The sequence below is a fragment of the Lithobates pipiens genome, unplaced genomic scaffold (genome assembly GCF_037356315.1).
Source record: "Lithobates pipiens isolate NorthernLeopardFrog02 unplaced genomic scaffold, aLitPip1_a1.2 Scaffold_13, whole genome shotgun sequence".
Lineage (NCBI taxonomy): Eukaryota > Metazoa > Chordata > Amphibia > Anura > Ranidae > Lithobates > Lithobates pipiens.
The window spans coordinates 282,342,357-282,412,701 of record NW_027507718.1 but is presented as its reverse complement, the minus strand read 5'-3'; the positions used below and the strand labels follow the sequence as shown (position 1 = coordinate 282,412,701).

General features: G+C 43.8%; 1 protein-coding gene across 1 annotated transcript; it reads right to left on the bottom strand.

Moving 5' to 3' along the window:
* Positions 1 to 12,838: 12,838 nt before the first annotated feature.
* Positions 12,839 to 62,753, bottom strand: CYP2U1 (cytochrome P450 family 2 subfamily U member 1). The gene is made up of 5 exons (XM_077476687.1): positions 62,179 to 62,753; positions 36,082 to 36,717; positions 23,098 to 23,259; positions 19,201 to 19,368; positions 12,839 to 17,967 (listed from the first exon to the last, which is right to left on the bottom strand). Exons 1-5 carry the CDS (start codon positions 62,681 to 62,683, stop codon positions 17,789 to 17,791), a joined length of 1,650 nt encoding a protein of 549 aa, XP_077332813.1. The 5' UTR covers positions 62,684 to 62,753; the 3' UTR covers positions 12,839 to 17,788.
* Positions 62,754 to 70,345: the final 7,592 nt, after the last annotated feature.

Below are 70,345 nucleotides of genomic sequence, written 5' to 3'. Positions count from 1 at the left end.
CCTCTGTTACCGTTTCATGGTTATTCAGTGACCACGTTAGGCCACAACAATCACAAAGGGGCCCCATGGGGTTGCAAACTACCAAACCCCTTTTAGTTTAAATTGAACCTTCACAAAGCTCGATCGGCTTCCAGATTGTGCTCCAGAGGCAAGTGACTGGCATGGACGAAGCAATGCAATGCCTCCTCACCACCTGTTTTAACCCCATTATTGCCAACATGCTAGCTGCCGGGCCCAACCATGCTTGACGCCCCCCAGCCACAAGGCTAAACAAGGCCTTAGGCCCCTTTCACAAGGGACAGATCCATAATGATCAGCCCGTGATGATCCGCTCCATTGATCCCTGCTGAACCGGCGGATGACAGGGCGGTCCCTGCACAGTGTGCAGGGACCACCCTGTCAGCTCTCCGCTCTCCTCTATGGGGGATCGGATGAACACGGACCGTCTGTCTGTGTTCATGCAATCCGCTCTGCAGATGGATAGAAAAATAGGATTTTCCTCCGTCTGCAGAATCAGACCATAGCAGAGACGGACGATATCGGGTGTCTGCAAATGTTCATCCGCTGACACCCGCTATCCCATAGGGATGCATGTATGTCCATATTTCATCTGCAAACATGGATGAAATACGGACATACGGTCCGCATGTGTGAAAGGGGCCTTACTTTAAATGCTGCAGAGCTTTACAGCTGAAAAAAAAAAACTGCAAGACAATAGCATAGTGTGCTAGTTAAGGGTGCAACGAATCAAAAAACTCATGGTTCGGATCGTTCCTCGGATCAGAGTCACAGATCGGATTATTTTTGAATCAGCAAATAATAATAGAATTTGCAAAAACCTGTGAAAATTCCACTATATAGTCCCCACTGTAATATCCACAATATCCCCCACTGTAATATCCATGTCATCTCCCCCACTGTAATAGACATCTCCCCCACTGTCATAGACATCTCCCCCACTCGTAATATCCACAGACATCTCCCACACTGTATATCCCCGGATCGCGTGGTTTTGATAAGTGAACCCTATTAGGTTTCCGACTTAAGGCCCTATGCACATTGGACATTTAGACCTGATGTACGAGGCTCCAGTGTGGGCTGAATGCACAGGGGCACCACACAGCTCCACTGGCAGCCTGTTAAACCTCTATGAAAGTTGCTGCAACTAGACCTTGCACCCAGTGCTGCTGTTTATGACAGTATTATGTGCCCATGGACGAATGCACAGAATGCAAGAATGTTGCATTGTGGACATCTGTCCCTGAGCACATAATACTGCCCTAAACATTTGTACAGCTCAATGCACGTACACAGCCCCGTCAGCCTCTCAGGGTTTAGCTGGACAATGCATATGTACCTTCAAGCATATGACCTAAAATAATCAAATATGTGAAAAACAGATTATGGTTTAGGTTGTATTTATGCAAAAATTTTGTAAACCCAAAAAAGGTTAAAGCAATGTTTTTTTGTTTTTTTTGGGGGGGAGGCGGATACACTAAACACATTAGTTATAAGCCACCGGGTGTACCAAGATGGCCGCCACTTCGGAGCTAGGCCAAAGCCGCGGCCTTTCCTAAGGCAGAGGCAGCGGAGCGCTTTGCGGATCTCGTGGTGTGCCGATTCGAACAGGTTGACCCGTAACGATCCATTGCACCATTAATGGCTGGGTATCGCCAAGTATGGCTGGATATTACCGAGTATTGCAGAGTACGGCTGGGTATTGCAGAGTATTAGCAGAGTATTGGCAGGGTATGGCAGAGTATTGCATGGTACAGCAGAGTATTGCAGAGTCTGGCTGGGTATTGCAGAGTATTGGCAGGGTATGGCTGGGTATTGCAGAGTATTGCAAGGTACAGCAGGGTATGGCAGAGTATGGCTGGGTATTGGCAGGATATTGCAGCGTATAGCTGGGTATTGCAGAGTATTAGCAGTGTATGGCTGGGTATTGGCAGGGTATTGCAGAGTATGGCAGGTGTACAGGACGCCAAGGTTGGGTCCTGGACGGGTGCTATGTAGCACCAGTATTCGGGTTGTGGTCTCTTTAAGGGAGACCCGTTAGACTTCAGGGGGTCACCCAAAATGGGTGAGAAATTCCGGGTATAGTCATCAGGAGAAGACTGACTCGCGGTCCTCTCTATATTACGAGAGAGATAGTTGGGACCCAGAATTTGGGGGTCTCTGAAGTGACATTTGGGTGGGAAAGAGCCTCCATCCCTGACTACAGGGATTCTGCACACAGGGGGTTAAAGACCTCCAAGAAAACAGCTCATAAGACAGGAAGTAGAGAAGAGGTGGCGGTGAGGAGGAGTAGGAGATTAACACCTGTCTGATGAGCTGTGTTGCTGTTTTGGAGGCTGCAAAAGATTTCTATAAGGACTCTGAAAACTTTGGGGCGAAGACCCGGCTACAGAACTGTAGGTGTTTTCTTTAATTCTTGTTTTTTTTGTGCTGAAGATAAGCGGACTTTAATTTACGTTTTGATCTGTGTGCTGAAGAAAGCCTTATTTTTTATTTAATTATAAATAAAAGTCTTTTGGTTTCACCTTTGAACGGTTTATGCACTTGGTCCCGCAGAGCTATTATCCCCAAAGTTTACAACTGGTGGAGAATGCGGGCAAAAGTGCATTTGCAGCCGCATAAAACATTTAAAAAAAACAAAAACTGAAATTTAAAAGAGACTGTGTGCAAATGGCATGTCTTGGGTGAAGTCAGCTCAGACACTGCAAGCAGCAGGTAAAGACATGGAGGAGGTCATCAGGGCTTTGGCACAAGCCACCGTGACTCAGCAGCAAGCTTCAGCAGACGCAAACCATTGCCATGAGGAAACAATGGCCTGGCACAGGCCATAGCTGCACAGCAGGAAAGCACACGGTCCCTAGCCGCCCAGTTTATTGCTCAGCAGGAGTCCACTCAAGCACAGGTGGCTGTCTTGCAGGAGGTAGTACAGCGGCTGGCTCAGGGACGACAACAAGCATCTGCAAAACTGCATCTTCTGTTGCAGATCCTCGAAGGGTGGTTCCTGTCCCAAGAATTGGAGACCTACAGTGTTGGCGATGTCGGTCCTGGGGACATACCCAGGCGCAATGCCCAATTCAGGAGGAGCCTATGGATTGCGGGAGTGGTCGGAGAAGCTCCTTCTATGTGCAAAGAGTCTGTGCCACTCAACTGGATCCGATTGGAAGACGGTTCGAGTGTGAAGTATGGGTGAACCACCTTCCTGCCAGGGCGCTACTGGACTCTGAAAGCATAGTAACACTTGTACATGCCAGGGTGATTGGGAGGCTTGGCCCTGTAAGAAAAACCCTACGCGTAGTGTGCATCCATGGGGACACCAAGGAGTACCCCTTGGTTTTGGTGACTGTGTCCTATGGCCATACCTCAGTGACACAAGAGGTTGGGGTAGTGAGAAGCTTAATACTTGGGGGGAGTCTTTCCGTTACAGGTTATGCTGGGGGAGGATGACGTGGAGCTCTCCCCGTTGCAGCTCCCGGTTGAGGAGGGTGAAGGGGAAACATCCTCAAGGCCAGTGCACCCAGACCTGGATGTACCCAGGGGTGCGTTTGGCACCGCCCAGTTGCAGGATCCTACCTTGGTCAATGCTCGAGAGCAGGGTTCTGTTGTGGATGGGGTCTCACAAATGCCAGGGGCAGACCAGAGGTTTCCTCATTTTGCATTGAACGAGGACTTGCTTTATTGAGTGGCTGAAAGCCGTGGGGGAACTATAGAGCAGTTGCTGGTTCCCCAACCGTATAGGTGGATGCTACTTGATCTAGCCCATAACGACGCACTGGGAGGACACTTGGTGGCAGAGAAAACAGGGGCCAGGATAACCGACCTGTTTTACTGGCCAGGGGTGAAGGCTGAGGTTAAAAGATATTGTGCATCTTGTCCCATTTGCCAGTTAACTGCCCCACTATAGAAGCCCTCTGGTACCCTTGCCAATTATTGAGGTTCCATTCGAGCGGATCGCTATGGATCTCGTGGGACCCCTGGTAAAGCCGGCAAGGGGGCACCAATATATATTAGTCATCCTAGACTATGCAACCAGATATCCAGAAGCAGTTCCTTTGAGGAAAACTTCCTCTAAGGCCATTGCCCAGGAATTATTTCAAATGGTTTCACGAACTGGATTTCCCAAAAAGATACTAACGGACCAGGGCACCCCTTTTATGTCAAAGGTGATGGCGGACTTGTGCAAACTATTTCAGATTAAACAGTTGCGGACGTCCGTCTATCACCCACAGATCGATGGCCTAGTTGAAAGGTTTAATAAAACCTTAAAGTTCATGCTAAAAAGAGTGGTCCAGAAAGACGGGAAGGATTGAGATATGTTACTCCCTGCCCTCTTGTTTGCCATCCGGGAGGTTCCACGAGTATCCAGGGGCTTCTCACCATTTGAGCTAGTGTATGGGCGAAGGCCCTGAGGGTTGCTCGATCTGGTAAAGGAAACGTGGGAAAGTGAGTCCTCACTGCACAAAACCGTGGTAGAGAATATCTCTCAAATGCGAGAGAGGGGGGCTAAGGTGATGCCGCTGGTGAGGGAGCACATGCAGAAGGCTCAGGATGCCCAAAGAAGGGTGTATAACCGATCGGCAAAAATCAGACAGTTTCAAGTAGGAGACCGGCTGGCTGTCCTAATACCCACAGTGGAGAGCAAGTTCTTGGCCAAGTGGCAAGGTCCGTTTGAGGTAGTAGAAAAAGTGGGGGAGGTAAACTACAAGGTACACCAGCCAGGGAAAAGAAAACCTTACCAGATCTATCACGTAAATTTGTTGAAACCCTGAAGAGACAGAGAACAGGTATCCGTGGTGGTAGCAGTACAGTCAGGAGACCATGCAGGGATCGACCTGGTGCAGGTGGCTGCTACCTTACCTAGGCCCCAAACCCAGCAAGCAAAAGATTTCCTTCAAAGAAATAGGGACATGTTTTCAGGGTAGCTGGGTCTCACCAATGTCATCGAACATGACATTGTAACTGAACCCAATGTAAAAATGTTGTTAAAGCCTTATTGTATCCCAGAAGCTCATAGAGTGGCAGTGTCTGAAGAGGTCAAAAGAATGCTCGAGCTTGATGTCATTGAGGAGTCGCAGAGCGAGTGGTTGAGTCCAATCGTGTTGGTACCCAAACCCAACGGCACTCTCCGCTTCTGCAACGACTTTAAAAAACTTAATGAAATCTCCAAGTTTGATGCTTATCCCATGCCACGGGTAGATGAGCTAATTGAGAGGTTGGGTCCTGCCAGGTATATTACCATGCTGGACCTCACAAAAGGGTACTGCAGATTCCCCTGACCAAGGAAGCTAGGGAGAAAACAGCATTCTCTACCCCGGAAGGCCACTTCCAATACAAAAGAATGCCCTTTGGTTTACACTCTGCCCCCGCTACGTTCCAAAGGGCCATGGACAAAACTCTGCGTCCACATCAACAGTACGCTTTTGTTTATTTGGATGACATAGTCATCTTCAGCACTGATTGGGAGTCCTATCTTCCCCGAGTTCAGGCAATCATAGACTCCTTGAGAAGAGCAGGATTCACCATCAATCCGGAAAAATGTGCAATTGGGGTGGAGGAAGCCAAGTACCTAGGGTACATTGTGGGTAGAGGGCTAGTGAAGCCCCAAATGAGTAAAGTAAAAGCCATACAGGACTGGCCTCGTCCCCTAACCAAGAAGCAGGTCAGAGCGTTTTTGGGCATAGTTGGCTACTACCGGAGGTTTATCCCCAACTTTGCCACCATTGCTGCACCATTGACTGACCTGACCAAAGGCAGAAAGTCTGTGATGGTAAAGTGGAATGACGATGCCGAAAAAGCTTTTCAGAAGCTTAAGATGGCATTGTGCCAGGATCCAGTGCTCGTAGCTCCGGATTTTACTAAGGATTTTGTAGTACAGATGCTTCAAATGAAGGGTTAGGAGCAGTCCTGTCTCAAGTGATCAATGGGGAAGAGCACCCTGTAGTTTTTCTAAGTAGGAAGCTGACGGCAGCGGAGAAAAACTATGCGGTGGTGGAGCGGGAGTGTCTTGCCATTAAGTGGGCTTTGGACTCTTTACGGTATTTCCTCCTAGGCAGAAGGTTTCGCCTGGTATCCGACCACGCCCCACTGGCCTGGATGAGGCAAAATAATTACACTAATGCCAGGGTGACAAGGTGGTTCCTTTCTCTCCAGGAGTTCAATTTTGTGGTAGAGCACAGATCCAGGAGACAACATCAGAATGCCGATGCCCTCTCCCGGGTCCATTGTATGATGTCAAGTGGTGCCTCCAACACCTCCGCGTTGAGGCGGGGGGGGGATATGTACAGGATGCCAAGGTTGGGTCCTGGACGGGTGCTATGTAGCACCAGTATTCAGGTTGTGGTCCCTTTAAGGGAGTCCCGGTAGACTTCAGAGGGTCACCCAAAATGGGTGAGAAATTCCGGGTATAGTCATCAGGAGAGGACTGACTCGTGGTCCTCTCTATATTAAGAGAGAGATAGTTGGGACCCGGAATTTGGGGGGCTCTGAAGTGACATTTGGGTGGGAAAGAGCCTCCCTCCCTGACTATAGGGATTCTGCACACAGGGGGTTAAAGGCCTCCAAGAAAACAGCTTATAAGACAGGAAGTAGAGAAGAGGTGGCGGTGAGGAGGAGTAGGAGATTAACACCTGTCTGATGAGCTGTGTTGCTGTTTTGGAGGCTGCAAAATATTTATATAAGGACTCTGAAAAGTTTGGGGCGAAGACCCGGCTACAGAACTAGGTGTTTTCTTTAATCCTTGTTTTTTTTGTCCTGAAGATAAGCGGACTTTAATTTACGTTTTGATCTGTGTGCTGAAGAAAGTCTTATTTTTTATTTCATTATAAATAAAAGTCTTTTGGTTTCACTTTTGAACGGTTTATGCACTTGGTCCCGTGGAGCTATTATCCCCAAAGTTTACACAGGGTATTGCAGAGTATGACAGGGTATTGCAGAATATGGCAGAGTATTGCGGGGTACGGCAGAGTATGGCTGGGTATTGCAGAGTATTGGCAGGGTATGGCTGGGTATTGCAGAGTATTGCAGGCTATGACGGTATTGGCAGGGTATGGCAGAGTATGGAGGGATGGCTGAGCATGGATGGATCCATGGATGTGACTGCAATTGTCACAGAGCAGCGCTGGGGGTACTACAGATACAGCTCACAGCGCTGTTGCCACCCGATCTCTCCCCTCCACTGTACAGAGCAGTACACAGAGGAGAGAGAGGAACCGGCATTATGACATGATGCCGGTTTGTTTACAAGTGATCGCCCCATCTTTTGACGATCAGCGATACGCCACCGGGTGTACCAAGATGGCCGCCGCTCCAGAGCTAGGCCGAAGCCACGGCCTTTCCTAAGGCTGAGGCAGCGGAGCTCTCCGTGGATCGCGTGGTGTGCCGATCCGAACAGGTTGACCTGTTCGGATCACAGATCGGTGACGTTCCGTTGCACCACTAGTGCTAGTATACATCGTATACCAGAGGCAGGTCCAAAGTCCGGCCCGTGTTGCGGTTTAATATGACCTCACTGGTAATTTGGAGATATATATATATATATATATATATATATATATAATGATATAAAAACTTTCTGTCTCAGTGATAATACTTCCTTTGACAAATAAAACAGTATATCTCCTTTGCAAGTGTAGTGTCACAGTTTGCTGCCTATCACAGGATGGTGCGGAAGTGACGTTGTTGCGTACTGCGCATGCGCGATGCGTTCCAAACGCTCGCACCGTGCGTTCCAACATAGTTTCGGCAATACAGTTCAGCGAAACCATCACATAATGTTACGGAAGTGAAGTTACACACAACACAAACACTGGGCCGTTCGTTACAACACTAATACTTCCCTTGTTACCTAGTAGGTTTTGCATTGCTGGGACTTGTAGTGCCTATCCTGAGCTACATGCTTCAATGTTCAGTGTCCTCATCCCTATCCCCATGCTTCAATGTTCAGTGTCCTCATCCCTATCCCCGAGCTTCAATGTTCAGTGTCCTCATCCCTATCCCCGAGCTTCAATGTTCAGTGTCCTCATCCTTATCCCCGAGCTTCAATGTTCAGTGTCCTCATCCCTATCCCCCTGCTTCAATGTTCAGTGTCCTCATCCTTATCCCCGAGCTTCAATGTTCAGTGTCCTCATCCCTATCCCCCTGCTTCAATGTTCAGTGTCCTCATCCCTATCCCCGAGCTTCAATGTTCAGTGTCCATCCTTATCCCCGAGCTTCAATGTTCAGTGTCCTCATCCTTATCCCCGAGCTTCAATGTTCAGTGTCCTCATCCCTATCCCCCTGCTTCAATGTTCAGTGTCCTCATCCTTATCCCCGAGCTTCAATGTTCAGTGTCCTCATCCCTATCCCCCTGCTTCAATGTTCAGTGTCCTCATCCCTATCCCCGAGCTTCAATGTTCAGTGTCCATCCTTATCCCTGTGCTTCAATGTTCAGTGTCCTCATCCCTATCCGCAAGCTTCAATGTTCAGTGTCCTCATCCTTATCCCCATGCTTCGATGTTCAGTGTCCTCATCGAAGCAGGGGGATAAGGATGAGGACACTGAACATTGAAGCTCGCGGATAGGGATGAGGACACTGAACATTGAAGCAGGGGGATAGGGATGAGGACACTGAACATTGAAGCTCGGGGATAAGGATGAGGACCCTGAACATTGAAGCAGGGGGATAAGGATGAGGACACTGAACATTGAAGCTCGCGGATAGGGATGAGGACACTGAACATTGAAGCAGGGGGATAGGGATGAGGACACTGAACATTGAAGCTCAGGGATAAGGATGAGGACACTGAACATTGAAGCACAGGGATAAGGATGAGGACACTGAACATTTAAAGCTTGCGGATACGGATGAGGACACTGAACATTGAAGCACAGGGATAAGGATGAGGACACTGAACATTGAAGCTTGCGGATAGGGATGAGGACACTGAACATTGAAGCATGGGGATAGGGATGAGGACACTGAACATTGAAGCACAGGGATAAGGATGAGGACACTGAACATTGAAGCTCGCGGATAGGGATGAGGACACTGAACATTGAAGCATGGGGATAGGGATGAGGACACTGAACATTGAAGCACAGGGATAAGGATGAGGACACTGAACATTGAAGCTCGCGGATAGGGATGAGGACACTGAACATTGAAGCACGGGGATAAGGATGGACACTGAACATTGAAGCTCGGGGATAAGGATGGACACTGAACATTGAAGCTCGGGGATAAGGATGAGGACACTGAACATTGAAGCACGGGGATAAGGATGGACACTGAACATTGAAGCTCGGGGATAAGGATGAGGACACTGAACATTGAAGCACGGGGATAAGGATGGACACTGAACATTGAAGCATGGGGATAGGGATGAGGACACTGAACATTGAAGCATGTAGCTCAGGATAGGCACTACAAGTCCCAGCAATGCAAAACCTACTAGGTAACAAGGGAAGTATTAGTGTTGTAACGAACACTTCCGTAACATTATGTGATGGTTACGCTGAACTGTATTGCCGAAACTATGTTGGAACGCACGGCGCAAGTGTTTGGAACGCATCGCGCATGCGCAGTACGCAACAACGTGGCCCGTGTTTGTGTTGTGTGTAACATCACTTCCGTAACATTATGTGATGGTTTCGCTGAACTGTATTGCCGAAACTATGTTGGAACGCACGGCGCGAGCGTTTGGAACGCATCGCGCATGCGCAGTACGCAACAACGTCACTTCCGCACCATCCTGTGATAGGCAGCAAACTGTGACACTACACAAGGACACTGACAACATACCTGACAGGTGTTCAAAACCTCCCCCTCTATCCGCTATTCCATTTTTGTTATTAATAGTGAAAAAAAATGTTGAGTTTGCTACAGTGATGTCCATCATACTAAGGTTAGCTTTTTCAGTTCTGAAAATGCATAGCATCGTTTCCCGTGCAATTTTATATACGGTAGTTATGAAATTGTGTAATTGAAGCAAATGTAGGATTTTGGGTCTGTCAAAAAGATACTGCCAACCCTTTAAGGAGGCTTCAAAAGCCTTAACTGGTTGAAAGGCTCCTGATCATGTGATCATATGATCAATGTGATGGGCTATCACAGTGGTCATGTGATCAAGGGCCTACCTATTTCTGGTTTCTGATCGTAAATAGTAACCAGGAGTTTTCGGTGACAGCTCGGTCATTGTAGTGGGGGGTGCTGAATGTATGTATACCCACTTCCCTACCGCCCATAGTTAAATTACATCCTTGACTTTGTGCGGGGATATCTGAATGATACCTGCGGCTAGAGGCATCATTCAGATATCATTCTTTCCAGATGGCGATTCTGTGCACCATAAGAATGAATAGTGGCAGTTCCACCATTTGATCATTCTTACTTACTTCCCCCTACTCCCGCCACCATCCGGTCCTTCTCTGGGCTCTGCCATCGGGGGCCCGGAGAAAGAATCGGCTGGTGCCGCATGACTACAATAGAGATTTCCGGTGACCAGATAGTCACCAGTCATCTCTATGACCGTCGGAGTCCCGGACATGATGTAAAATGAAAATAATAATAAAAATTTTTTTTTTAAACACCCCTGTCCCCGGGAGCTTGTGAAGCAAATGCACACGCAAGTCCTGCCCACATATGTAAACGCCATTCAAACCACACATGTGAGGTATCGCCACATGCCAGAGCGTGTGCAACAATTCTAGCACTAGACTGTAACTCTAAACTGGTAACCTGTAAAAATTTTCAAAGCATCGCCTATGGAGATTTTTAAGTACCGAAGTTTGGTGCCATTCCATTAGTGCACACAATTTTAAAGCGTGACGTGTTAGGTATCTATTTATTCAGTGTAACATCATCTTTTACATTATACAAAAAAATTGGGCTAACTTTACTGTTATTTTTTCATTCATGAAACCTTTTTTTTTTCCAAGAAAAAGGCGTTTGAAAAATTATTGCGCAAATAAAGTGCAAGATAAAAAGTTACAATGAACGCCATTTTATTCTACAGGGTGTCTGCTAAAAAAACATATATAATGTTTTGGGGATTCTGAGTAATTATCTAGCAAAAGAATTATGATTTTTACATGTAGGAGAGAAGTGCCAGAATAGGCCTGGTATTGAAGTGGATACACAACACAGAAAAACCGTGCCAGTTGTACACATATATGTTGCATACTATATATGTATATGGCTGACAGCAATAGGTAAAGATATAAATGCCTTTCTTGTTTGATGTTGGATAAAGTAAGGAAAGGGTTTTGTCCCCGTTGTAAACATTACCCCTCTCTTCCTGTCCTAAAAATTGAGGGAACCTCCCCAGTACTATGAAGTCAGCAAAGGTTCTAACCTTTCCTAACGCTACAAAAAAAAATGTACTGCTAAGTCCCTATCAGAAAGATATTCCCTCAGTTACCTTCTTGGTTACCATCCTAGGAAGTAAAGCTGACCATACACCATGCGAAAATCATTTCATGGGTGACCCTGTTGCCAGGATTGCGGGATCCCAACATCCCCAACTGACAATCGAAGGAACCATCTATAAAATTGTTGGCTGAACAGCGGCTGCATTCAATCAGATGCAGCTGCTGTTTGGGTATTCTGCAGGCACTCTCGGTCAGAATACAATAGCTGCGGCAGGAGATTTGTACATCTGCACTGAATCTGTTAAATAATTGGCACACAGATAGCAATAAAAACCCTTCCCGACTGTATTCAAATGTCCGGACTACAGGTCAAATTTAACCACTTCAATACCAGGCACTTAGACACCTTCCTGCCCAAGTCAATTTTTAACTTTCAGCGCTGTCGCAATTTGAATCACAACTGTGTGGTTATACAACACTGTACCCAAACACATTTTTTATAATTTTGTTCCCACAAATAGCTCACCTCTGCAGTTTGTATTTTTTGCTCAATAAATAAAAAAAGACCGAAAATTTTGAAAAAAAAAACCAAGTTTTTCTTTGTTTCTTTTTATTTTTGTAAATAAGTAAGTTTTCTTCTTCGATGATGGCCACAGATATGGCTGTACTGACAGGCACCGATTAGGTGCACCAATGAGGTGGCACTGATGGGCATTGGTAGGTGGCACTGGTATGCGGCACTGATGGGCTTATGGGTGGCACTGATAGGTGGCACGGATGGGCACCGATAGGTGGGCACTGGGCAAGGATGGGCACCGATAGGTGGCACTGATGGGTGGCACTGACACTGATTGGTGGCACTGATGGGTGGCATTGCTGGGCATCATATGTTATATAATGGTGCCAATCAGTGCAGATTTGTGGGAACTGATTGGCACAGATTGGGAATAATTTGCACATGTGGATGGCCATGGGGTACATACCTGGCCATCCAAATGTTGCCCCCCTCTCTGGTGGTCCTGGCGGCTCTCCTGGTGGTCTAGTGTGGGCATCCAAGGGGGCTGTGCTGATAAATAATCAGCGCAGACCCCCCTGTCAGGTGGCCTGCCAATCGTCTCTCCTCTACTCGCCTTCTGTCAGACGCGATTGAGGAAAAGCCGATCAACAGGTTTTCCTATTGACATTGTGATCAGCCATGATTGGACACAGCTCATTGCATAGTAAAGAGCCTATGTGGGAGGCTCTTTACCAAGATCGATGTAGCGGTGTGTCAAACTGACACATTACACCACCGATCGCCGCGATGCGCACCCCCACGGGTGCGCGGCGGCTGTTTTCCTGAAGGACGTCATATGACACCCAGTCAGGATAACAGAACCACCACCCGGCCGTCATTTTGCTATAGGCCAGGTGGGACATATAAATATATAAGAAATCAGCTTTTATATTTCCATTATAAATAAGTGACAAACACAAATATATATAACATTTTATTTGAATTACCACAGTTATTACAAAAGGAATACATCTGAACAAGCTTTTCATAGAGACCAGCATTTTTTTTTTTTTTTACAAGTATACAAACACATACATATCTTTTTAGAAAATAGATCCCCAAACCTATTAATGGTTTACAAGCAGTTACAACATATTAAGGCACACAAATAATTTGTTTATTATTTGCATTGGTATGTGCATCTAAAAAATGTTATTTAGTGATATTTATTTTTGTAGAAGTATCCAACTCCATTAAGCCATGGAACTATATTTTGAGTGCAAATCTGATATCCCTGACTTGTACATCAGATGCTGTGTAGCAACAAAGGCAGCTTATAGATTTTAGATGACACAATATCAAGTCTATGGTGGCAGACCGATGTGCAGAACTCTTGGGAGGACCTTTCATTTGGTGGGTTTAACAGCCTATTGAGAATGCTATTTCTCTCCCTCAAGCTGAGCGGTGCTGGCAGTGTCTGCCTGTGCTGCTTTGTATTGAGACAGGATTGCCAGAGGGAGCATGCTAAACTGCCCAGCTTAACAAACTTCGATTAAAGGAGCTGGGTGAAGTTATTGGCCAAACAATGACTGCATTCTTTCAGATACTATCAGTCGTTATGTATTCTGCCGATGTCAGTGGCTGTAAGAATATAATTGCTGTCAGAGAAAGTCCTCCATCCAGGCTGTTTAGCATGGATGGTGGACTCTATTGATTCTTTTTGTTCAGCCTGCTAAAGAGGTATGTATGGCCATAGACGGTGTGAATTTTAGGTGCAGGAAAGAAATTCACAGATAGTGCTGACAGGGGAAGCCCTCTTGTTTTGCCACGGTGCGCTGCGCGTCACATTTTATCCTTTTCCTATGCCACACCTATAACCGCATGCCCCGCCCCCTAATTATAACACAACTCCGCCTACTGGCAAAAAAGTGTTCCGAATTTTTTTTTTACAATGTTGGCAACTATGCATATGATTATTGATAGCGGCTATACAAGCCACTAGCGATAATCGCAAGCAAAATCTGACAGTCTGGCTGTACCCAACTTGATTGTTTGATCAACTTGGTACATTCAGCCTGCCCGTACACAGTTGGAACATCGGCCAGTTTCTACCAAGATTTGAACCATCTATAGCTGGCCTATATCTATCTGTCTGCTCAGACTGATTAGAAATACTAGAGTGTCCTCTGCATCTGTTCTGCAGGGGTGCTAAATACACTGCTTGCTATACAGATGGCTCCTAAAAGGAGAATCTACATATCTGTGTCTAAAATAAATCATAAACATATGATGAGCAAGCATGTAAAAATGTTTAAGTCCCATGCAAATTATGTTTAGCATAATGCAGCAACAAAAATAATGCAGCATGCTTTCTTACTGAAAACATACTCTAAAATTACTTTATAGTAACCCTGTGTTGTCACCATAGGCAACAAAGTAACAGTGCAGTGGTACAGCAGGCACCCTAATATGCCTGTGCCTACCTATACATATGCCTGCTGCCCACCTCCCTGTGTTGCAGTGTACTACTTGTAAGTATGTAAGTTATTATCCACCTTTGGAAAATGCACTGCCCCTGCGATAAAACCTACAGTATTGTTTACTCCAGTTGTAAGACCCCATATTATGTGACAAATGCCTCCATGTATTTGGTGTCTGATTCAGACTTCTTATAAAGTTTTCCGAAGTGTTGTACTGTGTTTTACATGCAGCTGCTGCTGGGCTGCAAGCACAGACAGCTCCCTTTTCCATTAGCATTTGGTCAAATTCGGCTAAGTAGAATTTTTAAAAAATTTTTATGAAAAGCTCATTAGTATACTACAGTATGTAAATTGTATTTTAATCTCTCTTTTTTTTTTTTTTTTCAAAACTAGTTTAGGCTGGACTGATTATCCTGATACTTAATGTAGAATAAATACCAATAGTCTCAAAAGATATATCAACACAAAATTCAGCAGTGCCATCACCATAAAATGTTCTGTTACCGAGTTTAAGGCTGGGTTCACACTGCTGCGGGGGGAGATCCGGATGTGATTCGCACCGCAAATCACATCCGATCTCCGTAGCGATGCGAGTACAGCCATACAGATAGTATGGCTGAATTCGCATCGCTCCCGCAGCAAACTCGCACGGGACCCTTTTTTTGGTCCACAACAGAATCGGATCGCATGGGGGTTCACACCATGCGATCAGATTCCTGTGCGAGTCGGCAGATCGCACTGCGATATGCGGACGGATCTGGGGGTGTCATTAACATATCATTGACACTCCCAGCCGTCCGCATAGGGCAGTGTGAACTGCCGGCGGGAGGTGTGCGATGCGGGAAAACACCGCGGATTCGCGGCGTTCCCGCATCGCAGCGGTGTGAACCCGGCCTAAAGCTGAATTCTAAGCTCACGTTTTCACTCTAATGCCCCATACACACGGTCGGATTTTCCAAAGGAAAATGTTCGATGGGAGCTTGTTGTCGGAAATTCCAACCATGTGGAAGCTCCATCGGACATTTTCCATCGGGATTTCCTGGAGATCTGGATTTCAAATTTTCCGACAACAAAATCCGTTGTCGGAAATTCCGATCGTGTGCACACAATTCCGATGCACAAAGTTCCACGCATGCATGGAATCAAGCAGAAGAGCCGCACTATTGAACTTAAGTTTTGCGCGGTTCGTCGTACGTGTTGTACGTCACCGCGTTCTTGACGTTCGGAATTTCCGACAAGATTTGTGTGACCGTGTGTATGCAAGACAAGTTTGAGCCAACATCTGTTGGGAAAAAAACATGGATTTTGTTGTGGGAGAATCCTATTGTGTGTCCAGAGCATAAGGCCTCATTCCCATTTAGCAATTTGGGATCCCAGGCAGAATTTGCAGCGATTCTGCCTGCAATAGTGGCAAAATATACCACGCATGTTTGGGTGCCATTTATTTTTAATGGTACCTCAAACGCAGTGCCGTTTTGCCACAATTGTCACATTTGAGGTATCATTTAAAAATGAATAGCGCCCAAACACACGTGATGCGCTTTGCCACTATTGCAGTGTGATTTTGTTTTTCTCCTTAACCGCTTCAGCCCCAAAAGGATTTATCCCCTTCCTGACCAGAGCACTTTTTGCGATACGGCACTGCGCCACTTTAACTGACAATTGCGCGGCCGTGCGACGTTACACACGAACAACATTTTTTTACACAAATAGAGCTTTCTTTTGGTGATATTTGATCACCTTTGCGGTTTTTCTTTTTTTGCGATATAAACAAAAAAAAGAGTGACAATTTTGGAAAAAAAACAATATTTTTTACTTTTTGCTATTATAAAAAAAATTTCTTTCTCAGTTTAAGACAATATGTATTCTTCTACATATTTTTCGTAAAACAAAATCGCAATAAGCGTATATTGATTGGTTTGTGCAAAAGTTATAGCGTCTACAAAATAGGGGATAGCTTTATGGAATTTTAATTAGTAATGACAGTGATCTGCACTGATTACTGTGTAAATGACACTGCCAGGGAAGGCGTTAAACACTAGGGGGTAATCAAGGGGTTAAGTGTGTCCTAGGGAGTGATTCTAATTGTAGGGGGGGGGATTGTCTCACTAGAATATGACAGGGAGCAATAGATCTCTGTCACGTTGCTAGGCAGAACAGGGAAATGCCTTGTTTACATAGGTATCTCCCCATTCTCCCGCTCTGTGACACGATCGCGGGCCCTAGGCAGACATCAAGTCCATGGGCACGCTCATGGAGTAGGCCGGCGGCACGTATGCGCCCACTATGCCGTGATTTAAAGGGGACATACCTGTACACCCATTTGCCCAGCCATGCCATTGTGCCGACATATATCATTGTGCGCTAATCGGCAAGGGGTTAAAAAATAAAAGCAAAACAGTTGAGTTGAACAAGACAAAAGGGATAATCTTCCAATGAGACACTTGTTCCCCTGCCAACTGTTAAATGGAGATTTTTTTTCCACATTGGAAAGACAACCTCTCACTTCCTGTTGAGCTTACAGGACAGGATGTTAAGGTAAATCTCCCTAATGTGACACAAAGAAAACCGACAGTGGGTTTTACCCTTCCCTACTCTATCCAAAATTAAAAGAAATGTAGACTTAAACCCTTTTGGTATCTGAAATATGTTACGCTATACAGTCAGTAACTGTGCAATGTCTTTATCAAAGACTCTAATGTGAAAGTCTAAGCCCTTGCACACACGGTCGGAGAATCTGTCGGAATGAGTCTTATCGGACCATGTCGTCAGATAATCCGACTGTGTGTGGTATGCATCGGACTGATTCCGTCCGAATCTCCGTCCGACCCAATTTTCCAACATGTTGGAAATATTTCCCGACCAACTGGGCCGGAGGGACCTAATCCGATCATGTGTAGAGCATTTTCATCGGACCAAGTGCCACGCATGCTCAGATCAAATTCCTACATCAAAGCTATTGGCTACTAGCCTGAATGTAGTCCCATCGTAACGAAATTACGTCATCACGTTCTGAAAGATCGGATTTTTCGCCAACTTGGCCCGACCGTGTGTATGCAACAGTTTCGGACACAATCCGTCGGACTAAATCCGACGGGCAAAATCCGACGGATTTGGTTGGCAAAATCTCCGACCGTGTGTACGTGGGCTAATGCTTTTCTTAACTTGATAATGGACATTAGGCCTGATTCAGTTGCATTGAACTATGCTCAATGATTGTGATAAAGCATTCACCTAGAACTACTAATGTGATAATTCACAAAATAATAACAATATAATTCTGTTCCACATATCAGTGAAATATGACACAGTACTAAAACATAATACATTTTTGTCTCGCTGCTGTATTTTTACTCCTGGCCCAATAAAAAAAAACCCTTGAAATATGTGGGACACTTGAATGACAAAATCTATTCATCTTTGGTAGCAAACGCTTGATTTATAAAATTGGTTATCTTTTTTGTATCTTTATGTCAAATGGGAAAGGAGCGAGTGTGAGGCCAAACCGTCCTTCCAACATAGGCTGAAACGTGTCATCAGCGAATGAAAAACTGAAAGACTGCAGGAGATTGACAAACATAAGAAAAAGCTCCATCTTGGCCAGTTGTTCCCCCATGCAGACCCTTCGACCTGGTTACAGAAAAGTTATATCATTAATATTTTCATCTTTTGTCAGAATAATAATCACAAGTTATCAAAAAAGGCTACATTTTATAATATATACTATACTTCCAGCCGTCAGAATACCTGAACAGTGGCTGCATCTGATTGGATGGAGCCGCTTTTCAGTCAACAATTTTCCACCCGGCTCCTTCAAATTTCAGATCAAAGGATGTTGGATGGGAGATTGCAGACATGGCCACCAAAGTTTAAAATTTTGGCTAATTCATCAGGATCCAGCTAAATTTTCTTTGTGTATGGCCAATATCACATGCAATGGACAAGAAGGTTAAAACATGAATGTATACTCTAACGTAATGACCTATATCATGCTAAAGAATCATGTCTCATAACAATTCCCATTTTATCTCTAAAAATATGTGTTTTCATCTTCTTTTGATCCATTGTTGCATCTTAGTGCTGTTGAACTGCTAAAGCCATTTTCTGTCTACATGCATGGCTACTTGTATTCTCTAAAGTAGCCCATGTGACAGCTTGACAGGAACCAAGCGTGGTGGGATTACAAAGTATTATTTTAATAAAGGAGGCATGTGAGTAGACACAGCGTGGTGCAGCGTCAGAAAACACTCAGAGTCCCAGCATAGAGAAACAGAATTATTTTGTAACTGAAGTTCAGTAATACAGAACAAGCCCAGTGGGAAGGCAACCTGACTGGGAAAACTCACCAAATGCAACAGCAGTGTGTCAGTAAAATTAGTCATCAGGTGTGCTGACGGCATCTGTCTCGAGGGGTGAAATGCAGCCTGGCCGGTCCATACCCAAGTGGGAAGGCTTCCAGAAGTGTGGCGTCTCCCACCTCTTTCCCTACTCCTCCAGAACCTCTCCCTGATACTAAGCACTTTCCCTGTCAGATGGGTAACTTGTCCCTACTCTAGCATGAAATGCACACCAAACCCAGGAGCTGGACCTTCAATAAACTCTGCTTGACCCAGGATGGCCACCAAAGTCACATGGGGTGCTAGGATCCAATCGGATGTTTCCTCTCTGTGGCTGAGGAAACCATAGAGGAACTAGGTTCCTCTCGACTTCCTCCTACACCTACATTGCTGCTACAGATGAGTGTATCTTGCAGTGGAGAAAATAGCTACAGACAGATTTAGAAATATTGAAAAAAAATTGTTGTTAAAGATAATCATATGAGAGTTTAGTGACTGGGTTTGCAAGAATAACAAGAGTTATTACCAATGCCAAAAGGAATAAAGGCTTCCTTTTTAAGAATCTGTCCATGGTCATCCAGAAATCTGCTTGGGTTGAAATCATTTGGCTTGTCCCAGACCTGCGGATCTCGGTGTACAGCCCAGAGATTAGCCAGAACCACACTGCCTTTTGGAATGGTGTAGCCTTGGAACACTGCAAACAAAAAACACACAAATTTAATTTGGTAAAATCAAATTAGATGGAACAATTACTATAAACATATGATGTTCAAATGTACTACAGATCATGTTGACTCATCTAAATAAAATTGTCTTTATACATTTTTTTAATAATGAAGATCCTTATTCAGTTTGATGCATGGTTGAATCTACTACACTTAACATAAAAAAAGACTTGCTGAATCCATTTTCTTAAGAGGGATTCCCATTTAACAAGTACAACGACCTTGACTTGAATTAATCCCATTACATTCTTGCTAAATTATTGATATACAGCTGCTGTTACACCTGAAGCCAAGATGCAATTTCAAACATGGTAATTCAGAACGAACAAATCATGTACACCATTTAGATTATGCAGCACCCTGATGTTTAGGCAGGGTTGCTAGTAAATTTACCTGCCAAGTATAGTTGCCTTGGCCAATTTATAGGAGATCGATTGATTCCATTCTAATTCTGGAATTGCTGCACTTCTCTCTTCTATCACTAAATGGCCGGGTACCTGATGGCATTAGATAAGACAAGGGCATTGCAAGAAAAGATTAGGAATAGATGGGATGTCTCAGCCAATGGGCAGGGATCTTCTTGGGTGCCTTGGCCTGCTGAGAGAGCCTATTTATTTGGGTGAGGTCAGGTGATCGGGGTTCTGTGCCACTTGGACGGCTGTCTGGGTGAACGTGTGTTTTACTGCCCTGGGCTGCTTGGCCAGAACCTGAAGCCTATCCCGGTTACATCTGGCTGCTAGGCTGTCTGAGGGCCTATCCAAAAGCAAGAGAGCAGCGCAGGGTTAGGACTGCGGCTTGCAGTCCAACCAAAGTGGCGGTTTTGCCGGACGGAGAATCTGTCATGGTCGGAGGTAGAGGGGAAGCCGTCGCCACTAAGGGACCATACACCTTGTTACCAGGGACCACCGTGAGTAGCTGAAGCAAGTACCAGAGCAGTATTCTCACCAAGAATCGGGAAACCACCTGGTGTCAAGCCAGGGACCCAGCGAGTGGAGGTGTCGCTAGCAGAGCAGTCTTATGTGCTAAGCCAGGGACCAAGCAGGCTGGTGAGGTGATGCTTTAGGAGTATCTGTGAGTGCCAAGCTAGGGACCCAGCAGGGACACGGGGTGATGCTTGAGGAAGATACTCAGTGAGAAGATTGGAAGAGCTCAGGAGATCCTGTGACAGTGGATCAGCGGGGTCTAAGTGATGGACTGGGAGCTCAGTTGAGTGAAGATCTAAAAAGTAGATTGTAGAAGAAGTGAAAGAGTTCATTACAACCTGTGTTAGAATCGGGTTGTGTTCAAGATTGTTGCCATAGAAGACTGCGTGTCTACACATGCAGATGTGGTGTCCAGCCTACCTATAGAAGTCTCGGAGTCTGCTAATTGACACAGCAACTACTAAAGGGTGTCCTGGCCCTAAACCCTCTCTCCCACACTTCTGTTTAAGAAAAAATAAATCTCTTTGCATTCAAGAAGTGTCTGGCGCCCATTAATCTACCTTACTTTGCACCCACGGTGCCTTGTAACTCAATCTACATGGAAAGATGTCAGCTGTCCTTAACTCTGGAGGTCACCATTAGGCCTGAAGAGTCTCAGACTTGGCTACATTTACATGAAAGAAAATGCTGGTGCTCATGTAACCACCAAGGTAAATCTTACAAAACAAAGGCAGACTGTCTCTTATGGGGTTAAAAAAGAATGAATCTCGAACTGAAAGCTTTTTTGTTGTAAAATAGAGTGGGAAAGAACATCTACCAGGTTTTTACCAATCTCAATCACCACTTGGGAGTTTCACCCTCACATCCTGTTGTGTCACCAGAACAAAAAAAAAAGAACTCTCCCCAAATGGATAAAGAAATACCAAAACAAACTGACAGAGACAGTGATTATGACCCTAATGCCGCGTACACACGACCGGACTTTCCGGCAGACTAGGTCCGATGGTCTTCCCGACTGACTTTTGGCAGAGTTCCAACAGACTTTTGCAAACAGACTAAACAAGGAAGTTCAGTAGCCAGTAGCCAATAGCTTCCCTTGCGTTGTATTTGGTCCGTTGGACCAGCACACAGATGAACAGTTTTCCCGATTTTAGTCCGTTGGACTTGAGTCCGTCGGATAGATTTGAAACATGTTCTATTTCTAGGTCCTTCTGATTTTTTTTCTGAAAAACTATCAGACTAGCCCACACACAATCAGATTGTCTGACAGTCTAATCCCTTCGGACCTAGTCTTCCGGAAAGTCTGGTCGTGTGTATGCATCATAAGGCTTTTCATTGCTGTTTGTATCTCTGTTGGAGAGGTTTCTTCTTGTAAAAGTGTAATAACCTTGAGGGCAAATCTACCCAATGTTTTGAATCAAGAGCAACAATAAAACCAGCTAAAGGTTCTAGGCCTTCCTCCTTTTATCCAGCACACAAACACACACACACACACACACACACACACAATTATGACTGGATATGCACTTCAAAGTAATTCTAAAGGTTAAAATAAATGAAAAAAATAAAAAGCAACCAAAAAAACATGTTATACTTACCTGCTCTGTGCAATGGTTTTGCACAGAGCAGCCCCATTCCTCTTCCTTTTGGGTCCCCTGATGGTGGTCCTGCCCCCCCCCATGCTGAGTGCCCCCAATATGAAGTCTCTTGCTATAGGGGCACTCGAGCAGGCTCGACCCCCCCCCCTCTCTTCTCATTGGCTCACTGGTTGTGATAAACATGCACATTTCCCTGTCGAGATGGGCGGAGCACAGTTAGGTATGAGGGAGACTGGGGGAAAGCTGCACCCAGAAGGTTTTTTTTTACCTTAATGCATAGATAAATCAACCTCAATGGATATCTTCTCCTCCCTCATATATATGTAAAAAAACATTAAATTAAATAAGACATATTGGGACATTTATTTTCTTTGCAACAAAGCTTTTATCTTCACTGGCACCATGCAGCTCAAGATCTTTCTGCAAACAAAAACAAGTAAGGAAACATTGGAGAAAACGTTGGGGTGCACTATATCTGGAAGAATGGTCAAACATTCCCATAGACACACTCCTAAACCTTGTGGACGGCCTTCTCAGAAGAGTTGAAGCTGTTAGGCCGCGTACACACGCGGGGACTGTTCGCCCAACTTTGTCCGCTGAACAGTGTTTCGGCGGACAGTCCGCCCGTGTGTGGGCTTTCAGCGGACAGTTTCAGCGAACAGTTTGCTGAACAAGGTTTTTCGGAATTTCCGAAAAACTGTCCGCTGAAACTTGGTTTCAGCGAACAGTCCCCTCGTGTGTAGGCTTGTTCGTCAAACTAAGTTCCGCGCATGCTCAGAAAGGATTTACACGCCGAAAGTTGTAATGCAATGTATAGGACGTCGTATTTTGCGTCCCGTCGTACGTGCCGTTCACGTCATCGCGCACGGTTTCAGCAAACTGTTCGTTCGTCGTGTGTGGCCATGTCCGTCCATGCTAATTTTGAGCGGACTGTTTGCCGAAACTGTTTGACGGACAAAGTTGGGCGAACAGTCCCCGCGTGTGTACGCGGCCTTATAGTTGCAAGGGCTGGGCCGACTCAGTATTGACCCTATGGACTAAGACTGGAATGCCATTAAAGTTCATGTGTGTGTAGAGGCAGGTGACATAATACTTTTGACAATATAGTGTAGCTTTACAAATATTTACCATAAAAACAACTGATGCAAACTGATTTTTATTGACACTAATTATTTACCTGTACTTTCAGAAGCCATGTGTGGTACAGACAAAGGGACAACCACAGTCATCCTCTGTACTTCCATAATGGTGGCTTCTGTGAACGGCATTGAAATCTTGTCAGTAAGTGATGGAGGCCGATCACGTCCTATGACTGCATCAATTTCAGCTTGGACTTTTTCTGTCAGGATAAATGAAAAAGAAGACAGGATTACTAAGGCTTGGGTCGAAGTGCAAATGCTGCTTGCTTTCAGGTTCATTCAGCTAGCATTTGAGATCAGTTTGAGAAGCTTATGATGTGACCTGCATCTGAGCACCATCTGAGCCCCATCAACCTGCATCGTGCTGCTTTTGCATCCCCATTGACTTGTATGGAAAAAATGATTCTGATGTGAACAAAAGCCTATCGACAAATACCCTTGAAGTGTAAGGAATGTTTCAATAAGCATTTTTTAAAGTTTCCCTAACCCCACCCCCCACTGTGGTATTCTAAGCCACCCTCCTCATCGGAATTGTCCACATGAGTTCTGCTAGTGGATCCTCTGGGGTTCCACTGCAATGTTTACATGTGTGCGTCCTATTCTCTACTTCTGCTGTCTGCATGTGGACATTAGATCCCGATTCACTTCTATAGGGCAATGAAACAGGATTTATCTCCCTGCACCATAAAGGTTAATGAGCTTCTACTGTGCATTGGACAGGCAGCAGAAGAACAGGATGACTCACTGCATGTATACATAGAGGCGGAACCCCAGAGGACACAATAGCAGAACTTGCTAAGTTTTCAGCTGAGGAGAGAGAGGGTGAGTTAGATTAACACAGTGGGAGGGATTTGTAAGATAAGGAAACTTTAAGTGTCCTTATACTTTAATGTACAGTATTTGCATAGCTAAAATTATTCAGGACACACAGGGCCAGACTGGCCTACTGGGATAGCAGGACATTTCCTGGTAGCCCGCCTGCCCTGGGCCGATTTGAAGGGTTGATCCTGGGCGGATGCCCACAGATCTGAGGCAGCGTGGAGCACCGAGGACTGGTCCTACCATGGGTCCCGCCACTGTGTCCAAGGGGTGATAAGTACCAAATTACACAGAGCAGTGATATCCTGCTTACCCGGCGGGCACTGTCATACGAAGTCCAGCCTCCTGGACTGGCTCCTATGATGGATGTCACACTGGTCCAATGCCAGGATGTGTTATGTCCATTATAGGAGCTGGTCCAAAAGGCAGGACTTGGTATGACAGCAACCCCTGGGTAAGCAGAAGATCCCTGCTCTGTGTAATCCGGCAGCTCTCCCCATGCACTGGTAAGACTGCGGGATGGACACTGGTGAGGCTGAGCTGATAGGCACTAGTCAGGCTAAATTGGATGGGCACTGGTGAGGCTGCATTGATGGGCACTGATTGGGCTGCACTGATGGGCACTGGTGATGCTGCATTGATGGGCACTGATCAGGCTGCATTGATGTGCACTGATCAGGCTGCAATGATGGGCACCGATTAGGCTGAGCTGATGGGCAATGGTGAAACTACATTGATGGCACTAATGAGGCTGAGCTTATGGGCATTGATGATGATGGGCACTGGTGAAGCTGCACTGACGAGCACTGGTCAGGCTGCATTGACGGGCACTGATCAGGCTGCACTGATGGACACTGGTGAGGCTGCATTGATGGGCACTGATCAGGCTGCATTGATGGACACTGGTGAGGCTGCACTGATGGGCATTGATGAGGCTGAGCTGATGGGCACTGGTGAGCCTGCATTGATGAGCACGGGTGAGGCTGCACTGGGGACGCTGCACTGATGGGCACTGGTGACGTGGCATTGATCAGGCTGCATTGATGGGCACTGATGAGGCTGAGCTGATGGCACTGGTGAGGCTGCATTGATGGGCACTGTTGAGGCTGCATTGAAGGACACTAGTGAGGTTGCACTGATGGACACTAATCAGGCTGCACTAATGGGCACTGGTGAGACTGCATTGATGGGCACTAATGAGGTTGCATTGATGGACACTGGTGAGGCTGCACTGATGGTCACTAATCAGGTTGCACTGATGGGCACTGGTGAGGCTGCATTGATGGGTACTGATTAGGCTGCATTGATGGGCACATAAGGCTGCATTGATGGACACTGATCAGGCGGCACTGATGGGCACTGGTGACACTGCATTGATGGGCAGTGATCAGGCTCTATTGATGGACACTGATGAGGCTGAGCTGGTGGGCACTGGTGAGGCTGCATTGATGGGCACTGGTAAGGCTGCATTGTTGGGCACTGGTGAGGTTGCACTGATGGGCACTAATCAGGTTGCACTGATGGGCACTGGTGAGGCTGCATTGATGGACACTGATCAGAGAGCACTGATGGGCACTAGTGACACTGCATTGATGGGTACTGATGAGGCTGCATTGATGAGCACTGGTGAGGCTGCATTTATGGGCACTAATGAGGCTAAGCTGATGGGCACTGGTGAGGCTGCACTGATTGGCACTGATCTGGTTGCACTGATAGGCACTAATGAGGCTGCATTGATGGGCACTGATGAGGCTGAGCTGATGGGCACTGGTGAGGCTGCATTGATGGGCACTGATCAGGCTGCATTGATGGACACTGATAACGCTGCATTGATGGGCACTGATCAGGCTGTATTGATGGGCACTGGTGAGGCTGCATTAATGGGCACTGGTGAGGCTGCATTAATGGGCACTGATCAGGCTGCATTCATGGGCACTACTGAGGCTTTGCTTATGGGCTCTGATGAGGCTGCACTGATGGAGACTGGTGAGTACAATAATAATACACTCTTCAAATGTACTTTCAAATGTATGGTTTTCCCTGTTATGAACAAGAAAATAATGATGTTATGTTCTCGGGCTGGTATATTAATGCTATGGGGCTGGTATGAAATTGTTTCCAGGGCTGGTTTTTATTTCCAGTCCGGCCCTGAGAACACATATCCACCTAAAGAATTCTTTCACAAGTTTTTAAGTTGGATCTCATCATATATCCAGTGCTGCTTACTAATAGACCAGTTTGAACTTGATCTACTAATCATGGCAAATAAAGGATCAGTGTTCTAAGTTCGTCTTTGTCCTTGGCATCACCATCATTACATTTGTGCTGTCTGGTGATTAAATCTGCCCAAGATCCTCTACCATGTTCTTGCTTGGATTACATTTTTATTTAATGAGGCATAAACAATCAAAACGATTTATCATGACATCATTGGTAAAGTAGAAAAAAAATACTTTATTTATGAAAAGGTTAACTCAGTTCTGAGAAATCACAGTCCAGATATTATAAACCATTCAGAACTGCAACTTGTGATTACCCCATGAGCACTGATTGCTATCGCAGTGGGTTTTTCCTGCTGCTCTTCACTTTTGTCCAAGGATGTTCAAATTACTACACTTTGCTCCCGGCGGTATTTATATTGATTTTATATTTTAGGTAAACATCTATTTGACCTGTTACCTGGGTCAAAAAATAAGCTTTTTCAGGAAAACATGAGTACTTTGTGCCTGTATCAAGCACTTACAGGACATGAACAAATGCTGAGTGCTGGAAATATTACTTCATATAATTATTATAAGTATTTTCCATTTTACAGCAAAAAATTGTACTTTAGCCAACACATTCTATGCGATAAGCAATGCTGTAAGATGTATACCTGTAAAGTGAACCATGCCATTCCTCTTGGCATCCCAGCTATCAATACCTGTTTATAAAGGCTGTTAGAAGCTTTTTTTCTTCTCTTAAAGAGGAAGTAAACCCTTTTTCTCTCTGCAAAGGTAAAGCATAATGGGCTACTATGCATAGTAGCCCATTCTATGTCACTTACCTGACACAGGAGCCAGCGATGTCACTTCTGTCCCCTGTAGCACGGAGCATCCATCTTCTTCCATGTATCGCTGCTCCAGCCACTCACAGTGCCGGAGCAGCGTCACTCCCGCGCATGTGCACGGGAGCCGCCACTAATGGCATATCACCGTTAGCAGCAGCCCAGTGCATGCGCCGTAGACAGCACTGCCTGTCTTTTTCTAAATATCTCCTAAACCATGTAGGTTTAGGAGATATTTCTTGGACCTACAGGTAAGCCTTAATCTAAGCTTACCTGTAGGTCAAAGTGGTTTGTAAGGGTTTACAACCACTTTTAAGCCTCGTGTACACTGCTGCTAGTAAACGGACGTTCAGAGGCAGTTGGCTGCTTTTTTCAGTTGCCCCGGACTCATCCAATGTTATCTTATGTGTACATGTACACAGGTTCGTTTAATGTCGTTTTTAGGCAGTTGAGTTTAGAGGCCTTTTTTGGAAAGCAAAAAAAAAAATAGTTCAGATGGGTTTAGAGACATTTCAAGCGTCAAACACTTCTAAATGCGGCATTTTGCCGCATTTCTTTTATAGGCGTTTTTTAATTTTTGGCTATTTTGTAAAAAAAAAAATATATATTTTTTTTCAAGCTCTTCTAAACGCAAATGCGCCAAAACACAGGTTGTAAAAACGTCCCTTGTACATTAAGCCTTATTCTCATGTCGCTGCTGCTCACTAGCTAGCAGCTTTGAAAAACTAGAAATCATACTAAAAGGTAAGGTTGGTTCTTACACAGGTTGTCTGAATGCAATAACACTATCCCTCCAACCCCAATTCCAAAAAGTTGGGACACTGTGTAAAAACTACCTAAAATGCAGTGATTTGCAAATCTCATAAATCCGTAGTATAAATATGAGTAGATTATAAGCTCCTTGAGGGCAGGGACTGATGTCAGTGTATAATATATATGTAAAGTGCTGCATAAATTGATGGTGCTATATAACTACCTGTAATAAAAATATACATTTTATTCACAATAGAAAATAGAAAACATAACAAATATTTAAATTGATTGTAAAGTCTTGCTTTTTTTTTCTATAAAAATAACAAACATGTTATACTTACCTGCTCTGTGCAGTGGTTTTGCACAGGGCATCTCAGATTCTCCTCTTCTCAGGTTCCTGGCTGGAGCTCCTGGCCCCTCCCTCCTGTCAAGTGCCCCCACAGCAAGCAGCTTGCAATAGGGCACCCAAGCCGAGCTGCAGCTCTGTGTGTCCATTTAGACACTGAGCTGTGGTTCGGCCCCGTCCCCTCTCTCTCCTGATTAGCTAACTGACTTTGATTGAGAGCAGCGATTTGAAAGCAGTGCTAAGCGAGTGCTTCTAACCCCTTTTTAACCCCTTCTAAAACTAGCAGCACCTTACCGCTAATGCCTGCACCACCCCAGTGTGAAAGGGGTCTAAGTGAAGAGAGTTTTCACAGCTGCTATCTATGGATTGCTCGAGAGCAGTACAGTTTATGTATAAGGGCCTGACGACACAGACATTTACAGACATCTTGTATTTGAGGTTATGATTGCTTAGTTCATTAACAATTTCCCGACCGGTGCACGCCGATGTACGTCGGCAGAATGGCACAGGCAGGCATATTGGCGTACAGGTAAGTCCATTTTAATATGCCACCCAGTTGGTTGGGACCCCCGTGAGTCCGGTCGTGGGTCCGGCGGACTCGATCGCCACGGGGATACCCTCGATCGTCTCACGGGGCGGCTGAACGGGGAGATGCCGTTGTAAACAGCATCTCCCCGTTCTGCCTAGCAACAAGTGACGCTGATCTCTGCTCCATGTGATTGGAGCAGAGATCAGTGTTCACTAACACAAAGCCCAGCCCCCCACAGTTAGTAACACTTAACCCCTACACTGCCACCCCCTAGTTAACCCCTTCACTGCCAGTGTAATTTACACAGGAATCACTGCATTTGTATAGCACTGATTGATATATAAATAAATGCCATAAAACTATCCCCTATTTTGTAAACGCTATAACTTTTGCGCAAACCAATCAATAATCACTTATTGCGATTTTTTTTTTTATACCAAAAATATGTAGAAGAATACGTATCAGCCTAAACTGAGGGAAAAAAATGTTTTTTTATATATTTCTGGGGGATATTTATTATAGCAAAAAGTAAAAAATTCAAAATTGACGCTCTATTTTTGTTTATAGCGCAAAAAATAAAAACCGCAGGGGTGATCAAATACCACCAAAAGAAAGCTCTATTTGTGGGGAAAAAAAAGGACGTCAATTTTGTTTGGGAGCCATGTCACATGACCACGCAATTGTCAGTTAAAGCGACGCAGTGCCGAATCGCAAAAAAGTGGTCTGGTCTTCAGCCAGCAAAATGGTCTGGTCTGAAAATGGTTAAAAGCCTCAGATTTTCCTAACACTGCCATTACAGATATTAGCGTTCTCGTCTACTTCTAACCTCTGGGTTGCAACCCTAGCCACATGATATAATCATATGGAATATAACTCTGGATTCCTGAAGAATCTCAATGCATGGTTCCAATTCAACTCAATCGTGTATATGAATGTAGTATGGTTTTGTTACAATGGTTCAGTTGTGCTGACACGTGAGAGATGGCCTACAGTGGAATGAGAATGTATCATAATGCATGTGTTTGCATACTGCAATCTGGTGGCATCCTATTTTATGATGTAACTAGTGTTTTATTGATTTGTGTATAATAATGATAAGATTATTTTTAATATATATATATATATATATATATATATATATAGTTGTGCTATTATTGATGGTCAACATCATTTAGACCCCTTTCACACTGCCACGCCCATAGCGTCGGCGGTAAAACGCCTCTATTTTTAGCGGCGTTTTACCATCGGATTTGCAGCGCATTTCAGCTGCTAGCAGGGTGCTTTTACCCCCGCTAGCGGCCGAGAAAAGGGTTAGAACTGCCAACAATACACTGCAATAGTGGCGTTTTTCAAAATTTGAATGAACGGACTTGACCACACACTATGAGCAGACAGTCCGCTGAAAGCGTGCGTGATGACGTGTACAGCACGTACGACGGGACTAGAAAAACAACGTCCTATACACTGCAATGCAACCTTCGGCCGTGTAAATCCTTTCTGAGCATGCGCCATACTTAGTCCGTCCAACTTGCCTACACACGAGCGGACTGTCCGCTGAAACCAAGTTTGGACGGACAAAACCAAGTTTGAACAGACAAAATTACGGAAATTCCGTAAGACTTTGTTCGTCAGACAGTCCGCTGAAAAAGTCCGCTGAAGCCCACACACGAGCGGATTGTCCGCTGAAACGCGGTTCAGCGGACTAAGTTGGACAGACAATCCGCCCGTGTGTACGCGGCCTTATAGTGTAGTGTATAGTATTATCACTGATCACTGTATCTGTATCACTGGTGATGTCAGTAATGGTTAGTCAGTTAATGTCCCATTATAAGTTGCTGATCACCACCATTAGTAGTATTAAAAATACCAGTATATATACCATAGTTTGTAGATGCTATAACTTTCATGGAAACCAATGGATATACACTTATTGGGATTTTTATTTTTTTTTAACTAAAGACATGTAGCAGAATACATTTGTGGCAAAATTTATATTTATATATAATATATATAATTTTTTTTTGTCTTTTTTCGTTTATATTATAAAAAAAAAAAACACACAGGACGATGCTCAATTAGCACGGGCACCATTCAGGGAACATTTCTTATTGAATGCAAAGTCAACTCTAATAGGACGAGATGGAGAAGCATCTTGTCCAATCTGGACCTAGAATAGGGTTGCCACCTCATCCCTTAAAAACCCAACATGTTAATTACACAGGTTCTGTGGCTGATCAAGGTGATATTTAACCACTTTCAGACCGGACCATTTTGCTGGTAAATGACCAGAGGTCTTTTTACACTTTGGCACTGCGCTGCTTTAACTGGTAATTGCGCGGTCATGCAATGTTGTACCCAAACAAAATTTGCGTCCTTTTCTTCCCACAAATAGAGCTTTCTTTTGATGGTATTTGATTGCCTCTGCGATTTTTATTTTTTGCGATATAAACGTAAAAAGACCGCAAATTTTGAAAAAAAATGATATTTTCTACTTTTTGTTATTAGAAAAATCCAATAAACTCAATTTTAGTCATACATTTAGGCCAAAATGTATTCAGCCACATGTCTTTGGTAAAAAAAAAGTCAATAATTGTATATTTATTGGTTTGCGCAAAAGTTGTCACATCTACAAACTAAGGTACGTTTTCTGGAATTTACGCAGCTTTTAGTTTACGACTGCCTATCTCATTTCTTGAGGTGCTAAAATGGCAGGGCAGTACAAAACCCCCCCAAATGACCCCATTTTGGAAAGTAGACACCCCAAGGAAACTGATAAGAGGCATGTTGAGCCCATTGAATATTTTATTTTTTTGCCTCAAGCGATTGAATAATGACAAAAAAAAAAATTTTTTTTTTTTTTTACACAAAGTTGTCACTAAATGATATATTGCTCACACATGCTATGGGCGTATGTGAAATGACACCCAAAAATAAATTCTGCTGCTTCTCCTGAGTACGGGGATACCACATATGTGGGACTTTTTGGGAGCCTAGCCGCGTACGGGGCCCCGAAAACCAAGCACCGCCTTCAGGCTTTCTAAGGGCGTAAATTTTTGAGTTCACTTCTCACTACCTATTACAGTTTTGAAGGCCATAAAATGCCAAGATGGCACAAAACCCCCACAAATGACCCCATTTTAGAAAGTAGACACCCCAAGCTATTTGCTGAGAGGCATGTTGAGTTCATGGAATATTTTATATTTTGCCACAAGTTGCGGGAAAATTACAAACTTTTTTTTTTTTTTTTTTTTTTTTAACAAAGTTGTCACTAAATGATATATTGCTCATGCATGCCATGGGCATATGTGAAATGACACCCCAAAATAAATTCTGCTGCTTCTCCTGAGTACGGGGATACCACATATGTGGGACTTTTTGGGAGCCTAGCCGCGTACGGGGCCCCGAAAACCAAGCACCGCCTTCAGGCTTTCTAAGGGCGTAAATTTTTGAGTTCACTTCTCACTACCTATTACAGTTTTGAAGGCCATAAAATGCCAAGATGGCACAAAACCCACAAATGACCCCATTTTAGAAAGTAGACACCCCAAGCTATTTGCTGAGAGGCATGTTGAGTCCATGGAATATTTTATATTTTGCCACAAGTTGCGGGAAAATGACAAACTTTTTTTTTTTTTTTTTCACAAAGTTGTCACTAAATGATATATTGCTCACGCATGCCATGGGCATATGTGAAATGACACCCCAAAATAAATTCTGCTGCTTCTCCTGAGTACGGGGATACCACATATGTGGGACTTTTTGGGAGCCTAGCCGCGTACGGGGCCCCGAAAACCAAGCACCGCCTTCAGGCTTTCTAAGGGCGTTACAGTTTTGAAGGCCATAAAATGCCAAGATGGCACAAACCCCCCCCAAATGACCCCATTTTGGAAAGTAGACACCCCTAAATTTAGGGGTACACTAGTGAGACTAGGTAATAAATGGCGGGTGCCCTGAAACTATAAAAAAATAACTAACCAACCAGCGTCACCTGTAACAGTTATATGGTGATCACTGGTGAAAGGGTTAACTAGGGGGCAATCAGGGGGCTTTATGCGGTAGTATATGGGGGTCCCTGGCGCTATAAAAAGCTGCGGCGAACCTAAATACCTACCTGCCTAACTAGCGTCACCTGTGACACTAATACGGCGATCAGAAAAATGATCGCTTATTAGGCTGGGTTCACACTGGAGCGATGCGGAAACGCCGCGAATCCGCGGCGGGTTCCCGCATCGCATGCCTCCCGGCGGCAGTTCACACTGCCCTATGCGAACTGCTGGGAGTGTCAGTGAAATGTTACTGACACCCCCAGATCAGTTCGCATATCGCAGTGCGATCTGCAAACTCGGATCGCATGGTGTGAACACCCATGCGATCCGATTCTGCTGCGGGCCAAAAAAAGGGTCCCGTGCGAATTTGCGGCGGGTGCGGCGGGTGTGGCGGGTGCGGCGGGTGCGGCGAATGGCTGAACTCGAATCGCACAGAGATCGGATGTGATTTGCACTGCAGTGCGGTGCGAATCACATTCGTTCTCATAAACCGCTGCAATGTGAACCCAGCCTTAGTGACACTGGCGACGGGGGGTGATCACGGGGTTAAACCTTTATTGGGGGGGTTAGGGGGGTACATTAGAACTAAAGGGGGCTAACTCTAACTGCCCTAACAGTTATTACAGTCACAAATGACACCAATGCAAAAAAAAAAAAAAAAATGACATTGGTGTCACTGTGACTGGGGGGCAGGGGTAATTGGGGGGGTGATCGGGGGGTAAAGGGGGGGTGTGAGTGTGCCTGGCATGTTCTACTGTGTGTGTAGAGTGTTGGTGCAACTCACTGATCCGCTCTCCTCCGTGTCGGAACGAAAAATACCGACACGGAGGAGAGAATACATCACTTCCTCTCCTGTGTTTACATTACAGGAGAGGAAGTGATGTCACCGGGGATTTCTATTCGTCGGGAGCGATCGCGAGGGGGTGGCCATGAATGAATGGCCGCCCCCTCGTCCCGGATCGCTCCCGGACGAAAACCGACCGCCGCAGGCACCGGGGGGGGGGCCCGATCGGGCCCCCGACCCGCGGGAGGCAAGGGACGTACATGTATGTCCTTATGCCTGCCCGTGCCATTCTACCGACGTACATCGGCGTGCGGCGGTCGGCAACTGGTTAAACTCACCTGGTGCCTTATCTGCATTATCTGCGTTAAATTAGCCTCAGAACCTGTGCAAATCATATATGTTTGGGTTTAAAGGGATGTTTTCCGTGGTCTTCCGGGTCTTTTGGTGTTGCTGAGCTCACTGGTGCATTCTTTCTTTTTAAGGATGTTCCAAACAGTTGGTTTGGCCACACCTAATGTTTTTGCTATCTCTCTGATGGGTTTGTTTTGTTTTTTCAGCCTAATGATGGCTTGCTTCACTGATAGTGACAGCTCTTTGGATCTCATATTGAGAGTTGACAGCAACAGATTCCAAATGTAAATAGCACACTTGAAATTAACTCTGGACCTTTTATCTGCTCCTTGTAAATGGGATAATGAGGGAATAACACACACCTAGCCATGAAACAGCTGAGCAGCCAATTGTCCCATTCATTTTGGTCCCTTAAAAAGTGGGAGGCACATATACAAACTGTTGTAATTCCTACACTGTTCACCTGATTTGGATGTAAATACCCTCAAATTAAAGCTGAAAGTCTGCAGTTAAAGCACATCTTGTTCATTTCATTTCAAATCCATTGTGGCGGTGTATAGAGCCAAAAAGATTAGAATTGTGTCGATGTCCCAATATTTATGGACCTGACTGTATATAAGCTGATTTTTAAAAAGGACTTGCACTGTGGAAGTGGTGCCCAGTGCTACTTACAGGCTATCTGCTGCTAATCTTTCCCCGTTGCTGAATAACCAAGCCTTCTTCCATACTGTATTTCTATGTGGAGGCAGTTGGCTTGATAAATGCAAGACTTTGCTCCCCTCATGTTAGAGCTTCCTTGATCACTGTTAATCTAAGAACTGTTAGCAGGGCTGCTACAAAGATTTTTGAAACCCTAAGCAAAACCAAATTTTTCGGCCCCCATTGGCTCCACCCCCTTTGCCCTGCCCATGTGACAGGAGGTGGCGCTATACAGGAAGAATTTGCTTTGCTTCCTCTAGCGCTGGCTCCAGTGCTGAGCTGCATCTCTAATTACACTACCGCTTGGACAGAGCAGCTGCCTGAGACTTAGTTAGTTACATGCTGCAGCCTGCAGAGCATGCAGACATGGAGAGAAACCAGTGACCTGGCACCCCTAGGCAGCAGTGCGCCCTAGGCGGCTGCCTAGTTTGCCTAGTGGTAGCACTGGCCCTGACTGGTAGGGTCGATAAAAAAAAAAAATGGGAAGAGGAAGGTACAGAAAGCATTTATTAACAAAATAGATGAAGCACAAGGAGGAAGATTTTGCAGTGTAGCTTATCAGTTACAGGTTTCTCTCCAACAAGGAGAACATTGACCAGCATGGTAGTGACGTCACCAAATCTTGTGACACTACCAGTTACACGGAGCAGTGCCCTAAGATGCATACTGCTATAAGGTTCAAGGCACAGGAAGCACATCTTTCCATTCCATCTTGACATTCAAGATGAATGTCAAGATGAAGGTTCCCTCTCACTGATGTCTTTTCCCAAACTTTTTCTTAGTTTGGTTTCTTCATACATCTTCACTAGTTGGCACAACCTGATGTAACTCCCACACATGCATCAATGTACATTTAGGAGAAACATTGCAGAATTGCATTTAAATTTAAGTGCCAGCATTTTTTTGTAAGGCTACAGTTTCCCTTTAACATTTTTGAATGTATCCCCCATAACATGGCAAATCTTCACTTTTTAAGTTCATGTCCACTAAAGAAACCCTGTTGCCAGACCATTCATTTCAATCAAAATGTTCCCATAACATTATTCTTGCATTTAACAATTCATGTTAGTACTTTCAAAATCACATTGCAGGTGAAAAACTGTTTTATGGAAAAGAAAAACATTGTAAGTAAGCATTTATGTATTTTTAGCTTTTACCTTTACTTCTTTAGGACGGTGACTTGGTCTCTTTAAATTCAAGGTGATAACATTGTGCAAAGACAAAAAGTATTTACAGGATCAATATATTTTTCTGTACAATTGTCTAAACAACATATAAAAGTTGTTTGTCTTTTGCAACTATCCCAATCATCCATTACATCATAATACACATAAACCAAAGCCTTGTAAAAATTGAAATGTTGTGTTTCATCTCATACTCACTGATATTCCACATCCCTGTTCTACTGTATTCTTGAATTATCGGTTTGGAATATTTAGACTTTCTTTATCATCATCAGTGGTTGCTAAATTTAATGTATTTTTCCAGTCTCATAACGAATATACAGTATTTTATGTATTATATTAGACATGTGCTTCCAACATTTATACAATTTTTTTTAGCGTTCGTTATTGGGGAAAGGTAATGTCACAGGGTTAGATAAAATCTGTATGATTTGCACTAGATACGTTATTCATTAGCTGACTTACCTTGCATATCTGGATGATGACACATATATAAGATAGACCACAGTAAGGTATTTGTGGTGGTATCTGTTCCAGCAATGAAAAGGTCACCAACAATGTAAAACAAGTATTCTGTGTTGAAGCTGGTCTCAATCTGAGTCCTCTTTTCTTCATCTACATGAAGAAGGTACATGTCAATGAAATCCTTGGGATTCTCAGGATCTAAGGAAACCTTATGTTCTTCAATTATCCTTTTCAGAAAGGCTGTGATATCAATCACAATTTGCCTGAGTTCCCTGAAGGGTCCAAAAGGTAGGTAGTACAACCAAGAGCACACATTAGTCAAAATAGCTTCACTGTTTAAACTGATTTCAAGGCCTCGTGACATGAAGTTCAACATGGTCTTAAACTCTTTATCCTCATAGTTGAAACGTTTACCAAAACTGATAGAACAGATAACATTGGAAACAGCATTATTTATAATCTGAAATGGGCTGAAGCCTTTATCACCAAATTTCAACAATTCTTCCTTCACATATTTGAACTCTTCAATGATTATGGGTTCCAGACTTAGTTTTCCCAGCCCAAAGTGCCTCAAAGTTGAATGAGAAAATCGTCTTTGCTGTCTCCATATGGGGCCATAAGGCGCAAACACAATACCTAAAAAACAAAAGCAATAGAATACTTACTAAATTGGTTGTATAATGAAGGTTAGCAAAATGGAGGTACAAATTAAAGGTCACATGAAGTCAAATCCATTAGTAAACATTTTATAATTACACTACTGTGCAATAGTTTTAGGCAGAATTGAAACAATGCTATAAATTAAGAATGCTTTCAGAAAAAGAAGTGTTAATTGATAAAAATAAACTATTAACAAAATGGAAAGTAAATGAACAGAAGAAAAATACAAATCAAATCAATATTTGGTGTGACCACCCTTTGCCTTCAAAACAGCATCAATTCTTCTAGGTACACTTGAACACAGTTTTTGAAGAAACTCTGCAGGTAGGTTGTTCCAAACATCTTAGAGAACTAATCCACAGATCTTCTGTGGATGTAGACTGCCTCAGATCCTTCTGTCTCTTCATGTAATCCAAGACAGACTCAATGATGTTGAGATCAGGGCTTTGTGGGGGCCAAACCATCCCTTCCAGGACTCCTTGTTCTCCTTTAGGTGGAAGATAGTTCTGAATGACATTGTCTGTATGCTTGGGGTCGTTGTCCTGCTGCAGAATTAATTTGGGGCCAATCACACGCCTCCTTGATAGTATGGCATCATGGATAAATATCTGTACAATGTCTGTATTTCTCAGCATTGAGGACACCATTTATCCTTTTTGTAAAGCACTGCGCAAACTCTTGGCACTATAGAAATCCTGTATAATAATAAGTATAATAATGTATCCTGATCAAATCCCCAACTCTGTTTGCCAAAATGCAGTCCCAAACAATGCAAGGGACCTCCACCATGCTTCACATTTGCCTGTAGACACTCATTATTGTATTGCTTTCCAGCCCTTCGGTGAACAAACTGCTTCCTGCTACAGCCAAATATTTCAAATTTTGACTAATTAGTTCAGAGCATATGCTGCCATTTTCTGCGCCCTAGTTCCTATGTTTTCATGCATATTTGAGTCGCAATGGCTTTTTGGCTAGAATTCTTCTATAAAGACCACTTCTGGCCAGACTTCTCTGGACAGTAGATGGGTGTACTTAGGCCCCACTGGTTTCTGCTAGTTCTGTGCTGATGGCACTGCTGGACACCTTTCGATGTCGAATGGAAGTAAGCATGATGTGTCTTTCAGCTTTAGCATTAAGTTTCCTTGTTCAACTACTGTATCTACAATCCTCAACGTTGCCTGTTTGTTGCACATCTTCTTTTCCTGGGAGAGACCTTGCTGATGCAATATACCTGCTTTGGGTCTTGTTACTGTGCACAGTCTTGCCATGATGTAAGACCTGTGACATGAAACTGTCTTCCACAACCTCACCTTAGTAGCAGAGTTTGGCTGTTCCTCACCTAGTTTTAAGCCTCCTACACAGCTGTTTCTGTTAATGACTGTTTCAACCTACATATGAAATTGATGATCATTAGCACCCGCTTGGTATAATTTGTTAATCATACACCTGACTCTAATCCTAAAAAATCCTTGACTTTGTCCAAGTGTACAAAGCGTGCAAGTGTAATAATTGATGCTGGTTTGAAGCCGAAGGGTAGTCACACCAAATATTGATTTCACTTAGATTTTTCTTCTGTTCGCTCAATTTGCATTTTGTGAAAAAAATGTATTCTGCATGTAAAGGCTAATTGTGTATGTGTCTGAAAGTGAAAGAACTTTAGTGCTGACATTATGAAAATAAATGCTTAGTTTTTGTAAATACAATTTATTTAATGATTGTGTAAAGGAAAGTGGAACTCTTCTTTTTCAACTGTCTGATCTGATTACCCACTAAACACCAAATCTGCTGTATGACAATATTGACTTATTGGCCAGTAAAGCATGGGGGTGACACAGGAATGTACAAATTGAAACCAGTAAACAATAAAACAGTTATATATATATATATATATATATATATATATATATATATGTGTGTGTGTATTTCAACTGCATATTTAGCAATCTGAGCAATCTAAGTGGTTGAAAAGGCATAACGTTTTTTTTATCATAATGCATTCGATGCATTAAGATAAAAAAAAAACTTCTGTATGTAGCAGCCCTACTTAGCCCCCTAATACTTACCTGAGTTTTTCTTTCTTTAAAAATAGCAAACCTGTTATTCTTGCTCCCTCTGTGCAGTTGGTTTTGCACAGAGCAGCCCAGATCCTTCTCTTCTCAGGTCCCTCTTCACTGCTCCTAGCCCCTCCCTCTTGTCACGTGCCCCCACAGCAAGCAGCTTGCTATGGGGGCACCCGAACCAAGCCGCAGCTCTGTGTGTTCATTCAGACATGGAGCCGCAGTTTGGCCTGCCCCCTATCTCTCCTGATTGGCTAACTTACTTTGAAAGATAGTAGTGGGACTCAATGGCGCTACTGCTGTGTCTAAGCTAATCAGGAGGGAGAGTTCCGGGCTGCCGAGGCACTCGTGCACATCACTGGATAGAGATAGGCTCAGGTAAGCATTAAGGGGGCTGAGAGGGATGTTACACATGGAAGGTTTTTTATCTTAATGCATAGAATGCATTAAGATAAAGAAAACCTGCCTTCACAACCACTTTAAGGCCTGGTTGACACCTATGCAGGCTGCCGTTTGCATATTCCAGGTGCATTTTGCCTTTTTCAATACACATTTTGATCCATTGAAGTCTATGAAGCCAAAAAACAGAAGAAACTCCTTGGCCCTTTCCATAAAATGCACAGATGTGAACTACATCCATGGAAAACCATGTTAAATGGACTGTGCTGTGTCTCTGCAAAACTGAAAACGCACAAAAAAATGCATAGGTGTGAACCAGACCTTAGTCATTTCACCCTTCAGATATCATGTTTGTCTAGGCAACTTCGATGTGTTGATCCAAGTATCCAAGCACTTTCTAACATTATTTTGTTGCATTGGCTGCTTGACTAGTAGGCTATGGTAAGCACCATTATAGCCATAATGATTGGCTATATGTTTTCCTCAGGATCAGCCTGGAGCAGAAGCAAATTGTCAACAACAAAGCTCAGTTAAGGTGGTGAATGTCAATTGCCCTGAAAACTGTCTTGTACAGAGGGTTTCCTCTTGCCCTATATTTCCTGCCAATGGGGGTTATTTATGCAAATCCACTTTGCACTACAAGTGCAAACTACAAGTGCAAAGTGCACTTGGAAGTGCAGTCGCTGTAAATTTGAGGGGTAGATTTGAAATGAGGGGAACCTCTGCTGATTTTATTATCCAATCATGTGCAAGCTAAAATGCTGTTTTTTATTTTCCTAGCATGTCCCCCTCGGATCTACAGCGACTGCACTTCCAAGTGCACTTTCAGTGCAATTTCAAGTGCACTTTGCACTTGTAGTTAGCAATTGTAGTGGATTTGCCTTTAGTAAATAACCCCCAATGTGTCTTTGTTCATGTTTTTTTTGTGTCTTTTTTTTCAGCACTGTGTCGCTTTAACTGATAATTGCGCGGTCGTGCAACATGGCTCCCAAACGAAATCAACGTCTTTTTTCCCCACAAATAGAGCTTTCTTATGGTGATATTTGATCACCCCTGCGGTTTTTATTTTTGCACTATAAACAAAAAAAGAAAAATTTTTCTATAATAAATATCCCCCAAAAATATAAAAAAAAATGTTTTCCTCAGTTTAGGCCAATACATATTCTTCTACATATTATTGGTAGAAAAAAATCGCAATAAGCGATTATTGATTGGTTTGAGCAAAAGTTATAGCATCTACAAAATAGGGGATAGTTTTATGGGATTTTTATTAATATTTTTTTTTTACTAGTAATGGCGGCGATCAGCGATTTTTATCGTAACTGCGACATTATGGCAGACACATCGGACATTTTTGACACATTTTTGGGACCATTGTCATTTATACAGCAATTAGTGCTATACAAATGCACTGATTCCTGTGTAAATGACACTGGCAGTGAAGGGGTTAACCATTAGGTGGCAGTGTAGGGGTTAAGTGAGCCTTTGGAGTGTTTTTGTAACTGTGGGGGGCGTGGCTGTGTATGACATGTCACTGATCTCTGCTCCGGTCACATGGAACAGAGATCAGAGATACAGTCACTAGGCAGAACAGGAAGATGCTTGTTTACATTAGCATCTCCCCGTTCTTCCTCCCCGCGATCGAGTCCGCGGGACCTGCAATCTGACTCATGGATGGCACCGCGGCAAATTTAAAGGGACATGCCTGTACACCCATTTGCCTGTCTATGCCATTCTGCCGACGTTCATTGGCATGCGCTGGTCGGCATGTGGTTAATTGTTAGAGGAAGTGCATCGAAAAAAGATAAACATCAGTATCAGTCTATAGACTCTCTTTTTCCAAACACTTATTTTGTATTATTTCTATAATGTTTAGTATATATAAAAAAAAATATATATATATATATCTATATCTATCTATTTCAATGCTTTAATGCTAATGTACCTATTATAATCAGGCACACATTAGTTTAGTTTGAGTGGCATCTGATTAACCTTTGGATGCTATTTATTTTTAAAGAAAAGTTACTGTAATAGTAACGCATACTGTACTTTTGCATAAGATGTTGCTTACACTTACAACTTTTATAAAGGAATTAGAATTAAATGTCTGGTAAAAATACATTTTGAATGCAGCACTACAAAAATGAATGAATCAACACATTGCATTTAAAAAATGTATACATTGTTTTTTTGTCAATGTCTTTATTGTATGATACCTGTGTAAGCATTTTCATTGGGCCATTATCATTGTGTATGGTTGTATTTGCATTGTGTGTTACTTATTTTTATTTTTCCAAACGTTAGGAAGAGGTAGAGTCAATACGTTTTTTTTATACAGAAATTCATGCTTTCTGTATGCTAGATTTGCAAACAGTGTAGGTGGGGCAGTTCAAGTCTAAAGGACACACATAGTGAAAAACATGAACCTTATGGTTCTTAATATCGCTTTCATCTAATCTACATGATAACTGACTCTTGTCTAGAAGCACTAAAATACATGAAGTTTTCTGGACTCTTTCCAGCATCTGACCTTTGCAAAAAAAATTAAAATAACAGGTCTGTACTAAATTTTGTACCTGTGCACTTATTCAACTTTTTCAAAGCATTAACATAGAATTTGAAGTCTTTCAAAGTAAAGACTATTAAAGATTTGATTATATTATAAAGCCACCTATCTGAACGGGGGGTTGCTTCTTAAATTGGATAAGGTCTGGCTTCACCTCTCACTGTAACAGATTGATTTTCACCCTTGTTTGCAGTTTTATTTTATGTCCTATGAGCGCTTACGATATGCATCTCATGGCCTTTAATGGAGTGCGTGATTAGGCCTTCTGTGCTAAATGTGTGGTGGGTTTCGTATCTCATATAGTTTGGTGTTGGTGAATGGCTGGAAAATTGATCCCTTTCCGGTTCTCTCTGGAGTCATACAAGGCTGCCCTCTCTCACCTCTGCTTTTTATTTGCTGTATAGAGATCTTTGCCCGAAGCATCGGACAGAACCCAGAGATCAGGGGGATCACCGCACCAAGACCGGACAGACGGAAGGTCAAGTGCTCACTCTACATGGATGACGTGACTGTATTCTGTGCCGATCGGTGCTCCATCGACACACTCGTCCAGACTTATGAGGACTTTGGCAAAGCTTCAGGGGCAAAGGTGAACTGCGGGAAGTTGGAAATCATGCTCTTCGGAAGGTTGTTCCTGCCTTCTTCTTCACCCATTCCTTTCAGCGTCAAAACAGACTTCATCAAAATCCTTGGGGTCTGGTTTATAGCTGAGGGCGCAGCCCTGAAGTCCTGGCAGGAGAGACTGGCCAAGATGCGGAAAAAGTTTGGATTTGGGAGCCTCAGAGAGCTCACCATTGAAGGTAAAACACTGGTACAGCGAGATTCTACCTCTGTTGCAGTACCATGCCCAGGCCTGCCCTCCCCCCCCCCCCGGGTTAACACCTGCAAGGCCATCATCAGGGCCCTGTTTATCTGGAACTCCAAAATGGACAGAGTGAAGCAGGTGGTTATGTTTAAGGAACCTCTCAAGGGCGGTAAGCTGCGACATTCAGATGGTAGGGTCAGAATTTGGCATAAACAACATGAAAGCATGGATCCATCCTGCCTTGTATCAACGGTTCAGGCTGGTGGTGGTGTAATGGTGTGGGCAATATTTTCTTGGCACACTTTGGGCCCCTTAGTACCAACTGAGCATCATTTAAACGCCACGGCCTACCTGAGTATTGTTTTTGACAATGTCCATCCCTTTATGACTACAGTGTACTGATCTTCTGATGGTTACTTCCAGCAGGATAATGCACCAGGTCAAAGCTCAAATCATCTCATCACTGGTTTCTTGACACACGATAATTAGTTCACTGTACTTCAATGGCTTCACAGTCACCAGATCTCAATCCAATAGAGCACCTTTTGGATGTGGTGGAACGGGAGATTCGCATCATGGATGTGCAGTTGACAAATCTGCAGCAACTGCATGAGGCTATCATGTCAATTTGGACCAAAATCTTTGAGGAATGTTTCCAACACCTTGTTGAATTTATGCCACGTAGAATTAAAGCAGTTCTGAAGACAAAAGAGGTCCAACCCGTTACTAGCAAGGCTTACCTAAGAAAGTGGCTGGTGGGTGTAATAGTACTATGTATCCCCTGCAGGCCTTGTGTTTCCTAGTAGATGGTATTCCTGCAGCCTGCTCTTCTGCAGAGTACTTTTTGTTGTCATGCTGTCCTGTGTCACTCCCTTATTCAATGTACAGGATACTGCATTGATACACTGTGTCCTGATGTAGTCAAGTTGTGTGAAATACTCCTGGCCAGTGGCAGCAAGCAGAGGTGGCCCCCCGCATTGGCACATCGATCGGTCAAAGCGGAGCGATCCACTGGCACTACACAACCCCCCCTAGCCACAATCTTCTTGCACTAGCGCCACTCCCCCGCCTGATCGACAGCCATACCTTACTGCGGTAGATGTGCGGGGAGGATGAGGTGGTGATGCTCTGCTGCATCCTGGGTAGGAAGAAGAGACTGCTGCTGCAGGGGCATTGCTTCTCCTCCCGGCTTAACAGGAGGTGGGTCCTGAGACCCGTCCTAAGACTCCCGAATATTAACACAAGTGGGTGGGCTCAGGGTGTTAATATTCGGGAGTCTTAGGACGGGTCTCAGGACCCACCTCCTGTTAAGCCGGCTCTAATCGCGTGTTTAAAAAACAAACAAAAAACCATTGAAATTCATGCACCCGGTGCCCTGCATGGAGATTAGGGGCCAGGCACATGGCTTAGGAGAGGCCGCCACTGCTCCTGGCACACCCATTGGTTTGTCTGCACAGCAGCTCTTGGGACCTGTGACATCTACAGAAGCTGCTGGATGTCATTTACATTCTCCTCCACCCAAACCTCGGATATAGGGGGAAAAGAGGGTACCTGGTAGGCAGGTAAAGCAATAAAAAATAGGTATATACAGTGCTTGTTTCTGCATTTTACCAAAAATGCATGTTTAAAGAAGGTGTAAGGTTTACCAGTCTGATTTGCAAAATATAACTTTACAGATGCTTTAAAACAAGTCCTCAATGACTTCTGTATGTGTAGGCAACACGGAGCAATTCATCCTCAAATAAGAATAAACCAGAATAAACCAGCTCTGCTCACCCATCTTTCCCTCTTATGCCGCGTACACACGTAGCAGACTATCCAGGGGAAATGAGCCCGCCGGACTTTTCCACCGGATTGTTTGATCGTGTGTACGAGGCATTAAGCATTGAGTCAGCAGTCTTTATGGCCAGCTCCGGGAGAATGAATGAATTATTCTACATTGCATGCAGCTACAGTGGTCAACGAGTCATTGTTATAAAGCCATTATATTGCTTGTAAAGAATATGGAAATCCTTAAATTTTCATAATCTGTCTAAAAGTTTGTTTTAAACCTGAAGGTGACTGAGGAATCTATACAGCTTTACAAAAATTAACAGATCTGATGACTAAATTCAACATAATCATTATCATAATGACCTACATTCTTTGAATTTCAGTAAATAATTTGTTATCACCAAGTACAGTAATACGGTTTTTGAGCGTTTTGCAATACGAGCTATTATTTTTTTTAAATCCTGACTCAGTTTGCGAGCATTGTCTCGCAAGATGAGCAGGAGGATTCAAGCCTCTGCGGTGTGCAGTACCCTATTTCGCTAGAGTGTCTCTGAGTGCATCCGAGTGGCTCCGGCACCCCCACCTCTGGCCACATGCAGTACTGCATACAATAGCAGTCACTGTGGAACAAATTATCTGAGTTTCCATTGACTCTTATGCGGAAACTCGCTTTGATATACGAGTGCTTTGGATTACAAGCATTCTTCTGGAACTAATTATTACTCCACTGTACTGTATCTTAAATCAGAACTTTTTTCCCATGTCCTTGTTGCTGATCTCCTACCTTTACCAACTATGTCATCCATGTTCTTCTGTAATAGCCTGCTGATCTTTCTGAAAAACTGTTAGTGCCCAGTGACATCCTGTTTGTAAGACTGCTGGCTGCTATTTCTCCTGTATCCTCAGCCAGCGATCTGACACTCCCCCTTGTAGTTCTCTGTAAAGCGAGCAGGGAGTTCTAGTTCCTATGGTTGGCAGAGGGGGTCCCACAGTCCCCGGTCTGTGCCACCCATGGAGGAGGTGTCCTCCTTCTCCTTTCTCCTCCTCCTCTGCTCCCTGCCACTCACCGCAGTCCACCATCTCCGTGCAGAGCGGGATCACAAATGACCAGGGTGACACACTATTATTGTATGTGAAATACCAATCTCTGTAATGTCCCGCCTCCCGCCGCCACTGTGATTGACAGGGCACTGTTCTAATGCAGGCAGGACATTACAGAGATCGGCATTTCACATACAATACAATACCTGTCACAGCGGGATATCCCCGCTCTGTCATCCCAATGATTTCTATTAACGACCCCCATGCTTTACTAGTGGCCCCTTACATGCGGCACTGGTGGTCCCTTACATGCGGCACTGGTGGTCCCTTACATGCGGCACTGGTGGTCCCTTACATGCATCCCTTACATGCAGCACTGCATTTTTTGAGCTGACTTCCTGAAAATTCAATCAGACATTTCTCTTAAACGGTAAGAAATTTCACATAAGAAATAGATGTTTAGTGTTTTGTGTGTGTGTGGGGGGTGTACTAATGGGGGATTTTTTGAAAATCCTGGAGTTCTGCTTTAAAAGGACCGAACCTCTTTCTGAGATTTGTTATTTACAAGTTAAAAACATTTTTTTTTTTTTTTGCTAGAAAATTACTCAGAACCCCCAAACATTATATATATTTTTTTGTAACACCCTAGAGAATAAAATGGTGGCCATTGCAATATTTTCTGTCACACTGTATTTGCCTGGTGCCTTGGTTTTACAAGCACACTTTTTTTGGGAAAAAAGACAAGCGGTGGGAGGGAGGTGAATCCGCCGCAGAGACCACTTTTAACCGGACCGCTCACTGAAGAAGGGGATACTGGGGTTATGGCAGCTAGCTGCTGCCATAACAGTGATATCCCTCTTCAAAGTGTCGATGTGCATCGGCCCTTACATTTTTGTATATGGTTGATGGCACTGTAATTATTTTAATTTAAAAAAATATATATATATAAGTACCTTTTTCCTAATAGATATACAGATGTCACATGACCCAGATCTTTCTCAGTGTGTCTGCAGGGAAACATAAGCAGAGCTTCTAATCCTCTGCTGCTGGTCACATGTTCAAAATAAAAAAATAAAACACAGCCGTTGGATTGCAGAGTAAAAAAAAAATATATTAATAAACCGTTTTAAATTGACATACAAATATATATTTGAATACAATTTTTATTATTTTGTGGAAATAACATGGTGTGGGTGGATTTCTGCCAGTCACACCACTCCAGCCTATGTGTTAGAATAAGAGGGAGGCAAAGCCACCATTAACCTACATGTAATATCCTGTTCCCGTTGTGTTTAGCTTTTTAGTGGACATGGAGGTGGATGGAGGGAGTGGGCTGTCATTTACTACTGAGTATACGCCCACATGTGTGACTCTATAGTCACATGGGCTATTCAGATATGATAGGGAGGAAATGCTCAGCACAGAAACTCACAGAAAATTGAGCATGTGCAGAGTTGCTACCACAGCTGCAAAATCCCTAGCTAAATTGGGGACATGAACAAAAGGTGGAGATGGAGAACAGCAGAATCAAACAAGTTTTCTGCAGAATACAGAAAACAAATCTCATAGTGACCGAGTGAGTATGAACAACATATAATACACCATATATTGATAGTTTTAATGATGTGGGTTTAGTGACTCTTTAAATCGGAGTTCTACGTAAAAAAAATAAAATAAATTAAAAGTCAGCAGCTACAAATACTGCAGCTGCTGACTTTTAAAGCGGGGTTCCACCCTAAAGTGGAACTTCCGCTCATCGGAACTCCCCCCCCCTCCGGTGTCACAATTGGCACCTTTCAGGGGGGAGGGGGGTGGAGATATCTGTCAAAGACAGGTATTTACACCCACTGCCGGGCATAGACTGCCGTGGGAGTCTATGCCTCTTCCTGTCCTGCCGCGCTGTCTGCTGGGACACACACGGGTCCCAGAGACAGCGCGGACAATTCCTATTGCGCTGCGCGACTCGCGCATGTGCAGTAGGGAACCGGGAAGTGAAGCCGATTCACTTCACTTCCTGATTCCCTCACCTAGAATGGTGGCGGCAGCAGCTGAGAGCCGAGCGATCGATCGGCCTCGGCTACCGGCATCGCTGGACAGGGGGACAGGTGAGTGTCCATTTATTAAAAGTCAGCAGCTGTAGTATTTATAGCTGCTGGCTTTTAATATTTTTTTTCCCCAGTACAGTCCCACTTTAATAATCGAATACTTACCTGTCCCAAAGTCCAGCGATGCAAGGAATCGAAGCCCCGCTCGTCTCCCCCTCCGCTCGGCGGCACCAGCATTTTAACTGTGGGCGCTGCCAGGTACCCACTGCACATGTGCGAGCTGCGCGCCGTGACTGGCCGCACAATCATCTGGGACCTGTCACGTGTCCCAGATGATTGCCTAGAGGGAGGGGGAGAGGTGATCTCCCTTCCTGTGCCGAGGGAAGTAACGTCAGGAGCCCAGGCGCTGAAGGAGGCAGATTTTGAGGGACCACATAGCAACAGGCATAAAAAAGGTAAGTAAAAAAAAAAATTTTTTTTCATGCACATTAATTACATTTTTTTTTTTTTTTTGGGGTGGAACTCCACTTTAAGTAAAAATTGTAACTGATAAATTTTAAATTCTGTAATGTGCAGTTATTGAAGGACTGGTCAAGGGAGAAGACCCAGCAAATCATATATTGCATTATGTGGAAGAAATTTTCCTCTTTATTAATGGAGTCATATTTAGATATTTATGTCAGTGAGTAAAATGATAATTGTGGGTTAAATGATAGTATAACATTGGGGCAGATATACATACTTGGATCAACATAAAATATGATTTCAGTTTATTTAAAATCCACGTTAATAGGAAATGTAAAGGCTGTTATTACTTGCTATACAAAACTAAGTTATAGTTTATAGAGGTATAGTAAAAAATAATTACTTGCGATAAAATAACTAAATAATTAACTTGTAACAAGCTAGGAATTTGATAAAGAACAGAACTGATAACACTCCTGAAGGCTGCAACATGTGAAGTTAATGTAGGGAGATAAATGCTTATTGAGTTGACAGATATTACATTATCAGTGTTTCTACAAAATTCTAATAATATAGTACTGCTATATGCTCTTTAAAGTGGTTGTAAACCCACACGGTCACCTTAATTCGCCCACTTTAAATGCTGTGTCAGTCATATGATATAATTCTTACAGTTGGTCATATTTATTTATTTTATGTACGCATCAACAATATTAAAGTGGTTGTAAACCCTTACAAACCACTTTGACCTACAGGTAAGCCTAGATTAAGGCTTACCTGTAGGTCCAAGCAATATCTCCTAAACCTATATGGTTTAGGAGATATTTGCCCGAAAACGGGCACCGAAAGCGGCGCGCAGGCGCACTGAGCGCGGCAGTTCCAAGAATGGAGCTGCCGCATTTGTCGACTCCCGTGCGCATGCGCGGGAGTGGCGTCATCGCGGCTTCGCCGAATGACAGCAGCGGAGCTGCGAGACGCCACCAGCAAGATGGATGCGGCGGACTACAGGGGACAGCGGCGACTTCGCTGGCTCCTGTGTCAGGTAAGTGACACATAATGGGCTACTATGCGATGCATAGTAGTCCATTATGCTTTACCTTTGCAGGGAAAAAAAGAGGAAGTAAACTCATCAGGGTTTACTTCCTCTTTAAAGTATGGTTGTCAGACAGTTATACAGTAAAACCTTGGATTGAGAGTAACTTGATCTAAGTCTAGGTCTTGGTCTTACGTTTAATGAAGGCACAACATTTAGCAACTCACATCATTGATGATTAAATGAGGCACATCTAAGTATGCAGGCATCCGGGGTAAAGTTGTCCACATAGACCGTCCTCTGCACCACCATCAATGTCATCCCTTCCACAAGCGCTTCAAGCCTCACTTTCAGATCGCTCTACTGCAGGGTAGTCTTTGCGGTCAAGATTGCAGACTGACAGCGGTGAGAGCCGGCAGTACGGAGGACAGTCTATATGGACAGCTTTACCCCAGATGCCTGCATACTTAGATGTGCCTCTTTTAATCATCAACCATGTGAGTTGCTAAATGTTGTGCCTTCATTAAATGTAACTGTATTGCTACACTTAGAGGTGCTTCTCTTCTCTTTTATACTCTGTAGCTCCTGCTGTATTTTGCTTTTAATCCCCTTGTGGAGGCTTTCATTTGTGGATGAACATTAGTGTGGTTACACAACCTGGTCACATTGCTATAATCTTTTTATATGGACTATAAACTGAAGGATTTATGAATAAATGGTTGTGGAACGAATCATCTGAGTTTCCATTATTTCTTATGGGGAAATTCGCTTTGATATACAAGTGCTTTGGATTACAAGCATGTTTATGGAACGCATTATGCTCGCAATCCAAGGTTTTACTGTATTTTATTTGCTTTTTTAAATGTATGTAAAATCTAATTTTCTTTTTTCAGTTTTGATAATATAGGAACATAAAAGGAATAAAAACTTTGTCTATCTTGTTCCTGCTGGTTAGATTCACATCTATAAGCGGTATTTCCTAGGACTTTGTAGAGGTTGCCAGACACTTGTGTCTCCATTCCTATTCCAGGAAGTGAAGACAAATCTTCCCAACAGGACAAAGACAGTAACTATTAACTGACAAGGGTTGGAAACCGTCCCCGCTATATAAAAAACTAAAGCAAAAAGTTTTGGCTATATTGTATATCATACCTCCCAACTTTTTGAGATGGGAATGAGGAACACCTAATAGCAAAAGTATGTAGACATAGGACACACCCCTTAACCGCTTCCCACCCGCCAGCCATTTATATGATGTTCTTGACTTTGAGTGGGGATATCTGAATGATGCCTGTAGTTACAGATATCATTCAGATATCTTCTTTTTCAGCTGCCGATTCCCTACACCATAAGAACAATCATACCAGCTGTTCAGACCCCCCCCCCCCCCCTCCTCCTGCCGCCCTTTGGTGCTTCTCCGAGCTCATCGCTGCCATCGGCAAACCGGAGAAGCGATCCAGCTGGCCCGGAATGCTGACCATAGAGATTTCCGGCGGACCAGATGGTCCCCGGCGTCTCTGTGATTGTTCAGGGCCCGGGCGTGATTTTATGACGTCACACCCAACCTCTGCATTCAAAAAAAGGGGGTCACCTCAGCTAGGAAGCTGAGATTGTTTGTTTGTTTTTTTATTTTATTTTTTATTTCAGGCTTCCCAGCCTAGAGGTGAGATGTGGGGACTTATTATCTCACTGTAAAGAGGACCTGTCATGCTTATTCCTATTACAAGGGATGTTTACATTCATTGTACTAGGAATAGAAGTGATCAAAAGATTTTTTTTTTTTTTTTTTTAAAGTGTCAAACTAGCGAAACGCATACGTAAGTCGAGCCCACATACATAAACGGTGTTCAAATCACACATGTGGGGTATTGCCACAAACGTTAGAATGGGAGCAATAATTCAAGTCTGTAATGGAAAACATGTAACCAGCAAAAATACTTAAAGCGTCACCTATGGGGATTTTTACGAAGTTTGGCGCCATTCCACGAGCGTGTGCAATTTTGAAGCGTCACATGTTAGGTATCTATTTATTCGGCTTAACCTCATCTTTCACATTATGCAAAAAAATTGGACTAACTTTGCGAAAATGCTGTGCGAGATAAAAAGTTGCAACAACTGCCATTTTATTCTCTAGGGTCTCTGCTAAAAAAAACATATATAATGTTTGGGGGTTCTATGTAATTTTCTATCAAAAAAAATATGATTTTTACATGTAGGAGAGAAATGTCAGAATTGGCCTGGTAGGCAAGTGGTTAAAGGAGAATCTTACAAACAATGATTAGTTAACCACATAAGCCCCGGACCGTTTTGCTGGCCAAAGACCAGACCACTTTTTGTGATTCGGCATTGTGTTGCTTTAACTGACAATTGCACGGTCGTGCGACGTGGCTCCCAAACAAAATTGACGTCCTCTTTTCCCTACAAATAGAGCTTTCTTATGGTGGTATTTGATCACCCCTGTGGTTTTTATTTTTTGCGCTATAAACAAAAAAAGAGCGACAATTTTGAAAAAAAAACGTATTATTTTTTACTTTTTGCTATAATAAATATCCTCCCTCAGTTTAAGCCGATACACATTCTTCTACATATTTTTGGTAAAAAAAAATCAGTGATTATTGGTTGGTTTGCGCAAAAGTTATAGCGTTTACAAAATAGGGGATAGTTTTATGGCATTTTTATTAATATTTTTTTTTACTAGTAATGGCAGCGATCAGCGATTTTTATTGTGACTGCGACATTATGGCGGACACATCGGACATTTTTGACACATTTTTGGGACCATTGTCATTCATACAGCAATCGGTGCTATACAAAACTGATTCCTGTGTAAATGACACTGGCAGTGAAGGGGTTAACCACTAGGTGGCAGTGTAGGGGTTAAGTGTGTCCTAGGGGCATGCCACTCTACCATTCTATCGATGTGCACCAGTGAGAGCGTGGTTAAAGTGATTGTAAGGTTAATTATTTTTTTTCGTTAAACTAACAAACATGTCATACTTACCTCCACTGTGCAGCTCATTTTGGAACCTGCTCTTCTAGGGTCCCCCGGCAGCTCCTCCCCACAGAAGCGTTTCCCTGAGGGGGTTACACCCTCCCGAGTCCAGCAGTTGAGTCTATAGACACAGAATGCCAGACTCGGCCCCACCCCCTGTTCCGGGTCGCACAGCATCCAATCGAATGCCTCGCCATTTCCTCTGTGTAGCATCACAAATGTGGGAATGCTAATGTGATGAAACATATATCTTCCAGTATGGTGATCTCTCTGTTACTTGCTCTGCCTGTTTGCGTCTATCAGATCAAATCACAATGTACTGTAGCTCTTACCTGCATCAGTACTAGACTGAGAGACCCAGGGATTGTGGGTATGTTGTTTCTTTGTAGGAAGTGTCAGGTCTCACACTAAAGACAGAGGTTATGAAGTAACCTGTGCAGTGCCATGTTAAATATCTCGTGTTTGAACATAAACAGAAACTTTTAAAACAAGATCGTGAAGATCTATACTACTATGGGCTGTGTGTACAGGGCAACAAATGAAACCAATGCACATTTTATTCACATGAAAATCCCTGGGTGCTAATAGGAAAGTTTACCCAATCTTTAAGGTTTGTTTTACCTTCTATTATGAAGGGCTTAAATACAGTTAGTACTTGGCTGTTATGTTTTTTTTGGCTTAAAAGAGAAGTTCAGCATTTTATTAAAAACAAATAATTACATACAGGTGGATACAGCATCGATCTGATTCTGCATCTGTCCCCCATTGGCTCTGCAGCCTCTGACACTGCTCATTTTCCCCCCTCTGCTCTGAGCAGAGAGCCGGGACTGTAAGTCAGCGGCTCTCTGCTTTTCCCTCCTGCGCTCACTGGAGCACTGGGCTGTGGAGGGGGCAGGGGGGGCTGGCTCAGGCTCTCAGCGGGTCATACAAATGGACCCTATGGTTGGGACCTTTTCTGAACTTGGATTGGCTCCAGTAACTTTAGGCAGCTGTCGGCTGAAAACGGATCATTCATAGGAGAAGTATGGCCAATTTAGCTTTGGCAAAACATCTCCTTTAATGAATAAGCCCACTATTTCATAGTATATTCCATTTTAAAGACATCACATATCTTTACAAAGTGGATTTTGTAAGGGTTGTAGGAGCTGAACTAAACAAGCAACTGAAGAATAATTTCCTCTACCTTTTCATCAAAACGATAAGGATGTTAGAATAATGTCTGTTGGCACACAGTATCCTGCTGTTACCATGAACCTTGCCATGCAAACAAAGCCTCTCTTCAAAATAGAACTCAGACACAGAATAGCCAACTACGTGACCCAAGTCTTGTGATGCAAAATCAAAACAGGAAACAAAATTATTACCAGTTAGCAGTAACACAAGTGTACAACTCAAGCTCTGCTCCAATTTCCTTGAATCTCAAATACATTTTTATAAAATAAAAAACACAACTAAATCCCTCTGATGATACAATTTCCCGTGTGACTGACAAACTGGTCTTCTTGAGCCTTGCACATGACTGTAGTCCTTCCTAAAGTGGCACTGCAGCAAAATGTGTTTTGTTTTTTTTCTTTTGTTTTTAGTTTTGTATGGCATGGGGTAAAGTTAGAACCTCTGCCAGGGTTTGATTGATGTTTGTGCCCCAACAGGGACATTTCCCCTTACCTTCTACGCAATGGCAGGTGTCTTCAGAACCGAAATAGAGTGCATTCTACTGTAGACATTTGCCAACACTAAAGGAAGGGGCAATCTCAACTGAAAGGCTAAGTAAATTAATTATACAAGTAAAATAAAAAGTAAACCTATTTCTTCATGGAATAAGTGGCACTTGTAGTTCTCACATTCCTTTGTGGGACCACCTTGTACTGTACGTGTACTGCAAAAGCATGAAAGTCATGCTGATCCAATGTCTTTAAATCCTTCTGAGGCTCTGACCTGAGACAAGTATGTGATCAGATGTTCTGACTTCACTCTGAAATTCTAATATGCACATCAGTCAAGGTCAGTGACTCAAAGAACTGAAACCAGAGACAGCCTGGCAAGGAGGTCAGTGATGGTATACCCATATTTATCTCAGTGCAGGTTCTGTGAAGTGACAATTACAGCAATAATACTGCTCCATTTACTAGCATTTGATGTATCTACTAGATGCTGATTTCACCATTATCCTTGGAAGCATACAACTGTTGGTGTATACCAACACAATCTGTCAGGGCCCATTCATATTTAAGTGTTCTGTTACAGTGTATTAATGCACACATGATAACACATGTGATGGCACATGTTATGGCATGAATCATTACGATTGGGCTGCCAATGCACCTCAATGAGAGAATGTACATGACCCTTTTTGGCACCAAAATGCAAGGTGTGTGTTGCGGTGTGCCACATTGTACAATGCATTGGGGTGCCATTCACAATGAATGGCACTGCAATGCACCCCATATAAAACAGCTGTGTTGTCACGTGTTTCAGAAATGAGAATTAATTTAGCATAAAATTTTGCAATACCCAAGTGTAAATTGGCCCTCAGAGGTAGCTACCAGTCCAATGTTTTATTAAGGGTACAGCAATTAATGCAATTTCAGCATGTAAATTAAAAAAGGTATGACTATATTTATATACGCGAATCTCCAAATAATCTAAAGATAAAAAAAGTTAAATGAGTTTTTCCTAAAGCTGGGCCATAGATAGGTAGTGTTTTTTTTTCATTCAGCCAGTGGACTGAACGACCAAACCGAAGGAAAAACTGATTCTTCCATTTGCACAAGTGAGATGGATCGAGGAATGCCCACTGCCGACAGTGGGGAATCTCCGCTGTCAGAATACACTGATCAGCAGCTACTGATCGACAATAGTTTTCCAACATGTCCCTTCAACAGAAGTCAGTCAAATGATTGATTTCTGTTGAGCAGGGGCAGCCACACACTGACAGAAATCCGGCCAGTCCCTGCTGAACCGGTCTAAATTCAATGCGCCTAAAGCCAGCTTTAGGTAATATGCCTGTTTATTCTGCAAATTGTCTACAGCATGAGAGCACATGTATACTATTGCTGTATACTTAAAGCGGTTCTTCACCCTAAAGGAGAAGTTCCGCTAATCTGATCCCTCCCCCCCTCCGGTGCCACAATCGGCACCTTTCAGGGGGGAGGGGGGTGCAGTTACCTGGATAATCCAGGTATCTGCACCCACTTCCGGCCAGACCGCCGCAGACAACCCCCCCCACCCCCCCCCCTGTTGTGTTCTGGGAAACACACAGTTCCCAGAGACACAGCGGGGGACCAGAAGAGACACGCATCGCGACTCGCGCATGCGCAGGAGGGAACCGGGCAGTGAAGCCGCAATGCTTCACTTCCCGATTCCCTGACAGAGGATGGCGACGCCGACATCGCTGGACCCTGGGACAGGTAAGTGTGATTTTATTAAAAGTCAGCAGCTGCAAAAATAGTAGCTGCTGGCTTTTAATATTTTTTTTTTTAGGTGAAGAACCGCTTTAACATGCATTCTGGCTGGATAAGAAAGTGCAGATGACAGGGTGTGTGAGGACCCATGTGGTGCATTAAAATGTAAGCAGCCCTTTCATTTGAATGAGCTTCCAACCCACTACAAGGGTCCTAAAATCACAGCTGCACATTTTGACGATGCAACACACCACAATGCACAGCACTGCATCGCCCTGTGTTATTGCACACCACAACACAGGTGCAATAGTGCATTGTAGCTGCTCCACTTTAGTGCATTTGGATGCCATTAAAAATAAATTTGATCTGTGCATGCATGGCTGCAACCTGAATTTTACATGCCATTAATAAAATCCAGGCTGCAATATGGAACCTGCTGTGTTCCCCAGAGTTTTCTTTTAATGCTCCTAAACTCCATGATTGGAGGAAAGACCGGTCATGTGACTTTGGCAGATCACATGACTGGGCTCTACTCTTCCCATGTTATTTTTTTTTTGCTTTCATTAAAGTGCATTCTATACACGAAGGTAAAAAAAACATCTGTGTGCAGCAGCCCCCCATCCTCCAATATTTACCTGAGCCCAATCTCGATCCAGCAATGTGAACAAGAGCAGCAGCTCTCCGGGGTCTCTGCCTCTTCATTGACTGAGACAGCAGCAAGAGTAAACTCCCACTACTGTCAAGCACAGCCAGTAATCCAATAAAGAGAGGGCGGGGCAGGGCCAAGCCGCACTTTGTTTCTGAATGGACAGACAGAGCAGCAGCTTGGGAACGAGCCTGCTCCGGTGCCCCAATAGCAAGCTGGTTTCTATGGGGGCACTCTGCAGGAAGGAGGGGCCAGGAGCACCAGCGAGGGACCCAAGAAGAGGACGAGCAGGGCTGCTCTGTGTAAAACCAGTCTTTAATATCACTTTAATTGAATGAATGGTGATTTGCTTTCAGGGTCATGATGCAAGAAGGTTGTACTACATATCTGCTAAGTATGCTGTTTTGCTATATACATTTGCAGTGTAATTTTTTTTAAAGCAGCAGAATTACTGTCATAAAGTCATACCACTGCTTCATAAATAGTGCCTAATGGTACTGTGCAGCACTGTAGCAGCACAAGAACATGCATGTTTTGCTACAAATTGAATTTTTGTATGTAGATTTAAGGAAAAAACCCTTTGAATGTTCATAGTGAAACATGGCCAGGACATTTAGTCCAGGGGTGATAAGATACTCTGTAATTATCTTTTGATATGAAGTATTATAAATATATCAGGTCATCTTAATACAGCCCATGTCCATAAATCAAAACCTTTGAACACAAGGACTTTAACATGCCAGGTTGTTCAATATGGGTAATGAAAGGTCAAGGTTAATACAGAACGCAGGTAGGCCGCCAAGTGCCTAAAAATGGAGCAGTTTGCAATCCCGTGAAAAATAGCACAGAGGTTCAATGTCTCACAGCGCCTGCAATCTTTAGTGTTTGAAGTGCCATTATTGTTTTTGCCACTACTACCAAATATGATAAAGTATTCCACACCTTAAGGCGGGAGTCCGCCGGGAGTTCCGCCGTTTAAAAAAAAAAAAAAGCCAGCAGCTACAAATACAGCAGCTGCTGACTTTTAAAATAAGGACACTTACCCGCCCAGCGCGCCCACGATGTCAACACCCGAAGCCGATCTCTCAATCGTCTCTCGGGTGCTGCCGCCACCATCTTGGGTATGGGAATCAGGAAGTGGAGCCTTTCGGCTTCATTTCCCGGTTCCCTACTGCGCATGCGCGAGTCGCGCTGCGCAATAAGGATGGACCCGCTGCCTCTGGGATCTGTGTGTTTCCCAGCAGGCAGCGGGGGACTTTCGGAAAGGGGCGTAGATCTACGCCCCTTTCCGCAGAGAGCTATCCCGGAAGTGGGTGCAGATACCTGTACTGTACAGGTACCTGCACCCCCCTCCCCCCTGAAAGGTGCCAATTGTGGCGCCGGAGGGGGGGAGGATTCCAATGAGCGGAAGGTCCACTTTAGGGTGGACCTCCGCTTTAACTACTCTTACTATAATGAACTCATATATATACCGATAGTGAAATTTTCAGTGTTCCCTATAAAACTAAAGACTCATATTTTTACAATATAATGGGAGAGTACAATTACAATACAGTTCAATACAAGAGGATTAGGAGGGTCCTGCTCATGGAGCTTACAATCTAAAAGGGAGGAGGAGATGGTACAAAATGTAATAGCTGTGGAGGATGAGCTGATGGAGGTGCTCGACATACACTTTTTAGGTGGAGGCGGGGTAGACTTCTCTAAAAAAATCATTTTTAGTGATTACCTAAAGGCAGACATGGTAGGAGATAACAAGACCGATTGCAGTAAGGGGTTCCAGAGGATGAGAGAGGTTCTGAAGGCAAGCGTGAAAGGAGGTGATGAAAAAGCTAGAGTGAAGGGGGTCTTGAGAGTGGTTGACTTGGGTGATATGTCAAGAAGAGGTTGGTGTTATAGCTGTTGGCAGTGCTGTGGATGGCTTTATATGTTGTATTAATGTTTTTTATTTTATACATTGGCCTAGTGGAAGCCAGTTGAGGGGTTGGCAGAGTGTCAAAAGGAGGGTGGGTGGCACAATTATTGGGACCAATCCCCCTGTGCGGCTTTCCCTGCAACAACTGAAATCCTTCAGGGAGGGAAAGGAGGAGAAGCCAATGCACTGTAGCAAGAGCTACTCAGGGGGACTGGTTCCAATAATTGTGCCACCCACCCCCCTTCCTGGCACACTGATCACCCTCCTTCACTTTCCAACCTCATTCCCACAAGTAGAGGAGACAGTGGGAGTGAACCTGATTCGGCCAACCCTCTATTTACGTCTATATGCCTGTATTCTTGTGTGTATGTAATTGCGTATGCAGGCATATAGACGTAAATTAAAGCGGGAGTCCGCCCGGAGTTCTGCCGTTTTTTTTTTTAAAAAGCCAGCAGCTGCAAATACTGCAGCTGCTGACTTTTAAAATAAAGACACTTACCCGCCCAGCGCGCCCGCGATGTCGGCACCCGAAGCCGATCTCTCGATCGTCTCTCGGGTGCTGCCGCCGCCATCTTGGGTATGGGAATCAGGAAGTGGAGCCTTTCGGCTTCATTTCCCGGTTTCCTACTGCGCATGCGAGAGTCGCGCTGCGCAATAAGGATGGACCCGCTGCCTCTGGGATCTGTGTGTTTCCCAGCAGGCAGCGGGGGACTTTCGGAAAGGGGCGTAGATTCACGCCCCTTTCCGCAAAGAGCTATCCCGGAAGTGGGTGCAGATACCTGTACTGTACAGGTACCTGCACCCCCCTCCCCCCTGAAAGGTGCCAATTGTGGCGCCGGAGGGGGGGAGGATTCCAATGAGCGGAAGGTCCACTTTAGGGTGGACCTCCGCTTTAATGTACATAAACATAAAAATTCTGTTTTTTTTTTTTTTACGTTTCTGTTCTGAGCTCTGGTTTACTGATCTTTACTCAGTACATTGTGTTATAGACAGCAATGCATCTGATTAGAGATCAGTAAAAAACAAGGTGTTTTTTTTAACTCCCATGTGCAAAAGGCCTAAAACTAAAACGCTTATTTTTAGACAGTAGGTGTTTGCACTGTTTTAGTTCACAGTGTGTGTAAGGTACACACTGGAGTTGATTTAACAAAAATGAAGAGTGCAAAATCTGGGGCAGCTCTGTACAGAAACCAATTAGCTTCCAGATTTTATTGTCATAGTCTAATTGAACAAGCTCAAGGTAGAAGTTGATTGGCTACCATGCACAGCTGCACCAGATTTTGCACTCTGCAGTTTTATTAAATCACCCCCATTATATTGTTGCTGTGTTGCACATTGTCATTATATGAGCAGTATATTGTGTTTATTTTTTTTCTCATTAACATTTTGTTGGCTAGTTTATTTAGCACTGCACTTATCATGTTTTCTTTCTAAGTGGTGTGATATCCATACTGATATGCCACCTAGTAAATTAGTGATACGTAAGGAGCTCCTTCAGGGCCCCGATGCAAGAAACCATAAAGGGCCCCCCTGAACCCCAGCCAGGGCCCTTCCCTCCGAGTCCGGCGGTGGAACTCCAGGGTGTGGTCACAGGTATGACCTTTGTGAGCCCTGTAGTTCCACCACTGGTATTAGTAGTTTTTTTTATTCATTTTTTATTTTTAGGTGCCCCATTGGGGGACTGTCCCTAGGCAGGATGGGGTCCCCGTCCCCAGAAGAGATGAGGTCCTTTTCTCCAGGGCAGATGAAGTTACTGCCCCCAGGTGAGAAGGGGTCCCTGTCCCCAGGGGGAGATGGAGGGGGTATGTAATGGTGTGTGGGGGATGGGGTCCTCTCACTCACCATGACCAAGCTGTAGGCCACGCACTCATTCATGTTGGCCTGGGCTCCATCCAGTGTGCTGGACGGGTGATCAGCATATCTCCCAGAAAGACCTTTCATCATCTGTGTATGACGGGGGAGGAGGGGGGCTGCAGACAAGCCTGCAGTGTCCTCCGGGGGGCTCTTATAGGGCTGCACTGCATCTGTGTGCTTGACGTTTGTTTACCCGGGAGAAGTATGCAGTGCAGTGTGGGCCGGACTCATGGGGGGCGGGACTCTGGCTGGGGAGAACAGACATCGGACTGAGCGGCAATGCATGGAGCAGGAGAGGAGTACTCTAAGGAGCCGGCCGAGGACACAGGTCATGCGGGGAATGCACAACTAAAGAGCAGCCAGTGCGATAGTCGAGCATGGAGCTCTGCTAGTCCCCCTCCACCTCCAGCCACCCGTGTGCATGGTGCACTGGTACCCCTTGCTGCCTATGCTGCTGCCATATGTAGAGGGGGCTGCATGGGCCCCCTGCATCACAGGGCCCAGTTGCGGTCGCAACTGTTGCACCCCCTATAGTTACGCCCCTGGGCCCACCTGAATGTCCGATTTGGTGTGGGGTGAGTTTCAGCACATTAATTTGAACGGGTTGAAATTGCACTAGCTTCATACACTACTTTTCAAAAACACACTGAACCAGATTGCAATGTACTGCTTAATTTAGTGGGCTGCCAGACTGTGAATTGTTACTAAACATATGGAAATTCTCATACGACAGAATACAACTTCGGAAGTGATGTAATGTGTTGTATTGTATTGTAATGTTTTCTTTTCATTATCAAGAATGCGTGGTCTTGGTCTTCAGATATTTTTCGTACGCATACTATACTGATTAAATGAAAATTGCACGATCTGGTATCGTATGAGAAAAAAAAATTGTGTGTTGTCCCTTTGGATAATTTCGATATTTATTTCCCGATTTTCTGTTCATGTATACTTTAGGTTGCCCTTAAATCGACAAACCAAGATAGCAGCTTGTAGACCCCATTTATCTCCATACGGTCCATCACAGCATGCATACAGCTATAATTTTGCCCCACTGGTATAAGGACCTGCCCTGTCATCTGCCACATCTTGCATCGTGTTCATGATGACCACAGACCCCAATTAACTGCCAGCTAAGTTGGCAGAGGTATGTGAAGGTCCTTAATTTTAATGGATATAAAAGAACAGCCCAAAGTCATGCCCAAGTGTCAAAGAGATCAGGTACATGGCATATTATTATTATTTTTATCATTAGTTTCTTAGCTTGGGGATATACAGTATTCACATCAGATGCACTGGGGCTACATTGGGCAGCTATTCCAGCACAGTTCCAAGGCAAAATGCCTTGCCTCTTTTTGTACCGGTTCCCACCACTGCGCTGATGTGGTATGCGGGCAGTGTGCACTGAAAAAAGTACTACATAGCGTACTTTTTTCAGCGCAGAGCAGTGTGAGGCAATCCTCTGCCTTGCACAGCATAGTGGCCAATTAAACTTTATGAAATGTCTGTGTGACATTCCAGTAAAGCTTTTTTTTTTTTTTTTCAAAAAAGGACTGCACTGCACACCAGCTGCTGTGTTGTAACATAGCCACTTGTGTGAACTAGCCCTAAAAAAAAAAAAAAAAAAAAAAAAAAAAAAAATGGGCAGGAGGCATCAGCCTACCCTTTGGCAAGTCCACTGATCAGCATCTGCTATGATCCTTGACCAACACTGGTGGTGGAATATACAAGGTACATAGGATGTTTGACCTATTTCGGGTCTTCATCATAGAAAACTGAAGGAAAGGCTGCACAGAAGGGATATATTCCAACAACTATATCTGTGCACAAATAGTTTCTTGCAATGCCTGAGGTGCTCCTTATCAACTTCTAGTATGTCGGAATAATTCCGAGCAATGCTGAAAACCTGAAATGTCACTTTTTTGTTAAATTTTTAGCCTTAGGAAAGCTAAGAGCAAATCACATTTTAGAAATATTAAAATGTATTATCAAAATAAGTAAACTAATTATAATAATTTCTATTTTGAAGGGTTTTTTATTTTATTTATAAGGCAATTAATGGTTGTCTCCAGTCATTTTTGGACTGACCTTGTAGCAGGTGTCTTTTAGACCTCAACTGCCATGTACTTCAAATGATTTCTAGTACTGATAGCTGGGGGGTGCTCTCCAAGCTTCAAATACATTTTAACTGATGTCTTCTATTTCTATTGCTTTTAGTTGTGTTTTTTTTATGTTGTTGTTGTTATGGTCATTTGGTTTGTAATTTTTTTTATTACCTTTTTAAAAGTCACTTTTGAGTCCAAGCATAATTGTCACCAGTCAAATAAATGCTTATTGCTTATATATCAACATTTATACTTATCGCCTTAGCAAATAATTCAACTACCACAACTTGTAAAGTATAGAATTCTTTAGGACTCCTACAGTACTCCATGATTCTACCTTTCCTCTTGGTGATGATGTTGACCAGTGGCACACTGGGTCGATCAGAAAACACTTCAGAATGATTGACCATGGCATCTTTCACAGTGTCGAAGTCGTTGAGGATGACAATGAGGCGCGTGCCAATAAACAAGCCGTAGATCCTGCCGTACGTTTTTGCCATATTAGTGAGTACGATGTGTGGATATAGGAAAGCCCCTCTTCTGGTGGCCCCAGAAGGCGCCCTGCTGAGTCTACTGCTGTCCATGCCATACTGCAGTAGCTGGAGAAGCCACCCAGGCATCAGCATAAAGGAAAAGTTTCCCATGAAGGGCAGAGGAGTGGGGCCAGGTGGTGTGTTCCTGGTGATAATCTGGAAATAGGCCCATAGAGAACTCATCAGCCAGTACAGCCCTAAGAACAGAAAGGTGTAGGAAAGCAACACAGGCCAGGTGACATTATAACTGAGTGGCAGCCAGGTGGATATGTATTCCTTCCAGAACATGGTGTCTCTTAGTGCATCCATGCTCACTCTGCAGTCACCCGTGTGCAGGCTTCTGAGGATGTCACAGAGGTACTTATACTGCCGCCTTTGGTGTTGTCATATTAAAGGAAGAAGCCCAGCATCCCTGTAGGCGTGCACGCTTCATACTCCTTCTGCTGGTCTCTGTGTGCTACAGACTTCAGCTCTCCTCACTGCACATCACTTATTGGCTTTGCAGTCATTTCACATGAGGCCTTACATAAGGCCTAATCTTATTACTTCTGATACTGTGTATTAAAAACTGAATTGAAGTATAAAAAATAAATGGAAAATTTTGTATGCCCCTCTTTTGCAGAGAGTACAAGTACAGCATACACATTATAGCAGGTTACCTCTCTGTTACCTTCCTCCAAAGCTGACAGTTCAGAGCTGTCTCTTGCCATTCTGTCTGCCACCACTGTCATTGTCTCTGCTGCTTCTTATTCTTCACGGCCTTTCTTTTTGGCCATTGGGCAACCACTGAAGTAGCGAAATTCCATTGTCCCGACACTGCGCTCAATTCCATGGCAGCTTTATGTAATGACTGCATTTATACTAACCGCTAACCCATACCTCCCAACTTCCTGAAATGATAAAGAGGGACATTTAAAGGTGGGGCATTCACTTAAAATTAGTGTGGATTTACAATAGGCATATCATTAACCTAAATACTTAATACTTTAAGCATATACTATATAAGAAAGCTGTAGTTAGGGGGCTAAAGAAATACAAAAGTAGTACATTCTCCATCACCCTTGCTCAAAGGTATCCCCTGCTCGGTACTACACCCCCCCCCCCCACTCAGTAGTACCCCATGTGCTCAGTAGTACACCCCCCCCCATGCTCATGAGTCCCCTGCCTGCTCAGTAGTACACCACCCCATGCTCATTAGTCCCCTGCCTGCTTGGCAGTACATCCTCTCCCATACTCATTAGTCCCTTGCCTTCTCAGTAGTACATTCCCCTCCCATGTTCCGCAGTACCCCACCCGCTCAGTAGTCCACCTCCCGCTCAGTAGTACATTCCCCACTGCCCCTGCCCAGCAGTATCCATTGCTCAGTTGTCCCCCTTCCCCCTCCAATTCTCAGTGTAGTACCCCACCCATTCAGTAGTACATTCCCCACTGCCCCTGTCCAGTAGTACCTGCCACTCAGTAGTACATTCCTCCCTCCCTGCTCAGTATAGAACCCTACCTGCTCAGTAGTACATTCCCCACTGCCTCTGTACAGTAGTACGCGCTGCTCAGTAGTATATTCCCCCCCCCCCCTATGCTCAGTGTACTACCCCACCTGTAGTACATTCCTTCTTTCCTATTGCTGCTCAGTAGCTCCCTTGCTCATTAGTACACCCCCCATGCTCATTGTATTACCCCACCCACTCAGTAGGAAATGTAATCCCCCCCCCCGGTTAGTAATACCCCACCTGGTCAGTGCTACATTCCATCCCTTAGTAGTAATAGCCCTCTCTGCTGATTACCCGCTGCTCTATTTCCCACTTAGTCATTGTTCAGGAGGTCCCTTCCAACTATATCACTCCCATACTGTACACTATGTATTATATCTGCTGATCTCCATCTCTGGTCCTCACTCATCTTCCTGCTGTATCACTCCCATATTGTACACCATGTGCTGATCCCCCCCTCCGGCCCCCCCTTACCTTCTTGCTGCTCCACACTGAACACCACTGCCTGGACCTGAACACAAAGAACAGCTACTCTGAATTAGGAGTACTATCATAGGCCTTGCATACACTTGTGTAGTTGTGGTGCGGTTCTCCAGTAGTTAGGGGGTTAAAACAGGTGGTGAGGAGACAATACAATGCCTCTTTACTGCCTATCACTGTCAGAAATGGCAATCCTAAAGCCTATTGCAGCTTTGAAAGGCTTTGAAGCACCAAGAAAGCGACATGGGGTATCATTTCTGAAGTAAAGCAAAGCAGACTCAACAGTGTACAGGACTGTAAGGCAACCATTTTATTTAGTGAGAGGTGCTTTGGTTGGCACTCAGAGTGCTTTACAAAAATGTGTCAAATGCCACATTTTGGAGCAAGTGTAAATGAGGCCTCAAAGGATACATACTTGCATAGAATCTTCTTTTTAAACCAGAGTCTAGTATCCCGGCCTAGGGCGTGTGCACATCTAAAGGGAAGCAGGGGGTGCACTCTTTGTAATTCTGTGCTGTTGCCAAACAATCTGACGTATAATTCTAGAATGTAGTGGCTGTGTTGATTGGCTGCTAACAAAACGTTCCACGCCTTTCCTACCAGTGCCCACTTCCAGGCAAGGCTGACAGGAAACCAAACTGAGAAGGGACTGTGGACTGTTTGTTAGTCTGTGGGTCTTTATTACTGTGTCACGAGAACGCTCAGTGGGCTCTCCTTCCATGTCAGTATACAGTACAGTGTCTGCTCTCTCTTTCTGTCCACACAATGGAGGGCAGGGACTGGAACGTGGAAGGAAAACCTGCCTTCTTTGTAAATGATCTGTAATGCAGGGACCAAAGGCTTAAAGGGAACCTGTCAATATCATAGGCACAGCATTTCTAAAGTATTTTTATTTTCAACTGCATGGCTGTGATCCTTAAACTTGCTTCACTACCTTGTTAACGTACAGCTATAGGCAAAAAAAACGACATGTCAAACCGCCATACCCAATAAATGTGGTTGTAAAGCGAAGACTTTTTTTTTTACCTGTAGAGCTGGTGCTCCTGAAGAGTACGCACTATGTTTTGTAAATTTTGTTTTTCTAAGACCATAGTTGGGTCTTAGGGTTAAAATTATATAAATTGTGATTCTGGCATCAGTTTGGATGGACTGTACTATGTTCTGCCTGGTCATAGGTGCATGTATCATCTCTGACAGGCTTTGGAACGCAGTCTGTACGCATTGGGTACCAATCTCTCTCTCTGAGCCTATCAGTGGGTGCGTTGTCTCGCTGTGTATTCCGGGAGAGGGTACTTAAGGTCCTGAGGTCACGTGGTTCTGGGTTCCGGTTCAGAAGTATGTTCTGACTCCAGGGTCCTGGTCCTCCTGACCAGCCCCCATGGGCCTTGGCCTGGGGTGCAGATCCATCTATTTCCGAGTCTCGCTAGTCCAAGGCACAGTAACTGGAAGGAGGATTTCAAGGTGGTGCAGTACCGTCTCAGGTTTGGAGAGGCCCAGCAACTCAAAACGCAACCAGGGGAGGACTCTTCAGAAGAGGGCCACGCACGAGGCTGGCTGCTCGGTAAGAGCCTGGAAACTGAGCTGAAAGGACACCAAGTAAATATGCACTCTTGTGGTATCACCGGACCGGCTGCAAGATACTGGTACTGTAAGAAAGTTCCTAATTTCATCCTTCGGTTATACTTAAGTTTCTGTGCTAACTTAAAGTTCTACAATCAAGTCTGTGGTAGAGACTTTGTTAAGCTTAAATCACCTGTCGGTTGCTAAATCCACAAACAGGGATTTATCCGATAGTTGAAATATCCAGTTGCGATTGGCTATTCCCTGGATCATCTAGAGAGATACATTTCAGGTGTCAGCAGTTTCCAAAAGTACCTGAGCTTTACTACCCGTACCCTCTATTCCCAACTGAGAGACTGTGTTCTGTTCAACGTTTTATGGAAATAAAGATTCCTAAAAAGGTATTCAAGTGTCGGTCTCTGCAGTTATTGGGCCATCAACCTTGGGAACCCCTAGACAAGAACGAGGTGCAGAAGGTAAACGGTAAGCCCAACAAAACCAGCCGCTCCTTCGGGGGTCAGTGCTACATACCTTAAAGTGGATGTAAACCCTCTCTGATCCTTTCTAAACTACTGCAATATTGGTTATCTAGAAGGATATACATGCCTCCTGTATGTATACTTATCTGTCAAATGTCTCCCCTCAGTCTGGTATGAGACCCGAATAACTGCAGATTTTGTGGGTGGGTCTGTTTTCCAGGGCTCAGTGGGTGAAGTAGTGATGTCAGTAGACTCCCCACTCACCTCTACACTCCCCTTATCAACATGCATTTTCTCCTGTGTATTTCTTACACTGAACTTCTGCTATGATAACTATCATCCAGTCAAAACCCAGAAAAGTCCCCACATGACTTCAGCATGGCAAATCATGCTGAGGTGTGGAACAGCCAATCCTTGCAAAGCAGCAGAAGAAAGGAGTGGGAGGGAATTAAAAAATAATGCACGTCTTAGGCTAGTGCACGAGATATGTAAATCACCTGTCACTCACAGCAAGGGGGAGGATTTGACAAAGTTTTTCTCTGTTTGTCAAGATTTATCTGACTGAACAATAAAAGAGGATTGATCAGAGCTGGATTAACTCTTTGTGGCAAGACTGGGCTCAAATGATAGGAAGTCTTATACTCTACATTATGACATAAAAAAAAAAAAATTCGGGTTTACATCCACTTTAATGCATTCCCTGCATTAAGGTAAAAAAGTCCCAGTAATTGTATTGCCCACAACCCCCCTTACTATAAAAAGGAAAAATAAATGCGCCTTTAAAGCGCCTGAAAAACGCCTCTCCTGCAGCCCCAGGTGTGAAAGCCCGAGTGCCTTCACACTGGAGCGGTGCACTTGCAGGATGTTAGAAAAAGTCCTGCAAGCAGCATCTTTGGAGCGGTTTAGGAGCGGTGTATACACCGCTCCCCCACCGCCCCTGCCCATTGAAATGAATGGGCAGGCGCTTCGGCAGCAGTGCTTTTCAGGCACAATTAACCCATTCTTCAGCATCTAGCGGGGGTTAAAAGTGCATTGCTAGCGACCGAAAAGCGCAGATAAAACGCTGCTAAAACTATCAGCGCTTTACCGCTAACGTGGCCGCGCTGCGGGTGTGAGGGGTCTAAAACAAAAATTTTATATATTGCTGCTTAACAATAAATACATTTTTTTTATATTTGTTTAGCTGGTGATTTGGCTAAGTAACATGCTTCTTTTCCCAGGTTGGCTCCACTCACTCCTCCACTCTATCTATGGAGATGCAATGTAACCACCTTTGAACAGCAACATTTTAACCCTGCAAAGAGATTTGTGTTAGGCTCCATTCACCCCTAGGCGCAGGGGCGACCCATGCATTAGGGGTGCATGGGTGCTGCCCCCCTATCCATGCATTCGGCCCCCTGATCTACATACAGGGAGGCCAGACGCATGGATTCCAATGACAGGGGTGTTCCGCTAGGCGATTTGAATCGCATGCGGGATCACAACACGCGTGTCACCCAAAATAAGCTCCTGATTTATCACACAACAATCTCAGCAAAATCGCACCGCAATTGGGGTGTCATTAAGAAGTAATGGCATTGCAAAAACGTCACGCGTTTTGCCCCAATTTGGAATTGCAGGCAGAATCGCAGCGATTCCGCACATGATTCAAATCGCCTAGGTGTGAATGGAGTCTTGGTCAGACTAATATATTTGGAATTTTACATAAGTGACTAAAAAATTAACCGCTTGTCGACCACCTAACTGGGAAAATATGTAATTTGTTTAATGTTAAATACCGGGCTAAAAGGCTGCAGCTAGATGTCATAACTCCGATATTTTCTTTTCCCTCAGGCACTTTCAGATAAAAACAATCACTTTTAGAAAAAGCAGGAGGGGTGGTTCCGGGGCTTACGTTCCCGATCGCTGATCCAGGGAAACCATCCAGCACCGGCGGTGGATTTTCATAGAGATAAGCAGTGGCAAGATGGCTCATCTCTATGCTCTTGGAATATCGGAGTGACGTCATGACATCGCTTCTGGCCCTCAGGCCATGTTAACATGGCTTTTTTTTTCTTAAAGCAAAAGATATATATACTGTATATATATATTTTTTAATCTTTTGCTTTTAAAGCTGAAGGAAAGATTTGGGGTCTTATTGACCCCAGATTTTTCCATAAAAAGGACATGTCATGCTGTATTGCTATGGCAAGGGATGTTTACATTAGCAATAAAAGTGATCTAATTACCCTTTAAAAAAATAAAAGTGATCAAAAAAAAAAAATGAAAGGAAACGTGTAAAAATAAAAAGTGGAATAAAATATATATATATATATATATATATATTTTTTTAAAGTCCCCCTGTCCCAACGTGCTTATGTGCAGTGGTGAATGCGTACATAGGTCACGCCAACATATGTAAAACCACACGTGAGGTATCGCCACGAACGTCTGAGCGATAGCAATAATTCTAGCACTAGACCTCTGTAACTGTAAACTGGTAACCTGTAGAAATTTATAAAGCAACGCCTATGGAGATTTTTAAGTACTGTCGTTTGGCGCCATTCCATGAGCATGCACAATTTTAAAGCATGACATATTAGGTATCTATTTACTCATTTTTTTTTATTATTTCATTAAAGTGTATTTTTTCTAATGTTTGGGGGTTCTAAGTACTTTTCTAGCAAAAAATACAGATTTAAACTTGTAAACAACAAATGTAAGAAAAAGGCCTGGTCAGCAAGTGCCTAAATCTATAAGTCAATACTTTTTTTCAATAGACTAGAATGAAATGTAATTTTATGACACTTCAATAAAGTTAAAAAAAGTAAAAAGTACACAAGTACACAATGTGATACGTTGTAACAACAAGATTTAGCATTAAGGGCGGGGGCGAATGAGCCCTATTGGTTTAAATGCATCTTTCTATGGGCTTTCCACAGTGTATAGTGCAGAGAAATATGAATGTAACACTGTGACGCCTCTCTCTCTGCTTGCCTAGTATTCTGCACATGCCCGGTGTTACCAAATAACATGCTGCAAAGGAGAATACCACAGGTAGAATTCATTCTGCAAGCATTTGGAAGTGCCAGATGTATTCATAGCATACTTAGAGTCATAATAATGCATGCTTTATCACCCTTCCAAAAGGCTCATTCAAAAATGCATGTCATGACACACTATAAAAACACACGTTATAACAAGGTATAGTAACTAGGGTGACCACCTGTCCTGTTTAACTCGCCAGGCCAATAAGATTGTTCTTTATCCTGCTGTCGGTAAAAGAAAAATACTGGTAATTTCCAGAGAACTTTGTCATTGACATTTCTTGCAGAAATGTCTCCAGACTCTTCTTTCCTGTTGGTGGTTCCTGCTGATGCTATTTCCCCAAAAGGAAGCCTTACTGAGCCAGCTAGTTAAAGTATAACCAAAGGCAATTTTTCTTTCTTTGGCTATAGACACAATGATGACAGAGTAGAACCACTGCCAGGTTTGTTTTGCTGTCTATGTGCCCATTTGGGAGATTCTCTCTCACCAATCACAAATGGCACCATGAATAAAAGGAGGGGTACATTGAAAATGTTGCCAATAGAACAGGAATGGAGGGAACATTTTTCTAATGCATGTTCCTGTGATTGCCCTTATATTGGAAAGATATGGTATGCTAGGCAGAGCTTTTCAATAAAACTTTAACATATAAATATAAAAATATAACACTGGACTCATATATGTGTGGATTTAACTGCTACAGCCTTTTATTATAGGTATATATAATATATATATTACCATATATTATCAAATACAGATATTAATATACAAACAATAACAACACATTTTTTTAGCTTAGTTATTAAAGCTCAAGTTAATAAAACATTAAAGTGGTTCTGCACTCAAAATACAACATTTGCCCATTCTGTTGCCTATAGTTAATATATCTCATAATGCCACCTGTTTTTTTTTTTTGATTCACCTACCTTTTGTAATCT

Excerpts from the sequence above, each read along its gene's own strand:
- CYP2U1 (XM_077476687.1), bottom strand. The coding sequence starts at position 62,683 with ATGGATGCACTAAGAGACACCATGTTCTGGAAGGAATACATATCCACC. Across the intron at positions 36,718-62,178 it reads CATCATCACCAAGAGGAAAG|GTATTGTGTTTGCGCCTTAT; the intron begins GTAGAATCATGG and ends TTTGTTTTTTAG. Across the intron at positions 19,369-23,097 it reads CATGGCTTCTGAAAGTACAG|TGTTCCAAGGCTACACCATT; the intron begins GTAAATAATTAG and ends TTTTGTTTGCAG.